Below are 70,843 nucleotides of genomic sequence, written 5' to 3' on the forward strand. Positions count from 1 at the left end.
AGAGCCACCTTTGTCCCAGCAGCTGTGGTGCCTTGTGAGAGGCTGCAGCTGTGGTGGCCATGCCCAGAGCCCTGCAGCAGCCTGCGGTGGGCACTGCCCTGGGGCCAGCCCAGACTGGGCTGTTGGGCTGGGATGGGCTGGACTGGGCTGCACTGGGCTGGGGAGAGGGCACCAAAGTGGGGAGAGGTGGGCAGGGGCTGGACTGGGCTGGGAACTGCCTGGTACAGGGCGGCAACAGCATCAGGGAGTGGTGGGAGCATACAGGGGAGGGCTCCCAGCAGGGCTTGGTGCTGTAGAGCCAGGGCGACACAAAGGGAGGCCAGAGCAGCAGGGGCAGGGGAGAGGAGGCCGCTCTGGGCCCTTGCTGTCCTGGGCAGAGCAGGAAGGGGGCCCAGGGCATTCATCCCCTCATCGTAGCCTGCCAGGACCTGCAAGGCGGCCATGGAGTATCCAGGGTCAGGCTCTGCTCTGTGGCCACAAGCTCTGTGTGCCCTCCTCCTGCCATGCTCCATGCAGCGGCTGTAGCAGAGGTTACCCCAGCCAGCCCTTTCATGGGACACTGCCAACCACGTCACTGAGGCCCTCTCCAGTGCCCTCTTTGCTGCTCTCTGATGCACACCAGGACCTCCCAGTGCAGGCTGGCCAGCACATCTGCTGAGGGCCAGTGCGGCTGCTGCAGGGGCAGGGAGCTCAGCATGGCCCTTGCAGCCCCCTGCCCTGGGCCTGCCTCTCCACTTGGCCTCGGCCCTGGCCTTGTCTCTTCTGGCAGGAGCACTCTTGGCATGTGCTCCTTGGCCTCCCCCCTCCTCTAGACAGCTGCTGCCCACTCAGGCTGCACCACCCCTTGGGCTGCTTCTCCTGGCCTTCACTCCTTGTCTCTGCTAGGCCCCTCTTTGTCACCCAAATGTGTCCCTTGGCTGACAGCTCCCTCTGCCTTGACCCACAGGATGGTAAAGATGGGGTGGGACATATTATCATGATGTGAGGAAGTATTTTTGTAATCTGCATTGGTGATGGCACAAAAAGACAGTTGGTGATGGCACAAAAAGACAGTTCCTTCACCAGACTTCCAGGGATGGTGACTCCACCACTTCCCTGGGCAGCCTGTTCCAATGCCTAACAACCTTTTCAGTAAAGAAGTTCTTCCTAACATCTAACCTAAAACTCCCCTGGCACATCTTAAGCCCATTCCCCCTCGTCCTGTCACCAGGCACGTGGGAGAACAGGCCATCCCCCACCTCACTACAGCCTCCTTTGAGGTATCTGTAAAGAGCAATAAGGTCGCCCCTGAGCCTCCTCTTCTTCAGGCTGAACAAGCCCAGCTCCTTCAGCCGCTCCTCGTAGGACTTGCTCTCCAGGCCCCTCACCAGCTTCATCGCCCTTCTCTGGACCCGCTCAAGAACCTCGATGTCCTTCTTGTAGCGAGGGGCCCAAAACTGAACACAGTACTCAAGGTGCGGCCTCACCAGAGCCGAGTACAGGGGGACGATCACCTCCCTAGCCCTGCTGGTCACACTGTTTCTGATACAAGCCACGATGCTGTTGGCCTTCTTGGCCACCTGGCTCATATTCAGCCGACCATCCACGATCACTCCCAGGTCCTTCACTGCCAGGCAGCTTTCAAACCACTCATCTCCCAGCCTGTAGCTCTGCTTGGGGTTATTGCACCTCAGGTGCAGGACCCAGCACTTGGCCTTGTTGAACTTCATCCACTTAGCCTCAGCCCATCGGTGCAGCCTATCCAGATCCTCCTGCAGAGCTTTCCTACCCTCGAGCAGATCGACACACGCACCTAGCTTGGTGTCATCTGCAAACTTACTGAGGGTGCACTCAATGCCCTCGTCCAGATCATTGATGAAGATGTTAAAGAGGACCTGCCCCAGCACCGAGCCCTGGGGGACGCCACTAGTGACTGGCCTCCAACTGGACTTGACTCCATTTACCACGACTCTTTGGGCCCGGCTATCCAGCCAGTTTCTAACCCAACGAAACGTGCGCCAGTCCAAGTCAAGAGTGTTATAAATGGCTCAGGATTCAAATTAGGATTAAATAAAAAAATAGGATTTATTAAAAGAATATAAAGGAATAGACGTAAGCAAACAGCGCTGGGTGCACCAGGAGTCTCCGCTCCACCAGGATGCACACCAGTTACATCAAGCAGCTGATTTTTATGCTCCTAGACTAATACATATTCATTACTTCTTCTAAAAAAACCTGGGTTATTATAATTAGCTTCCGGGGTCCAGTCCCTCCTACTGGAGCATGCGCATCAGTCTCCTCTGGGGATCTCTAGGGGTCTTTCATGCTGAAGACTCGTAGTCTTCCTCTCACCTTTGTACTCACTCGGCACAATTCCAATTTTATAGAACACTTTCTGCAGGTCTTGTCTCCCAGCCGTCCTTCAGCTTCTTTTTCATTCCTCTTAATCTTTTGGCCCCCTGGCCAGATACCAAAGATCCGCATAGTATCCCATAACAGTCACTAGTTGTTATCAGTTGTTCTGAAACTCCCAGACATCAAACACAAACAGCTTTCTTATTTGACGCTTCACGAGTAATTAAAACATTCTTCCCCAGCCATTCACAGACACATCTATAGCAGTGTTAAGTTAATCTCGAAGAAGACAGGAAAAAAGGCTGTAACTGTTAGAAATAGAACTCCGGAATAACAAAAGCAAACAGGTTCATAAATTTAAGGAGTGTTTTCTGAAGACGTGATAAATTGCCTAGAATGAGGGGGAGACTGGGACACACTGCATCTGTGGTTCAAGAATTGCCCGTGCAGGACCCAGAGGCAGACAGGATTCAAACAGAATTGTTCTTTATGGACACGAATTGTTAAAACATTCCTCACAAGAGCAGCCAGTTTCTTGAGGAGAATGCTGTGTCAAATGCCTTGCTGAAGTCAAGGTAGACCACATCCACAGCCTTTCCCTCGTCCACCCAGCGTGTCACTTTGTCATAGAAGGAGATCAGGTTCGTCAAGCAGGATCTGCCTTCCATAAACCCATGCTGACTGGGCCTGATCGCCTGCTTGCCCTTCAAGTGCCGCAAGATGACTCTCAAGAGGATCTGCTCCATGAGCTTCCCTGGCACTGAGGTCAAACTGACAGGCCTGTAGTTTCCCGGGTCTGCCCTCTGGCCCTTCTTGTAGATGGGCGTCACATTTGCTAGCCGCCAGTCATCTGGGACCTCCCCTGATAGCCAGGACTGCTGACAAATGATGGATAGGGGCTTGGCCAGCTCCTCTGCCAGTTCTCTCAGTACCCTTGGGTGGATCCCATCCGGCCCCATCGACTTGTGCACATCCAAGTGCCATAGCAGGTCACCAACCAGTTCTTCGTGGATGGTGAGGGCCACATCCTGCTCCCCATCCCCTTCCACCAGCTCAGGGTACTGGGTATCCAGAGAACAACCAGTATTGCCGCTAAAGACTGAGGCAAAGAAGGCATTGGGCACCTCCGCCTTTTCCTCATCTCTTGTAACTAAGTTTCCCCCCGCATCCAGTAAAGGATGGAGATTCTCCTTAGTCCTCCTTTTTGTGTTGATGTATTTATGAAAACGTTTTTTGTTATCTTTAACGGCAGTAGCCAGATTGAGCTCCAGATGAGCTTTGGCCTTTCTAATTTTGTCCCTGCACAGCCTCGATACATCCTTATAGTCCTGCTTAGTGGCCTGCCCACTTTTCCAAAGATTATAAACCCTCTTTTTTCTCCTAAGCTCAAGCCACAATTCTCTGTTGAGCCAGGCTGGTCTTCTTCCCCGCCAGCTCATCTTTGGGCACGTGGGGACAGACCGTTCCTGCGCCATTAGGATTTCCCTCTTGAAGAGTGCCCAGCCTTCCTGGACCCCTCTGTCCTTCAGAACTGCCTCCCAAGGAACTCTACCAACTAGTGTCCTGAGCAGCCCAAAGTCAGCCCTCCGAAAGTCCAATACAGTGGTTTTACTGGCCCCCTTCCTGGCTTCGCCAAGAATAGTGAACTCCACCATTTCGTGGTCACTCTGCCCAAGACAGCTCCCGACAATCACATCCTCCACCAGTCCTTCTCTGTTTGTGAAGAGAAGGTCTAGCGGGGCACCACTCCTGGTAGGCTCACTAATCAGCTGCGTCAGGAAGTTATCTTCCACTGTCTCCAGAAACCTCCTAGACTGCTTTCTCTGGGCTGTGTTGTGCTTCCAGGATATGTCAGGGAGGTTGAAGTCCCCCACGAGAACAAGCGCTTTGGATTTCGCAACTTCTGTCAGCTGCCTGTAGAACTCCTCATCCGTCTCCTCATCCTGGTTCGGCGGTCTATAGCAGACCCCGACCAGGACACTAGCCTTGTTGTCCCTGCCGATCCTAACCCAAAGGGACTCGACCTTGTCATTCCTAGCCTCGAGTTCTATAACCTCGAAAGACTCTCTAATATAGAGAGCCACACCACCACCCCTTCTGTGCTGCCTGTCCCTTCTGAAGAGCTTATAGCCAGACATCGCAGCACTCCAGTCATGAGACCGGTCCCATCACGACTCCGTGATGGCAACCAAGTCGTAGCCTGCCTGCTGCACGATGGCTTCCAGCTCCTCCTGTTTGTTACCCATGCTGTGTGCATTGGTGTAGATGCACTTCAGCTGGGCCATTACCTTATCCTCCAGCCTTGCCATTGTTCCCCCTGGCACAGCTCCAACAATCCTTGCTTCAGCCCCATCCCCCTTCTTACCTAGTTTAAAGCCCTCTCAATAAGCCCTGCCAGCTCCTGGCCCAGGATCCTTTTTCCCCTAAAAGAAGGGACAGGACAACCCATATTCAGGCCTTCTTTCTGTCTGGGTCCTCCTGGGTATGTAGGCAGAAGGGATTCCACAGTCAGCATGCCAACCAGGTGCCTTCTGCTGGCCTACCAGGACCACTGGCAGATGTCAGCTGAAAAGTACAGATCCCACGTAGGAGTGTGAGCTGTCAACTAGTTCAGACGGAAATGACCTCACAGTCCCTTTCTGTGACATCTTCCTGCTGCTGTCCTATCAACTGCAGAGACAGAACTGACCTCATAGTCCCTTTCACAGGCCAATTCTTCCTGATGGTTCGGGAGATCCTGAGGGAGAGCTGAGCTCATCAGAGCATTCCCACACATCTCCTCCTTCTGGCCTACAAGCTGATCAAATCCATGGACCCTCACATTCATTTTGAATGCCATGTGACTGCACAACAATCTCACAGTTCCTGCCCTGCCTCAAGGGAACAAGAACCTAAAGTTAAGGGTTAGGAAAAGGGTTAAAGGTGAGAAGGTTAATGCACAGGAAGACAGGCTTTGAAAGTTAGATGTTCATGTGTGGAATTAGGGACTGTGGCGAACATTGCTGGTGGAGAGATCAAGCAGATGTTTAGTGGGAGGGTTTGGTGTTCTGCTTGGGGTGTCAGGTCTGTGGTTAGGGTATGGGCAAGCTGTTTGTTTGAGGGTTTTGTTTAGGTCTGCAAGAAGACTAGGAATAAATAGAGCATTTTAATGCTATAGTGAAGTGCAGGGATGAGGGTGAGCAAGAGAGGAAAGGTAATGGAAAGGGGTTATGGACTAATTTTGGCTTCAAGGGATATTGTGGTAAAAAATTAGAGCAGTGGATTTCTGTCAGAGTGTGGAGTGGCATTTAGATTTAGGTATTAATGTAACAGGTTAAAATAGGGTAAGGCCCTCACATGACTGCTTTAAGTCAGCTTTATGGTGCGACCAACATTTCCTGAATATTCTTACCTCTTCAAAATAGTTAGCTTCTGCTGTCCAAGCTCCTCTTTCCTCACCCAGATCTCACATCTCTCCTGGCCAGGCTCCTCCTGCTTTCCCCTTAAACACGTTTTTGCCAATATTCAACCTAAACCTCCTCTGGTGCAACTTCCGCCGATTTCCCCTTGTCCTATAAAAGGACACGTAGGAGAAAAGACCAATGCCCACCTTGTTACAGCCTTCTTTCAGGTACCTATAGAGAGAGATATGGTCACCCCTGAGCCTCCTCTTCTCCAGACTGAACAATCCCATCTCCCTCAGCCTTTCCTCGTAGGACTTGTTCTCCTGACCTGTCACCAGCTTCGTTGCCCTTCTCTGGACTCGCTTGAGAACCTCGATGTCCTTCTTGTAGCGAAGGGCCCAAAACTGAACCTAGTACTCAAGGTGCAACCTCACAAGAGCCGAGTACCGCGGGAAAATCACTTCCCTAGACCTGCTGGCAACACTGCTTCTTATACAAGCCATGATGCTCTTGGCATTCTTGGCACACTGCTGGCTCATATTCAGCCAACTATCCAAAAATACTCACAGGTCCTTCGCTGCCAGGCAGCTTTCAAACCACTCATCTCCCAGCCTGTAGCTCTGCTTGAGGTTATTGCGCGTCAGGTGCAGGACCCGGCACTTGGCCTTGTTGAACTTCATCCAGTTGGCCTCAGCCCATCAGTCCAGCCTATCCAGATCCTCCTGCAGAGCCTTCCTACCCTCGAGCAGATTAAAACACACACCTAACTTGGTGTCATCTGCAAACTTACTGAGGGTGCACTCGATCCCCTCATCCAGATCATCGATGAAGATACTAAAGAGAACTGGCCCTAGTCCTAGTAGGGGACTCCACTAGTGACCGGCCTCCAACTGCTGGTCACTAGCAGAGTCCTCCTGTGGTGGTTTTACCGTACTGGGCAGCTAAACCCCACAACCGCTCTCTCACTCCCCCTCCTTTAGATGAGGAGGGGGAGAAGTAAAGCAAAGAACAACTCACGGGTTGAGATAAGGATAATTTAATTAAAGGGAAAATAATTATAATAATAAAATAAAGACTACCGAACTAACAATTTAACTAAGGGGAAATAAAAAGGGAAAGGGGAAAGGGAGGGGAAAAAAGGAAAATAAAAAGAAGGGAGGAAAACAAACAAACAAAATAAATGAAGGCTATATGGAAGTGCAGAGGAAAGAAATTACTCTCTACTTCCCACAAATGAGCGATGATTGACCACGTCCTTGAAGCAAGGCCTCAACGCACGCAGCCGGTGTTCGAGAGGAGGACCGACGTCTTCCAAACGAGAGCCCACCCCTCCCCTCTTCTTCCTGTTTCCACCTTTTATTGCTGAGTGTGACATCACATGGTATGGAATATCCCTTTGATTGGTTTAGGCCAGCTGCCCTAGTGATGTTTCTCTCCTCACCTTTTGCCCACCCCCTAAGAGGGTTAGAGAAAGGCCTAATACTGTGCCACTGCTGCTCAGCAGCAGACACAACACTGGTGTGATAACACTGCTGTTCCAGCTACAACTGCAGAGTACGGCACTGTATGGGCTGCTGCTGGGAAAGTTAACATTCCAGCCAGACCCAATACAACCTCCACCCCTTATTCCATAACATTTGTGTCACACTCAGATCCCCATACTTTAGCATACAAGCATCCTCATCATTATTCCTTGTCCTTTAACAGGACAAGGATTTAATAGGACAAGATTAATAGGCAGGTGTATCTTCTCATTCCATAGGTCTTTCTTGGAAAACGTTCATAAGAACTGTTGATGATTAGGTCTTCATCTGCCAAAGTGGCCACTCAAGGCAGGTGGAGTTGGATGTCTGGACGCGAGCACCAGCTTAGCTCAAGTTCTTGTTGCACTGCCCGGCTCCTTGCAATGATGACCTGTCGTTGATCCTACAGCATCTTCCTACAACATATAACTTAGATTACAGATTAGTTTTCTCTCAGTGTCAAATCTCCTTGAGGCACACACTTGATATCCCCATTCCTTTGCATGACCCACCAGGTATACCCTGGTCCTTGGGCGAAGACAATCCCACGAGTGGGTTTGCCTTTTCCCGAGGCAGGAGCAACCCACACTGCCTTCCCCATCCACCTTCCTACATGCACTACGGGAACTTTAGCTCCTTTCACAGTGTGTAGGGGTTTTGTTTCGGCAGGACCAGCACGGCTGTTAGACCCCCTATTGTTAACTAGCCAAGTGGCTTCTGGTAGATTTGTGTCCCATTGTTTCCATGTCCCAGCACCTAATGCTCGTAACATAGTCTTTAACAGTCCATTGTACCTCTCAACCTTCCCAGAGGCTTGTGGGTGATAAGGGATGTGGTATACCCACTCAATACCATGCCTCTTTGCCCAGGAGGTAACAAGATTGTTTCGGAAATGAGTCCCATTGTCAGACTCAATTCTCTCTGGTGTACCATGACGCCACAATACTTGTCTTTCCAGGCCCAAGATAGTATTTCGGGCCGTGGCATGGTTTACAGGGTATGTTTCCAACCACCCAGTAGTTGCTTCTACCATGGTGAGTATGTACCGTTTGCCTTGGTGGGTTTTTGGAAGTGGTCCAATATAGTCAATTTGCCAGGCCTCACCATATTGAAACCCTAACCATCTCCCCCTGTTCCAGGGAGATTTTACCTTCATGGCTTTCTTGATTGCAGCACAGGTCTCACACTCATGGGTAACCTGTGTGATGGCTTCAATGGTCAAGTCCACCCCTCGATCACGAGCCCATCTGTAAGTGGCATCCCTCCCCAGATGTCCTGATGTTTCATGGGCCCATCGAGCTACAAACAGCTCACCCTTACGTTCCCAGTCTAGGTCCACCTGAGCCACTTCAATTTTCGAAGCTCGATCCACTTCTTCGTTGTTCCGATGTTCTACAGTAGCGCGACTCTTGGGCATGTGGGCATCTACATGACGTACTTTAACATCCAGGTTTCCTACCCGGGCAGCAATATCTTGCCACAGGGTAGCAGCCCAGATAGGTTTACCTCTGCGCTGCCAGTTGCTCTCCTTCCATTGCTGCAGCCACCCCCACAGAGCATTTGCCACCATCCATGAGTCAGTATAAAGATACAATACTGGCCAATTTTCTCTTTCGGCGATATCTAGGGCTAGTTGTATGGCTTTTACTTCTGCATACTGACTCGACTCACCTTCCCCTTCCATGGCCTCCGCAACTCGTCGTATGGGATTCCACACAGCAGCTTTCCATTTCCGATGACTCCCTATCACACGGCAGGATCCGTCAGTAAACAACGCATACTGCTTTCTGTCCTCTGGCAACTCATTGTATGGTGGTGCCTCTTCAGCACGGGTTACCTCTTCTGTTGGTACTCCGAAATCTCTACCTTCCGGCCAGTCCATAATCTCTTCCAGGATTCCTGGGCGATTGGGTTTTCCCATTCGAGCCCGCTGTGTAATTAGTGCTATCCACTTACTCCATGTAGCATCAGTTGCATGGTGTGTAGTGGGAATTTTCTCTTTGAACATCCAATGTAACACAGGTAACCGTGGTGCCAAGAGGAGCTGTGCCTCTGTACCCACAACTTCTGAAGCAGCTCGAACACCCTCATATGCTGTGAGTATTTCTTTTTCAGTTGGGGTGTAATTGGCTTCTGATCCTCGATAGCCCCGACTCCAGAAGCCCAGAGGTCGGCCTCGAGTTTCTTCTGGGGTTTTCTGCCAAAGGCTCCAGGTGAGGCCATGCTCCCCAGCTGCAGTGTACAGTATATTTTGCACAGCTGGTCCAGTACGGACAGGCCCAAGGGCTACTGCACGAGCTATTTCTTGTTTGATTTGTTCAAATGCCTGTTGTTGCTCAGGGCCCCACTCGAAATAGTTTCTCTTTCGAGTCACTCGATATAGAGGATTCACAAGTTGACTATAGCCTGGCACATGCATTCTCCAGAATCCCACGAGGCCTAGGAAAGCTTGCGTTTCTTTTTTGCTAGTTGGCGGAGACATTGCTGTTATTTTATTGATCACATCCATTGGAATATGGCGACGTCCATCCTGCCATTTTACCCCCAAGGACTGGATTTCCTGTGCAGGCCCCTTGACCTTGCTCTGTTTAATGGCAAAACCAGCTTTCAGGAGAATTTGGATTATTTTCTTCCCTTTCTCGAAAACTTCTTCTGCTGTGTTGCCCCACTGTGAAAGGAGGGAAAGGTACCATTCTTAATATTATTAATAAACTGGTGTCCAGATGAGAAAAGGAAGGCAGTGTAGTTCTGAATATTCTCTGAAAGATAGTTTCCATGGGACCCAAATGATAACAGTGCAGAGCCTGAATTCCAGATTAAAACCAAGGTCAGTGCTTGGCAGCACAGCGAATTAAAAAAAGTGAACACAGATTGTAGCACTTTGTCAGATCGGATATATAGGAGAAAGGAGAATATGACACGGATTGCATGACATAGGAACAAAGCTATTATTATTAACAGGGCAATGTACATGGTTACTAGCAAGCAAGCGTGTTAGTTATATGCGTTTAATCAATTCTATTGTTATCTCAACCCTTCGAGCCCCACGTTGGGCGCCAAAAAGGACTGTGGTGGTTTTACCGTACTGGGCAGCTAAACCCCACAACCGCTCTCTCACTCCCCCTCCTTTAGATGAGGAGGGGGAGAAGTAAAGCAAAGAACAACTCACGGGTTGAGATAAGGATAATTTAATTAAAGGGAAAATAATTATAATAATAAAATAAAGACTACCGAACTAACAATTTAACTAAGGGGAAATAAAAAGGGAAAGGGGAAAGGGAGGGGAAAAAAGGAAAATAAAAAGAAGGGAGGAAAACAAACAAACAAAATAAATGAAGGCTATATGGAAGTGCAGAGGAAAGAAATTACTCTCTACTTCCCACAAATGAGCGATGATTGACCACGTCCTTGAAGCAAGGCCTCAACGCACGCAGCCGGTGTTCGAGAGGAGGACCGACGTCTTCCAAACGAGAGCCCACCCCTCCCCTCTTCTTCCTGTTTCCACCTTTTATTGCTGAGTGTGACATCACATGGTATGGAATATCCCTTTGATTGGTTTAGGCCAGCTGCCCTAGTGATGTTTCTCTCCTCACCTTTTGCCCACCCCCTAAGAGGGTTAGAGAAAGGCCTAATACTGTGCCACTGCTGCTCAGCAGCAGACACAACACTGGTGTGATAACACTGCTGTTCCAGCTACAACTGCAGAGTACGGCACTGTATGGGCTGCTGCTGGGAAAGTTAACATTCCAGCCAGACCCAATACACCTCCATTCACCACAACTCTTTGGGCCCAGCTACCCAGTCAGTTTTTAATCCAATGAAGTATACACCAGTCTAAGCCAAAAGCAGCCAGTTTCTCCAGGAAAATGCTGTGGGAAACAATGTCAAAAGCCTTACTGAAGTCAAGGTAGACCACATCCACAGCATTTCTGTCATCCACTAAGTGTGTCACTTTGTTATAGAAGAAGATCACGTGCGTCAAGCAGGATCTGCCTTTCATAAACCCATGCTGACTGGGCCTGATTGTCTGGTTGTCCTCCAAGTGCCGCATGATGACACTCAAGATAACCTGTTCCATGAGCTTCCCTGGCACTGAAGTCAAACTAACAGGCCCATCGTTTCCTGAGTCCACACTCCAATCCTCATTGTAGATGGGCATCACATTTGCTAGTCGCCAGTTGACTGGCACCTCCCCTGACAGCCAGGACTGTTGATAAACGATAGAAAGCAGCTTGGTCAACTCTTCCACCAGTTCTCTGTACCCTCGGGTGGATTCCATCTGACCCCACTGATTTGTGTACATCCAAGTGCCATAGCAGGTCTCCAACCATGTCCTCATGGATTATGAGGGCCACATTCTGCTCCCCATCCCTTCCACCAGATCGGGGGGATGGGTATCTAGACAACAACTGGTCTTGCTGCTAAAGTCTGAGGCAAAGAAGGCATTAAGCACCTCAGTCTTTTCCTCATCTCTTTTCCCTAAGTTTCTTCCCGTATCCGGTAAAGGATGGAGATTCTCCTCCTTTAGTCCTCCTTTTTGTGTTTCTGTATTTACAAAAAAAACATTTTCTGTTATCTTTAACAGCAGTAGCCAGAGTGAGCTCCAGATGAGCTTTGGCCTTTCTAATTTTGTCCCTGCACAGCCTTGTGACATCCTTATAGCCCTCCTGAGAGGCCTGCCCTCTTTTCAAATGTCCCAAACCCTCTTTTTCTTCCTAAGCTCTAGCCACAATTTCTGTTCAGCCAGGCCAGTCCTCTTCCATGCTGGCTCATCTTTGGGCATGTGGGGACAGACTGCTCCTGAGCCTTTAAGATTTCCTTCTTCAAGAGTGCTCAGCCTTCCTCTGCTCTTCAGGACTATCTCTGAAAGGACTCTGCCAACCAGTGTCCTGAAGAGCTCAAGGTCTGCCCTCTGGAAGTCCAAGACAGCAGTTTTACTGATCCCCCTCCTGACTTCACCAAGAATAGAGAACTCTACCTTTTCGTGGTCACTCTGCTCAAGCCAGCTCCTGACCACCACATCTCCCACCAGTCCTTCTCTGTTCTTGAACACCAGGTCTAGCAGGGCACCTCCCCTGGTAGGCTCACTAACCAAATGGGTCAGGAAGCTATCCTCGACACTATCCAGGAACCTCCTAGACTGCTTCTTCTGAGCTGCATTGCATTTCCAGGATATGTCTGCAAAGTTGAAGTCCCTCATGAGAACAAGTGCTGGTGATTGCACAACTTCTGCCAGCTGCTTGTAGAACACCTCATCCATCTCCTCATCCTGGTTTGGTGATCTATAAGAGACCCCCAGCATGATGCCTGCCTTGTTGGCCTTCCCGCTGACCCTAACCCATATGTACTCAACATTATCATTCCCAGACTCGAGTTCCACAACATCAAAACACTCTCATATAAAAAGCCACACTACCACTCCTTCTGTGCTGCCTGTCCCTTCTGAACAGCTTATAGCCATTCATTGTAGCAGTCCAGTGATCAGCGTAGTCCCACCATGTTTCAGTTATTGCAACCAAGTCATAGCTTACTTTTTATTTCTTTGCTCTTGAGAAATGGCTACAACTATATTATACTGAACATACATCAATAAAATCTCTGTTTATGGCTCAGAGGGATTTGGCACTACAAATATTACTCTAATGTCTCTCTGGCACCTCCATTTTCACCTGGTGTCTGCATCTGAACAGCTTCCTCCTGGCCTCTGTCTTCATTCAATGTGCTGGGAGCTGAGACAAGCAGCTAACATGCAGATTCCTGATTTGTGCATATTTAAAACAAGGCAAGAGGAATCCCAAATCCTGTGGGCTTGTGTGAGGCATGGGAGAGTCAACTAAGCCCCCTTCTAGCATCTGGACTGCAAATAAAGAAGGAGATGCCTTGACTGACCCAGCTGAAATTCTTCCCTCAGGAGAGGGAAGGCTGGGTGTTCTGACTAAAACCGGGATATGGAAAAAGTGATTCTTGCACATCATACCTCTTCTGAAATGAAAAAGGACATTGTCCCCTATCCAATGGAGGGAATCAGCATGAATGTTTACTTCAGTGTGTTTCAAAGTTGATTCCTCTGGAGGCCCAGGGACTTGTCAAGAACTCCCTGTGCTGCTGAGCTGGGCTGGGCTCCTGGGCCCAAGGGGAGCTCCTGGCAAGCGGGCAGCACTGCAGAGAGACAGCTCTGCCCAGGAGCAGCTCCTCTGCACAGCGCAGAAGGGCTGGGGGCACTGCCTGCAGGGGACAAGAGCGGCTGAGAAAAGAGAGGGAGATGTTAAAGGCAGTGTGGGGGGGTGGATGCTGAGAGCTCACTGCAGGAGAAATCTTCACAGCCCTGAACAGGGTAAGTGTCTGGCTGCTGGGCAGCACAGCTGTTGTTCCTGGTGCCATCTCCAGATTTGCTGGCAAATCCCACAGCCTGTGGCAGCTTTCAGGAGGACTGTCAGAGTTTCTTTGGAGAAGAGGAGAATGAGAAGCTCTAGAGCATGGATTATCTGCCATAAATAACAGAGGAACAGGACATGAGACTTCATTCTGGCAGGGCTGGCTACAGACTGTGCAGGCAGGGTGCAGGCAGGGGTGTCCAGGGCTGTGGTGCAGAGCAGGGTCCCTGCTGTGCCCCAGGGGCTGTGTGCCTGGGCAGGGCCTCTGCCGCCTGCCAGGCTCAGCACTCAGACTGCCCGGGAAGCTGCCCAGGGTGCTGTGGGGAGAAGCTCTGGGTGGAAGGAGCCCCCCAACAAGGGCAGGACATGGCAGGGTCTTGCTGCTTGTGGTAGGCTGCTTCCTGGGGCATGGGGCTCAGAGCTCCACGGGACACCAAAAACACATCAGAGAGGACCCCTCAAAAAGAAGTTAGAGCAAGGGATTCTTGAGGAGAGGCATTCTTTCCTTTGAAATTTCTACTTTTGCTTTGCTGGGTGGCAGTAGGAGATGCAAATTTATTTCTACATTATTATGAATGCCCTGACTCACCAGTTCTATTTACATCCTATTAGGTAAGAGCTGCTCATTAGCCACTGAACATGAAGAATTGTCCCTGAAAATTATCCTGGGACACGGGATGTCTGCAGCGCAGAGCTGAGCACACAGTGGATGGGATGGAGTCTCTGAGCAATGGCAGGGAGGAGCCGTGGGGACAGGGAAGCAGCTGCCAGCAGGGACAGCTTCAGGCAGCACAGACCTGGGCAGGTCACCTCCTGGGCCACCTCCTCCTCAGCTGGACCTCCAGGAGAGGAGAGAAACCTGTGTCTTGCACTGTGATACACAACAAGGAGGCTAAGAGTACATGCCCTGCAGTGTCACTTCCATAGCTGAAATGCAACATAAGTGAATGGTGATTTCTGTGAGAGAAGCAGAGGGGTTTCCCTAACTTGTCACTCTTTTCCTCCATGGGCAGGTCCCCGTGGCATCAAATGTCCAACAGCAGCATCCCCACTGAGTTTCTCCTCCTGCCATTCGCAGACAAACGCGAGCTGCAGCTCCTGCACTTCGGGCTCTTCCTGGGCATCTACCTGGCTGCCCTCCTGGGCAACGGCCTCACCCTCACAGCTATTGCCTGCAACCACCGCCTACACACCCCCATGTACTTCTTCCTCTTCAACCTTGCCCTCCTTGACCTGTGTTCCATCTCCACCACTGTCCCCAAAGCCATGGCCAATTCCCTGTGGGACCAAACAACCATTTCCTATGCATGTTGTGCTACCCAAGCCTTTCTGTTAGGTTTTTTCATCTCAGCAGAATTTTATCTTCTCACCATCATGGCCTATGACCGCTACGTTGCCATCTGCAAACCCCTGCACTACGGGACAATAATGGACAGCAGAGCTTGTGTCAACATAGCAGCAGCTGCCTGGGGCAGTACTTTTCTCTATGCTGTACTGCACACTGCCAATGCCTTTTCCCTTCCCCTCTGCCAAGGCAATGCCCTGGACCAGTTCTTCTGTGAAATACCCCAGATCCTCAAGCTCTCCTGTTCAGATGCTTACCTCAGAGAGGGTGGGCTTCTTGTGGTTAGTGCTGTTTTAGCATTTGGGTGTTTTGTTTTCCTTGTGCTGTCCTATGTGCAGATCTTCAGGGCTGTCCTGAGGATTGCCTCAGAGCAGGGCCAGCACAAAGCCTTTTCCACATGCCTCCCTCACCTGGCCGTGGTCTCCATGTTTCTCAGCACTGCCTTTTTTGCCTACCTGAAGTCCCCCTCCATGTCCTCTTCCCAGTCCCTGAATCTTTTGCTTGCTGTTTTGTACTTGGTGGTACCTCCAGCAGTCAACCCCCTCATCTACAGCATGAGGAACCAGGAGCTTAAGGATGCAGTATGGAACCTCATGACTGTTTTTCAGAAGCGATAAGCTGTCTATCATCCTTCTCATATCACTCAAATTAAAACTCATTCCAGTGAGATGTATTGTTTTTTCCTTATTTTGCTTTTCATATCTTGTGGTAATATTGTCCAATATGAAATGATTTGTTCGTTTTCTTCCATGTAAACATCCACCTGTCTTGAGTGACTCTGAGAACTGGTGGAAACAAGGTGTATTTAAAGTGTGTTTGAGATATATTTAAATAAATGGATCCTTCCTCAGAGACCTGTGGTGGAGCTGCAGGGGCACTTGGCTGTGCGCAGAGGTGGAGGGAAGAAGAGTCCTGGCACAGCAGCGCTGCCAGGAAATCCCAGGGATTGGTTTGGTGGAAGCTGCTCTCCTTTTCACCTCCCATGCTCTCCTTCAGAGCCCTTGTGTTGCTGTGAGGACTGATTGCTCTTGTTGCTTGCTCACTGTGCTGCTGTGGGGCAGTCCTGTGTCCACAGGCAGGGACAGGCCAGGGGCACTTCTCTAACATAGCTGGCTCTGTACCAGCACCTCCAGCATAAATGGGGATCTGCTTGGGGCAGTGCCTGAAGGCTCAGCTCTTCACCCAAAGCTGCTCTCATGGATATTTCAAAGGAATGGACTCAAAGGAGGCTCCTTGCTTTGCTTGTTTCTCTATGTGCTCAGGGCATGAGATCAGCTGATCACCCGGGATGAGCTTTTAGGCGAGAAGGGCTGATTCTGGAATTGCCTTCTGGTGCCTGGCACCCACAGAGATGGTGGCTTCACTAGAATGGATCCAGAGCATGCGATAGGGCTGAAGGCAGGCAGGCATCTTTCTGGAGGGATGCAGGAGCTGCTGGGAGAATCCAGTGAACTGGCAGAGACAATATGTGCCAGGGAGTCAGCAGGCCATGGAGCCCACAGAGTATGATCATGTCCAAGGCCAAGTGACCCAGAGACAATGTGCTAAATCTGGGTGCGAGCAGGTGAAGGAGAGCTCTGCAACTCCAGGAAACACAGCAGGCACAGGGAAAGCAGTCTGCTGAATTGGTTGTTATATCTCTGGTGAAATTTCATAGACTGGATCACGTGAATCACTGCAAAATCTCTCCTGACATTGGAAATGAGTTGGACTTGATGATCCTTGTGAGCCCCTCTCAGCTCGGGCTACATGTATTCCATGAGTCTCTAACTCTGAAGGAGGCCAGCTATCTGTGTGCATCCTCCATGGCCAAAGAACCACTTGTGTGGGTGGCAGTCAGTGGCAGTGCTCCCCACCAGCTGGCTCTGCCTTCCCAGCCTGACCAGCACAGCCCTGCAGAGTGCCCCCACGGCCCCACACACCACAGCCCCCTCACTCTGCAAAGCAGCACCACTAGCTTGGGGGCTGTGGGTACATTGGACAGGGGGACATGGGGTGTCCTGGGAGAAGAGCAGGGTGCTGTGTTTGTGCAGTGGTGCTGTCTGAGGAGCCCCAGGGTCGGCAGAGTTTGGGTGTGGGGCTGGGGAGTGGGACTGGCCTGGGGGTTGCAGGATGCCTGGGGGAGAGAAAAGGGTTGGAGGAAGGGGGGAAAGGAGGGAGAGTTAATTGCAGCATCAGAGACATGACCACTGACCTCCCCTACTTCATTTGCTGCTGTGGGGCCAGCCCAGCCTGGGCTGTTCTGCTGGGCTAAGCTAGGCTGTGAAGAGGCCAGGGAATTTTGGAGCACTGGGGAGGGTCTGGGCTATGTTGTCCTCCTGGCAGAGACAGGGAGGACCAGCAGAGCAGTGGGTTGGGCTGGGCCCTTGGGAAACACCCTGGACACCCTGGGAGATCCTGCCCCAGGACAATGGTCCCAGAGCAGCCCCTCACAACCACATTTCCCAGCACTGGGCTCTCTCCCCATCTCACGCAGATGGTTTCTTCCTCCAGCTATGGACACCAAATGGCTACATCACGAGTCCATGTTTGCCTTGTCCATATGAGAGTACACATGGTGTGGGTGTGGTGAGATGAACCTGAATGAGCCCAAGTGCCATCAGCTGTTTCTTGAGGGTGCCATCATATCCAGTGGGACAGACAGAGTCTCAAGATCACTTCCCATTGGAAGTATGGTCCTCTGGAAAACCAGCTGAATAAAGCAATGCTAGTCATCATGACATGCAGTCATAAGTGGTGTCCCTCAGGGGCCAGCCTTCGGCCCGGTGTTTTTCAATGTCATTATCAATGACATAGATGACGGAATCGAGTGCACCCTCAGCAAGTTTGCAGATGACACCAAGCTGAGTGGTGCAGTTGAAACAGTGGAAGGAAGGGATGCCATCCAAGAGGGACCTGGACAGGCTGGAGAAGTGGACCCATGAGAACCTAATGAGGTTCAACAAGGCCAAGTGCAAGGTGTTGCACTTGGGCTGGGGCAATCCCAGGTATTCATATCAACTCGGAGAAGAAGAAGTTGAGAGCAGACCTGCATAGAAAGACTTGAAGGTCCTGATGGATGAGACGATGGACATGAGCCAGAAGTGCGTGCTTGCAGCCCGGAAGGCCAACTATGTCCTGGGCTGCATTAAAAAAGGGGAGTCCAGCAGGGAGAGGGAGGTGATTTTCCCCCTCTAATCTGCTCTTGTCAGACCCCACCTGGAATCCTGTGTGCAGGCCTGGGACCCCCAGCACAAGGAGGATGTGGAGCTCTTGGAAGGCATCCAGAGGAGGGCCACAAAGATGATCAGAGTGCTGGAGTACCTCTCCTATGCAGAAAGTTGAGGAAACTGGGCTTGTTTAGCTTGGAGAAGAGAAAGCTCTGGGGAGACCTCATTGCAGCCTTCCAGTACATAAAGGGTGCATATAAACAGGAGGGGAAATGCCTGTTTACATGTGTTGATAGTGATAGGACAAGGGGGAATGACTTAAACTAAGGCAGGGGTGATTTAGGTTAGAAAGTAAGAGAAAGTTTTTCACTCAGAGGGTGGTTAGGCACTGGAACAGGTTGCCCAGGAAGGTTGTGGATGCCCCATCCCTGGAGGCATTCAAGGCCAGGCTGGATGCGGCTCTGGGCAGCCTGCTCTGGTGGTTGCCAACCCTGCCCAGAGAAGCAGTGCTGGACCTAGATGATCTTTAAGGTCCTTTTCAACACATGGCCATTTTATGATTCTATGATTCTATGACTTTCACACCAACTCCTTCACTGAAGAGTTCTCGACTTTATCCTATATATATACATATATATACAGTTCTTAATTCACTTTTCCACAAAGAGGTGGTCATTTCTTTCAGTATGTCCTGGACTTGCTAAAGCCAGCATCAGGAAACGTGAGTCTGGGCATGTGGGAGGCCTTCTGAGGCATGAGCTGGTTGGCAGGCAGAGTACCTGAGGGATTGTGCAGGGCATCCCCTGCACTGAGTGTTCCTGGGTGGGCTGGGAAGAGGCTTCCTGAGTACAACAGCTCCTTGTAGCCCTGTGGATGCTAGCTGTGAGGTCACTTATGTCCCAGAACCTGGCTGGCCAACAGCAGGAAGGAAGAGCCTCTGAGGTCATAAAAAGCCATCAGAAAGCTGCCCCCAAAAGGGTGACACATTTGGGGAGGTCAGGGGAAATCTGGGAGAATAAAGCTAGGAGATTTGGGGGAGAGAAGATTGGCTTGGCTAATAGAAAGGAAGGATTTTGAAGAGGTGAGAGGGGTTCAGGTAAGGCTCATGCTGCAGCAACACTTACTAGGAAAACTTTCATGTCAAGCCCTGGCAATATTTCTAACCAGGAACATTAAAAACTAGTGCTACCCTAATTATTATGCTTCACCACGGAAAGAATCCACTGCTCTAATCCCCAACTTCAAATCCTACCTTTACCTTAAACCCCCAAACACATCACCTGTTACCATTAGTCTTATCCAATTGATCGCACTCATCCCTAGCCCTTAATCGCTAGCATTAAATTGCCAGCCTTAACACCAACCCTTGTCCCATAACAAAGTACATAATAAAACCCTAACCAGAGACCGGTGGGGATGAACTGCTCATGTCAGCTGTGCCTAGGGATCTCTAGTGGCAGCAGGAGGCCCATGGCCGTGCAGGTGGGTGTCAGGGCACTTCTGACTGAGGATGTCATGTGCCACCTTCAACAACATGGCTGGTGTATACTTTTATCATTTTAGCTGTCATAAGTAACTGAGGAGACGCTGACATGAAGCTAGTGTAAATATTTATTTCAAGGTCAGTCCTGACCTAGTACCTAACAGAGCTTTCACACAGGGGTCTTCTGTCCATCAGAGAAGCTGAAAGGCCATCAGGAGGTGCATGGCCTTGGAAGATGAAAACGACCTTGCCTTTATCTTGCTAGGTGCCAGGTGTCAAGGAGGCTGCTGGGTTTGGATGTTTTTATAGGGTGTCGATTATGCCTTAGAAACTCTGACTCCAGCAGGAAGCAATTGGTTTTGGTGGGGACTGTGAGCTCGCTTCTGCCTCTGGAGTTGAGAGGCCAGCATCAGGAGCATGGCTGGGCAAGGGACTGGGAGGTCTTATCTATCTGAAGTAGCTGCCAGGTCAACCCTCACCTCTGGGCTTCCAGATGGACTTTTAGGCTCACATCTCCCAGCATCTCTCACAGGCCAGCAGAAGGCACCTGGTGCTTGTGTGATGCCCTCTGCCCAAGTACCTGAAAGGCCCATTCAGAAGCAGCCTTGGCAGTGGGTTGTCAAATGTCTTGTGCCTGAGTACATGACTGGAGAGAGACAGTGGTGTGGCTCGGTTGTGTCTATCTGAGGAGCTGAAAGTCCATCAGGAAGGTCACATAGCCTGGAAGATCATGGTGAGGTTCCTTGTGTCTGGTCATCTGACAGGCCCCATTAAAGCTGATGAGTGTGGATGCCTGTGTGAAGGATGCCAGCATTTTCTCAGCCTCAGAGCCACTTGCACAGGGCCTTGGCCTACCTCTGATCATGGCCTCCAATTGCCACCACAGTGCTCTAAGGTGTCCATGGGGCTTTTTCAGAAATGGCCCTCATTGCGACCAATCAATGCTTTGAAGAACTCTGCAGTTTGGCTTCTGACTTTGACTTTCTGAGAGATTTCATCAGTCTGCTCTCAGGAGCTGAAGTTGATAGACTTAGCATCAACTACACTTTGGGGCTTATTAAGACACAGAAAGGCCTAGAAGTCTCTTAAGGAGGTCTGGACAGGTAGGAGAAGTTTGACCCTGTAGAGACAACCTTTCTCCTCACCTCCCCAGATCACACCATTTCTCTCACTGATCCCCTAGGACTTGCATCACTCCTGACATCAGACTTCTCCACTCAAGTTTGCAGTTGCACCTTGTAGTTCCCTTGTCCCAAATCCATCCTACTTTCCTTAGAACATCCTATAACATAAAGGACTATACATGATACATATATTACTACGTTTAGCCTATGTATATTACCATATATATATTACCATGTTTTTCTTGTATATTGAACAATATCATGCATCTTTATTGTAACATATCAAACAATACCTTCACACACAAAAAATATAAACAGCACCTTTAATGAGTACCTTAATCAAATCAAGTGTCTTCAATCAAAATTCAGGGGTGAATAAATAAAACTTTTACTCCTTTCTCTACTCCATGTCTCAGAGGCTTCCTTACCAAGGTTCTGGTTTGCTCAGTGTCAGCTGGCAGCATCCTTCCTCAGCACAGAGGAGAATTGAAACACAGGGCTGCTTTAGCCCACCAATGATCACAATTCCAGGACTGTCTGCTTCTCAACTTTCAACAAACACAACCCACACAGATCCTTGCTCGATGAACACTTTGATTGATGAGGATATTTCTCTGGAGTTTCACAGAGACAGAATTTTTCTGAAGTCTGTAGCTCATCAGCTGAGATTTCTTCCAGATGAGAAAGCCAGGTGTGAGACCAGAAGAGGAAAGGAAATTCTCTTAACCCCCACCATGAGCAATATCCCAGGTGCAACATGGACAACCAAGTTGCCAAAGTACTGAGGTGATGCAGCCCACTAGGAGCAAAGGAATTAGATGTGAAGGAAGGGGTCCAGCTGGAGGAGAGATACCATGCAGATGAGAGCTTGTGAATAAAAATAGATGGGATAACCCAAACATTGGTTTCTGGGGCCATTTCTGATACCTTTGGTTATCTGAAAATTCTGCATGGATCAGAAAAGCATGACATAGGCCTTTAAGGTGACTGTCCCCCATTTCAGTAGCTGTAGGAGGTAGAAAATACATGGACTGGGAGAGATGCTATGCACTTCTTTCCTGGGTGCTTACAAAAAAGTGTTCCTCTTCCTTGACTAGCTCCACCTGAATGAGGAGTTCATGTATCAGGCTTGGACGTGAAGCCTGTGCACCAGTGTGAGGCTCCTGAGACAGACTGGGATGCATATCTCTTGTCCTTAGCAGCAGCAGCACAAACAACTGTGCCCAGTGGGTCTCCCTGTCCTGCATTTCCATTCAAGATAGAGGTAGCTTTTAAACTAAAAGAAGGTAGTTTTAGACTGGATATTCAGAAGAAATTGATTTCTCTGAGGGCGGTGAGGTACTATAACTGGTTGACCAGAGAATCTGTGCGTGCCCCATTCCTGGAATTCATCAAGGCCAGGTTTAATGGGGTTTGAGCAACCTAGTCTGGTGCAAGGTGTCCCTGCCTATGGCAGGGCAGTTGGAACTAGGTGATGTTTTAGGTAGCTTTGAAACCAAATCTTTCTATGTTTTCGTGATCTTATGATTAATGTGACTGACCAGACTTGTTTCCCATCACTGCCTCCCATGCTTTTTTACCCTTGTTGTAGGGGAAAAGGTCCTTGACCAGATCCCCTCAGTGCTTAGCTGCCTGTCAGGTCTAAACCACAACATATTGCTGTTGCTGACTGGGCCAATCTTCAGCTAAAACAATTACAGCCAATGGATTAATCTGAACAAGTTTTCCAGAGGAAGCCAGTGCACAGATTCCCCTTTGCCAGTCAAGAGGCAAAGAGCAAGGCAGGTTATTTGGGGTCTAAGAGCAGCCCAAACCCCAGGCTGAAATGTCCGTGCAAACATGGTTGTACTCCCCACTTCTGAGCTTCCCATTTTTATGCCTAAGTGCACCCATTCTACCCTGGGACAGGTCCTGAGGGGACAATAAAGCCCACTGAGAAACTAATTTTCTGCCTCCAACCTGTCTTCTGCTCCTCCACCCTTGCATTTTGAGGTGTTATCTTTTTGCAGTCATTTCTCTGATCCTTTCTTTCTAAAAACATAGGGAAAGGTGAAGGAGAAAATGTCTGTTTTATTAAACAAGTTTCTCTCTCTCTCCCTCTCTCCCTCTCTCTCTCTCTCTCTCTCTCTATTTATTTATTTATTTATTTATTTATTTATTTATTTATTTATTTATTTATTTATTTTCTCTTAGAAGAGTAGTTTGATTTACAGAAGAGAATAATTTACCAAAATCATCAGACACCTGAGACTTCTGTAATGAGTTTCACCTACTTCACTCCTGGTGCCTGTGAGAACTTGTTCTCCCGAGGCTCCCCCAACAGTCAATGGAGACAAGAGAAAGTGCTCGTGGCTGGGTCATCACAGCCTAGAACTGTAATGCAAGATAAAGGTGAGGAATCTCTTTCAGATGCTCTTCTCTCTCTCAGCATTGACAGGATAGGAGTAAGTTAAATTGCTCAACCTGAATGATATAACTTTTAGACAACTGAAATATACACCTGCATGGTAATACTTGGCACTTTGTTTTTTCTAGGTGCTTCCTCTTTCTACTTCAAGGACTGTCCTTAAGCTTTCAAAGATGACAAAATTTGTTCCACCTCTCAGAAAAGTAAGGCAGTTAAGTGAGGCCATTTGATTGTACGAGAGAATAGCAAATGGTTGGAAACAACTGCATTTCCACACAGAATGAGGTCAGATGTGACTCTGTGACAGATCTGTTTCCACTGACCTGGTGGGACCATAATGGATTTTGACTTTAATTTAGAGTACTAAAAAAGCAAGCTACACTTGCTACTTGTATTCCATCTTTCCTAAAGAAACAAAGGAAGATGATGTAGAAGAAAACAGGCCATTGCAAAAGAGGTACTTGAAATTTGCTTAATTTAAAATCAAGCAAGGGATCCCCAGTGGTTGCTAGTCCAAAAAGGGTGGATACTGAAGAGGAGAGATAATAAATTCCAATGTACATATTTGAACTGATGATTTAGCTTTTACACAATAGAAAGCGTTTATGCAGGACATGAAATTCCCTTTGGAAACACTGGTATGATGGATGCTTGCAATTCTTCTGAGTGGAATTTCACAGGAATAGAGTATAACAGAGTAACAATCCGTTCTTAGCCCTGTGTTTTTGTAGCGAGAATCATGTGTAGCTGATGGACAAAGGTGGAAAGAAGACAAGAAATTCTCTGAGGATTCTGCATGATATGTGAAACAGAAAAGTCAGGGTGTGAGGAATGTGCAAAAGAATCTGTGTGTGTGTGTTGTATAGGAAGTCTGCAAGCAAGGCAAGAGAGAAGGAAGGAGATAGCCTTCTGTCCAGACCATGAAATTATTGGACTTGTTTTTGCCATGTTCCTACGTCAGCAGGATGAATGGAGCTTGGGTATGGGAACAGGCAATGGAACTGTCATTTCTGAATTCATCCTCATGGGCTTCTCAGGGCTTGATCAAAGGCTACGGCTATTTCTCTGCCTGGTCCTTCTCCTCATGTACCTGACAACGGTGATGGGGAATGCAGCCATCATTTTCCTGGTGTGTGTGGATAACCGCCTGCAAACCCCCATGTACTATTTCATTGGCAATCTGGCATTCCTGGAAATCTGGTTTACATCCTCCACAAGCACCAAACTGTTGGTGATTCTGAGCTCTGGCAGGAGAACTATCTCAGTAGGCAGATGCTTTGCCCAGTCCTCCTTCTATTTTGCCCTTGGTGCTGTAGAGTTTTCTCTCCTTGTTGTCATGTCCTTTGACCGTTACGTTGCCCTCTGCCAGCCTTTGCGCTATGCTGCCATCATGAAGCATCAGCTCTGTATCCAGCTGGTTGCTGCTGTTTGGGTCATGGGCTTCATGTTCTTGATTTACCGCCTGGTGCTGCTCTCCCAGCTCACTTTCTGTGGTTTGAACAAGATCCAGCATTTTTTTTGTGACAACACCCCCTTATTCCAACTGTCCTGCTCTGATGTCACCCTGCTTTGGAAAACAGATGCAGTTTTCTTATTGTTTATTGTGCTGTCTTCCTTGTGTCTAACGCTGGCATCTTACACAAGCATCTTCTTCTGTATCCTACAAATGCCAGCAGCCTCTGCAAGGAGAAAAGCTTTTGCTACATGCTCTTCCCACCTCACCACCTTGGCCGTTGTCTATGGAAGCTGCATTGCTCTTTACGCACCCTCGTCAGGATATGTTTCTTTGGAGACCAACAGCATTGTAGCTTTGCTCAACACTGTCCTGTACCCATTCTTAAACCCATTCATCTACAGTCTTAGAAACAAGGCCGTGATGCTGGCCCTGAAGGAAGCTATGGCCCGAGCAACAGCACAGCTTTTTCCCTAATCGTGATGTATTTCTGAAGAGCAATTTGAGTTCTCAGCTGTCATATCTTATGTAATACCACCATCATACATATGTGACCTCCACATGCAGATGCCTCCAGAGGATTATGTTCTTGCTGGATTGTGTTAGGCTGTGTGATAAGAAGCACATGTGCAAACAAAATAAAGGCCCAAGGAAATGATGTCAGGATGAATAATTCAGTTCATGCCCTGCCCTGGCTGCTTCCAGGCCCATCACAGGAGAGTCCTCAGCTCAACAAAAGCCCATCTCCATGAGCCCAGAAGAGCACAAAGCACAATGGCAGGTGGGAATCCAAGTCACTGGCTCCTGTGGAACCGAGATCTTGTCCCAGCTCCTTCCAGGACGGCCTTGGGAGGGCTGTCACCTCAGTGTCCAGGCAGAAACCCATCCAGATGTGTCACTGGCAGCAGCTCTCCACATCAGCATTTGGACTAATGGGATTGCTGCCAAGGGCTGTAGGTCACCTGGTGATAGCACATAGGGGTAAGTGCAGCAGCTGGACTAGAACCAGGGCATCAGAGGGCCCATGTGTCATTGTAGTCAGCAACAAGAGAGATAGGAGTGTGTGGACTTAATGTGTGTGTGCCTGTGTCTTTGTGAGTGTGTGTTAGATTGGGGTGGTGTGTGCCAGCAGCTCAAGTGGGGCTGCACCCACAGGGGCTCTCTTATGTCCAACTGTCTTCAGCTGGGCAGACTGGGAGACAGGAACTTGTCACAGGCAGGCTGAGTATCTGATCCCAGCTGCTGGAGGGTTCTACCTTGCACACATGCACATGAATATCCATTTGTGCACACAAGAACTTTGTGTTTCCCAATAATGGACCTCCATCTTGCCCTGCCAGAGAGGCAATCAGGATAATGCTGCTGCTGTTTGTGGTTGTGTGAATGCTGAGTGTGCCTGCCTGCATTCACCCGTGTCCTGTGTCATTGTAGACTGCACTCTGCTGCTAAAGGGATTGAGAAAAACACATTAGTGATATCAGTCGTGGTATACCTCTTGTATGGCTTTGATTCTAGTTCATATTGGAGTTCTACCACATCCAACGCTGCAGCACTCAGTAGTGGCATGATTTCATTCAGGCCATGATAGTCCACTGTTAGTCTTCACTTTTGTCAAGAATTCACACTAGCCAAATGTGACTAATAAAGTGTGAGCAAGTCTTGCTGATCACTTCTTGTCTCTCCAGTCAATTATTCAGCTCATGAATGTGAATCAGGGAGTCTTAGTTAGTGCAATATCGCTCGCTATGCACCACTGGGGTAGTGATCAGCATCTGCTGCTCTTTGACCCTCAGCAACCCCACAACAGAAGGGTCCTCCAAGAGACCGGGCAAGGCAAACAGCTGTTTAATCTCACTGTCTTAAAGAGGCTGCACTTCAGCCTCCAATACAGTTAACTGTCAGGATTCCCCTGTCACTCCAGAGATAAAAATGAGTTCTGCCCATTTATAGCTGGATGACATTGCAGTACACCTTGCACTGGTGTTCACTAGAGCCTCATACTTCTGTGGATCTGATGTGTCAGGCCATCGAACCCACACTGTCCAATAACCTCAGTTGTCCCTCCACCTGACTGGAGGCAGAGCACCTCTAGTCCTGATCAGAGTATTCATGGAAATTGGAGCAGCAATTGTGGGTAAAACTACAGAGTGGTATGTTGTGTGGACCCACCATATCCCCTTTCTTGAGCAGAGGCATGTTTACTCCTAACAGCTGAGGTACTGGTTATACACATAGAGGGAGGAAGGTATATGCTCTTTGAGTTGGTGGACCTCTTGCGAAAGTTTCTCCACAACCAAGACACAGGTCCATAGTGCAGAAGAAATGCTTCCATGACCATGCTGCATCTAAGGGGATCTACTTTCCGTTTGGGCTATCTGCACAAGAAAAGTCTTAGAAAAACAGACCATAGAAAGATAAATACTGTAAAGGAGTTCATGAGAGTTCTGGGAAATGGGGCAAGTTTCTAACTCCCTGAAACTCATACTGCAACTGGGCAAAATAGAATCATAGAATCATTAGGGTGGGAGAGACCTCCAAGGTCATCTGGTCCAACCATGCCCCTACTACCAATGTCACCCACTAAATCATGTCCCTAAGTGCCAGGTCCAACCTCTCCTTAAAAATCCCCCAGGGACAGTGACACCACCGCTTCCCTAGGCAACACATTCCAATGCCTGACTACTCTTTCTGAGAAAAAGTGTCTTCTAATTTCCAAACTAAAACTAATGGAGCAACCTGAGGCCTTTCCCTCTAATCCTATCAGTAGTTATCTGCGAGAAGAGGCTGACCCCCAACTCCCCACAACTTCTTTTTGGTAGCTGGAGAGAGCAATTAGGTCTCCCCTGAGCCTCCTCTTCCGCAGACAAAACAACCCCAGTTCCCTCAGCTGCTCCTCATTAGAATTTGTTCCAGACCCTTCACCAGCTTTGTAGCCCTTCTCTGGATATGTTTCAGGGCCTCGATGTCCTTCTTGTAGTGAGGGGCCCAAAACGGAACACAGTACTCAAGGTGCAGCCTCAGCGGAGCAGAGTACAGGGGGATAATCACCTCCCTGGTCCTGCTGGCTGCACTATCCCTGACACAAGGCAGGATGCCATTGGCCTTCTTGGCCACCTGGGCAGACTGCTGGCTCATGGTCAGGTGAGCATCAACACTCCCAGAACTTTTTCCTCTGCACAGCTTTCCGGACACTCTGCCACAAGCCTGTAGCGTTGCATGAGGATGAACTTAGCCAAGTTGAACCTCATCCCATTGGCCTCTGCCCTATGATTCATCCTGTCCAGGTCACTCTGAGCAGATAGACGCTTCTCCCTAACTTGGGCTCTATCCCTGCACCAGCCTGTCCTTTCTGTCCCACACTGTTCAGGAACAGTACAGGGAAGGCTGTGGTCAGGGTGGGTAATGGTCCCCAAGCACGATACCCACTGCAACCCTTGCTTCCCTTTCTCTATAGCTCTCCCCTTCCCCCTGCGCCTGATGCCTGCCTCTACCTGACCATGTCCCATGCGGGGTTTCACAGACATCCCTGCTCTGGCGTCTGAAGGTGTCTGGTCCAGGGAAGAGGTTGGACAGGGTTGGCCATTCCCCCACACAGGCAGGGAGCTGAAGGTGAGGATGGGGGTGGCCTGGCAGCAAACCCCAGCCATAAATCAGAGTGAGCAGCCAGTACTAGCAACAGCCATCGCTAGAGGCTGGGGATGACGAATGTCCTGGGCCACCTTCCCATGCTAATCATTCCAACAATGGCCCAGAGTGACCACCTGCCTCCTGCACTTGCATGTTACTCCTGTCCACGAGCTCTGGCTCTGCACCACAAATGCCCTGCTGTGAGTCCTCACCCAGCATGGCCACACAACTCAGACAATATCTGAGTTTTCCTCTGGCAGAACAGGACCTACCACTCCTGTCCCCTCCCTGTGCTTCATGCAGTGCCCAGAGCTGGTGGTGATGCTCTGCAGAGTGAGGGGCCTGGTTTAAAGCCATTCTCTCTTGTCCTGTCATTACTGGCCCAAGCAAAAAGTTACTCTTTATCTTATTTATAAGACTCCTTTAAGCACTGAAAAGCTGCATTGAGGGCTCCCATGACCCTTCTTTTCTTCAGGCTGAACAGCCCCAGCTCTCTCAGCCTTTCTTCACCGGAGATGTGCTCCAGCCCTCTGATCAGCTATGTGGACCTCCTCTGGACCCACTCTAACAGATCAACTTCCTTTTCGTGTTGGGGACCCTACACTCCAAATGAGGCCTCACAAGAGCAGAGCAGAGGGGCACAATCACCTCCCTCATCCTGCTGGACACTCCTCTGTTGATGAAGCCTGGGGTGCAGTTGGCTTCTGGGCTGCAAGTATGCACTGCTGGCTCATGTCAAACATTTTGTCCACCAGAACCCACAAGTCCTTCTCAGCAGGGCTGCTCTCAAGGACTTCTTCTCCCAGTCTGTCCTCATGTCTGGGATTGCCCTGGCCCAGGTGCAATGCCTTGCACTTGGACTTGTTGAACCTCTTTAGATTCACATGGGCCCACTTCTCAAGCTTGCTCAGGTCCAAACAGATATCGTCCCTTACGTTTGTTGTATCAACAGCACCACTCAGCTTGGTGTCATTGGCAAAGTTGCTGAGGGTGCACTTGATCTCAATGTCTACGTCTTCTGATAATAATATTAAACTGTGCTGGTCCCAGGACAGACCCTGAAGGACACTACTCCTCACCAGCATCCACCTGGACATAAAGCCATGGATAGCAATTCCATAGAGCAATGACCTCCACCTGATAATAAAACAATTTCTTCATCCTGTTCCTGACCACAACATTGGAAGAAGAACCAGCACCAGCACTGAAAACCAGCTGGTCCAGGCACCAGCACTGAGGAAATACCCTTTTATTAAACAGACGTGACAGGGGTAGCCAGCTATACCTTAACAATAGATACAGATACAAGTGTCTCTGGGTAAAAAAGAGTGGGTTTAGGCCACTCTGCGTAAGTGGAGTGAAGGAAGAAAAACAAGATTATCACAGAGAAGAAGCACAAAGACCAGCAGTTTCCTGAGACAAATTGGAAATCCCTTGTGAAGAGACATGGGCAGCTTATTGCTGCTGAAGGACTACTGATTGACTGAGCTTCTTCAGTGCATCCTCAAGCTCCTGGTTCCTCATGCTGTAGATGACGGAGTTCACTGCTGGAGGCACCACTGAGTACAGCACTGTCACCACCAGGTTCAGGGATGGGGAGGAGATGGAAGGGGGCTTCAGGTAGGCAAATATGGCAGTTCTGGAAAAGACGGAGACCACAGCCAGATGAGGGAAGCAAGTGGAAAAAGCTTTGTGCTGTCCCTGCTTCGATGGTATCCTCAGCACTGATCTGATGATTTGCACGTAGGAGAAAAGAATAAAAATAAAACACCCTGAAGCTAAAGAGAGGTTAATCAGAACAAGCCCGGCTTCCTTGAGGTAGAGATCTGAGCAGGAGAGCTTGAGGATCTGTGGAATTTCACAGGAGAACTGGTCCAGGGCATTGCCTTGGCAAAGGGGAATGGAAAATGTACTGGCAGTGTGCACCATGGCTTTGAGAAAGCCACTGCCCTGATGAGGAGTAGCCCTGATGAGAAGGACCTGAGGGTGCTGGTTGAAGAGAAGCTCAACATGAGTCAGGAATGTCCACCTGCAACCCCAAAAGCCTACAGTATCCTGGGCTGCATCTAAAGCAGGGTGACCAGCAGGTTGAGGGAGGTGATTCTTCCTCTCTTCTCTGCTCATGTGAGACCCCACCAGCACAACAGACACATAAGATTTTGGACATAGGACTTAGTGAGTGGGACCAGAGCAGAGCCACAGCAATAATCAGTGGAGTGGAACACCTCTCCTGTGAAGGCAGGCTGAGCCAGTCGGGTTTGTTGAGCCTAGAGAAGAGCAGACTCTGGGGGGAACCTTCTTGCTTTCCAGTACTTAAAGGGAACAAATAATATGGGGAAAGACTTTTTCCAACTCCAACCAATTTGTGATTCAGTCATTCTAGAATGTTTTGCAATGCCTCTGAGAACTTTCCTGTAGTATCATTGCATCAGCTGTACTCCAGGTTCCCAAGGGCAGAGACTCATTTTGAGAATGCCACCACTCACTGTGGAACCTTGAGGAGCAGGGATTACAATCAGCAGTGAGGCCTCAAAACACAGCATTGTCATGAACTCTAACTCCACAGCCTAGCCCTTTCTTCCCTGAGTCAGAAGGGATCTCTGGAGGTGTTCACTACCATCATCTTCTCTGAGCAGTGATAGCTTTACAGGTAGATCACTCACCAGGTAACCTTGAGGAGCAAGGATTGTAAACATCAGCAAGGCCTCAGAACACTGGATTGTCATGCACACTAATTCCACAGTCCAGCCCCTTGACCCCTGAGTCAGAATGCAACAATGCGACATTCTCTCCTGAACCTAAGTAGGAACAGACCCTTGTGGGGAGCAAATAATTCTTTGAGCCTATTCTTCACACTGTTTTGGAAAGGAAAGCCCAAGCTTGAGGCATTGTACTGGGGTGATTCTATGTTATTACAGAGATGCTATGAGAGCGTCTTCACAGACTCACTCACAGTGTTAGAGGCACATTTATGTAGCTTCCATATGGGACAGAACAGGTTTATTCATTCATAGCAGAGGGGGAATCCAAATATTTATGTAGGAACACAAGAAGCACAAACAGTCAAATTGACAATGGGAAAATATAATGAGAACAACAAAGACACAAGCCTACAATGGGAAGCACTGGGATTCATTAGTGGCGATGGAAGGGGTCTTTATTAGTACTGAAAAACATCCCCCAAAATAGTTTCCAAATTGCATCCTCGAGCTCCTTGTTCCTCATACTGTAGATGAGGGGGTTCATGGCTGGGGGCATTACTGAGTATAGAACAGCCAGCAAAAGGTTCAGGGATGCGGAGAACCAGGAGGGGGGCTTCAGGTAGGCAAAAAAGGCAGTGCTGAGAAACAAGGAGACCACGGCCAGGTGAGGGAGGCACGTGGAAAAGGCTTTGTACATGCCCTGATGTGTTGCGATCTTCATCATGACCCTGAAGATCTGCACATAGGACATCAGAAGGAAAACAAAATACCCAGATGCTACAGTGACACTAAACATAAGAAGCCCAACTTCTCTGAGGTAGACATCTGAGCAGGAGAGCTTGAGGATCTGGGAAATTTCACATAAGAACTGGTCCAGGGCACTGTCTTGGCAGAGGGGGAGGGAAAAGCTATTGGCAGTCTCCAGCACAGCATGGAGAAACCCACTGCCCCAGGCAGCTGCTGCCATTTTGACACAAGTTCTGCTGTCCATTATTGTCCTGTAGTGCAGGGGTTTGCAGATGGCAACATAGCGGTCATAGGCCATGATGGTGAGAATATAAAACTCTGCTGAGATGAAAAATAAAAAGAAAAATACTGAGCATCACATCCTGAGTAGGAGATGGCCCTGGTGTCCCAGAGGGAGTTGGCCATGGCTTTGGGAACAGTGGTGGTAATAGTGCCCAGGTCTAGGAAGGCGAGGTTGAGGAGGAAGAAGTACATGGGAGTGTGGAGACGGTTGTCACAGGCTACAGCTGTGAGGATGAGGCCGTTGCCCAGGAGGGCAGCCAGGTAGATGTCCAGGAAGAGCCCGAAGTACAGGAGCTGCAGCTCATGCGTGTCTGCGAATGCCAGGAGGAGGAACTCATTAGAGAAGCTGTTGTTGGACATTTGCTGCCTCAGGGAATGGTAGGCTGTCAATGGTGGAAAAGACATGGAACAAGTTAGAGAGATTTCTCTAAGCAAAACCCAAACATATATACTCTTATATTTTGTAAGAATATAAGAATATTATATTGTATAACATATATATTGTTTTCTGAAACCTCCCCAGGAAGAGAAACTGCTACTTCCCTTTGAGGAAGATGTGCTCCTGCCTCAAGCTCTCAGTTTTCTTCCTAAGAGTGCAGAGGGACCAGACAGGTTTTCTGTGGGCTCATCCAGAGTCAGTACTGCCCTACTGCATCTGCTGAAAACCAGTGGGGATGGATCTCAGATGCCCAGTGGCCAGAGGTGTCTCTGTATTTTAGGTGCTGAGCAGGACATCCAGCAATCCGTCAGGAAACAATGCAGTATGTAGGTTAAAGAGTGTAGGGGAAAACTGTGAGGTTCCAAACAAACCTAAAGATCTCTTTGAGTGTAATGCTCAAACAGCCTCATTGACACAACCTGATGATTCCATTACCATTTCCCTGACTGCTCTTTAGGGCAGGAAAGTGAAAGCACAGCCTCTCAGAAGTACTTTCCCTGCAGGTAGTGCACGAGTTGGTCTACCTTGTTTAAAATCATCACCAGAGATATCCTGTGGGTGCTGAGGAGCTGTGAGCTGCCTGCCCCAGGCATCATATTCTGGGCACCCGCAGGACCCTGTCCTGCCCTGCCAGGGGGTCCTTCCACCCACCACTTCTCCCTGCAACACCCTGGGCAGCTCCCCAGGCAGGCTGAGTGCTGAGCCTGGCAGGCAGCAGAGGCCCTGCCCCAGCACACAGGCTCTGTGGTACAGCAGGGACCCTGCTCTGCACCACAGCCCTGGACACCCCTGCCTACACCCTGCCTGCACCTGCGGCCAGCCCTGTGAGAAAGAACCATCATGTCCTGTCCTTCAGTTATTTATGGCAGATAATCACTGTTCCAGAGCTAGTTGTTCTCCTCTTACCCAAACTCTGAGAGTCCTTCGGAAAGGTCCCATAAGCTACTGGATTGCCATCAAATCTGGAGGTGGCAACAGGAACAACAGCTGTGTTGCCCTGCAGCCACAGACTTACCCTGTTCAGGACTGTGAAGATTTCTCCTGCAGTGAGCTCTCAGCATCCCCACTCCACTCTGCCTTTAACATCTCCCTCCCTTCTCTCACTGCCCTTGTCCCCTGCAGGCAGTTCCCCCAGCCCTGCTGCGCTGTGCAGAGGAGCTGCTCCTGGGCAGAGCTGTCTCTCTGCAGTGCTGCCCGCTTGCCAGGAGCTCCCCTTGGACCCAGGAGCCCAGCCCAGGTCAGCAGCACAGGGAGCTCTTGACAAGTCCCTGGGCCACCAGGGGAATCAACTTTGAATCATACCCCCACCAGGGGAATTGACTTTGAATCATACTGATGTAATCACTGCTTTTCCTTCTGTCACCTGAGGATGGACACTTCCAGTGCCCTCTTTTTCCTAATTCAAAAGAAGAGTTTGGCTTGAGAATTATCTTTTCTTGTCCTATTTTGAGACCGGATACCCACAGAGTGACAGGCAGACAGCATCCCATCCCTTCCAAGCACTTGTTTTTCGGGGGGGGGGGGGGGGAGGGAGGGGTGGAAATTTTCACAGAAATTGAAATCCCTCTCTCTACACAAGCTACACAACCAGTTTGGGGTCTTCAGTGTCATAGAAGTATAGAATGGCATAATTTGGAGGGGACCTTAAAGACCATCTTCTTCCAGCCCTGCTGCCATGGTCAGGGGCACCTTCCACATGACCAGGTTGCTACAGGTCCCATCCTCCCTGGCCTTGAACACAACTATTGAGCAGGGTACTACTTCTCAGAAGAACCTTTTCCAGTGCCTCACCAATCTCAAAGTGAAGGTTTCCTGCTTTAGATTTCATGTAAATTTTCTCTATTTTATTTTTTAAACGGTTTCACCTTGGAAGGGTATGGGATCTCCTGAAGATGGTAGCAGCGGAGACACTGACACTGCCCTCTGTTTCTGCATTTGCTGCCTTGGAGCCAGCCCAGCCTGGGCTGCTCTTCTGGGCTGGGCTGGGTTAGCCTGGGGAGAGGAGAGAGAGGTGTGGAGAGCTAGGGAGGGTTTGGGCTGGGCTGGCCTCCTGGGAGAGACAGGGAGGAGCTGCAGAGCAGGGGCTGGGCTGGGCCCTTGTTCTCTAAAGGCTGCATGAGGAAATGTGAGTCTAGATGTGTGGCAGGCCTTCTGAAGCATGAGCTGGTTGGCCTGCACAGTACCTGAGAGATTGTGCAGGGTATCCCCTGCACCCGGTGCTCCTGGGTGGGCTGGGAAGAGGCCTCCCAAGCACAACAGCTCCTTGTAACACTGTGGATGCTGGTTGTGAGGTCAATTCTGTCCCAGAACCTGGCCGGCCCACAGCAGGGAGGCAGAGCCTCTGAGGTCATAAAGGCCTTCAGAAAGCTGCCCCCAACAGGGTGACACATTTGGGGAAGTCAGGGGAAAGTTGGGAGAAGAATAAGGCAGGTAGAACTGGGGCAGAGAAGAGATGCCTGGCTAAGAGAAAGACCTTGGAGGAGGCAGGGGAGGTGACATGGATCTTGGTAAGGTCATAAAACGCATGGAGTATATAGGTGGGGATGCTCTGCTGAGGTCAGCTGTGCCTCAGGATCTCAGGAGGCAGCAGGAGGCCCATGGCTGTGCAGGTGGCTGGCACTTCTGCCTGAGGGCCTGATGTGCCACCTTCAGGCACATGGCTGGTCTATGAGGGTGTCGTTTTAGCTGTCATGAGAAACTGAGGAGCCACTGACATGCAGATAACATAAATACTTATTTCAAGGTCAGTCCTGCCCTAGTACCTAACAGAGCTTTCACATTGTCTCCTGTCCATCAGAGAAGCTGAAAGGCCATCTGGATATGTATGGCCTTGGAGGATGACAATGACCTTGTTTTTATCTTGCTAGGTGCTGGGCCTCAAAGAGAGTGGATGTTCTTAGAGTGTGTCAATTGTGCCTTAGAAACTCTGAATCCAGAAGGAAGCAATTGGTTTTGGTGGGGACTGTCAGGTCACTTCTGCCTCTGGATCTGAGAGGCCAGCAGCAGGAGCATGGCTGGGCAAGGGACTGGGAGGTCCCATCTTTCTGAAGTAACTGCCAGGTCAACTCTTGCCTCCTGGCTGGCAGGTGGGCTTTTAGGCTCACATCTACCGGCGTCTCTCACAGGCCATCAGAAGGCACCTGGCTGGCAAGGTTCTTGTGTGATGCCCTCTGCCCAAGTACCTGAAAGGCCCATGCAGTATCAGCCTTGGCTGTGGATTGTCAAGTCTCTTGTGCCTCAGTATGAGAGAGAGCAACAAAAATGTCAAACTGACAGGCCTATAGTTCCCCAGGTCGACCCTCCAGCCCTTCTTGTAGATGGGTGTCACATTTGCTAGTCGCCAGTCGACTGGGACCTCCCCCGATAGCCAGGACTGTTGATAAATGACGGAAAGTGGCTTGGCCAGCACCTCTGCCAGTTCTCTAAGTATCCCCAGGTGAATCCCATCTGGCCCCATCGACTCGTGTACATCCAAGTACAATAGCAGGTCACCAACCACTTTCTCATGGATAGTGAGGACCACATTCTGCTCCCCATTCCCTTTATATAATCCCCAAGATTATAAACCTTTTTTTCTCCTAAAATCAAGCCACAATTCTCTGTTGAGCCAGGCTGGTCTTCTTCCATGCTGGCTCTTCTTTGGGCACACGGGGACAGACCACTCCTGTGCCATTAAGATTTCATTCTTGAAGAGCACCCAGCCTTCCTGGACTCCTCTGCCCTTCAGAACTGCCTCCCAAGGGACTCTGACAACCAGTGTCCTGAACAGCTCAAGGTCAGCCCTCTGGAAGTCCAATACAGCAGTTTTACTGGTCCCCTTCCCAGCTCTTTTGAGAATGAAGAACTCTACCATCTCATGGTCACTCTGCCCAAGACAGTTTCCAAACACCACATCTCCCACCAGTTCTTCTCTGTTTGTGAACAGAAAGTCTAGCGGGGCACCACCCCTGGTAGGCTCCCTAACCAGCTGCGTCAGGAAGCTATCTTCCACGCTCTCCAGAAACCTCCTAGACTGCTTTCTCTGGGCTGTATTGCACTTCCAGGATATATCTGGGAAGTTGAAGTCCCCCACAAGAACAAGCACTGTCGATTTCGCAACTTCTGCCAGCTGCCTGTAGACTCTTCATCAGTCTCCTCATCCTGGTTTGGCGGTCTATAACAGACCCCGACCAGGATGCTTCCCCTGTTGGCCTTCCCACTGATCCTAACCCATAGGGACTCAACCTTATCATTCCCAGCCTCAAGTTTCACAACATCAAAACTCTCTCTAATATAGAGAGCCATACCACCACCCCTTCCATGCTGCCTCTCCCTTCTGAAGAGCCTATAGCCAGACATTGCAGCACTCCAGTCATGAGAGTGGTTCCATCACATTTCCATGATGGCAACCAAGTCATAGCCTGCCTGCCGCACTATGGCTTCCAGCTCCTTCTGTTTGTTACCCATGCTGCATGCATTAGTGTAGATGCACATCATTTGGGCCATTGCCTTCTCTCCCAGCCTTGCCATTGTTTCCCCTGGCACAGCTCCAACAAGCCTTGTTTCAGCCCCATCCCCCTTCTTACCTAGTTTAAAGCCCTCTCAATGAGCCTCACCAGCTCCTGGCCCAGGATCCATTTTCCCCTAAAAGATAGGGACCTGTCTGCAGCCATTAGGCTGGGTGCCAAGTAAAGCGCACCATGTTCAAAAAAACACCAAAATTTCAGTGTTGGCACTAGCCTCTGAGCCACGTGTTTATCAGGTGGGCTTTCCCTGTCCTCTCTGTATCCCTCCCTGCCACTGTAGGGATAGACGAAAACACCACCTGTACACCCGCTCCATCCACTAATCGTCTCAGCCCCCTAAAGTCCCGTTTGATGGTCTTCACGCTTCTTTCTTCAATGTCATCACTGCCAGCCTGGACTATCAAAAGAGGATAATAGTCAGAGGGGCGAACCAGGTTGGGAAGTTTTCTGGTAATGTCCCTGACCCTGGCCCCTGGGAGGCAGAAGACTTCCCTACGGGTAGGGTCAGGCCGAAAAATAGGGTCCTCTGTTCCCCTGAGAAGGGAGTCGCCCACAACAATCACCCTTCTTTCTTTCTTGGTGGAGGCAGTCCTGAGGCGTGGAGTCGACCTCCTCGCCTTAGGCATCCTCATGGGTAGACTTTCTACCTCTTCCTCACCTACTGGTCTCTCAGGCTCCAGGGCCTCAAACCTGTTGCGTAAGGGCACCTGGGAAGGTGGGGCCCATAGTGGGGAGCATCACCTGCGATGTCAAGCAGGGACCTGTCTCCATTCCTCTTCAAGTCCTCCCTCTGCCCAACAGCAACAGGGCAGGGGGTTCACCTCCATTTGGAGTGTCTAACCCCACTACCTGTTCTTCAGGCCCTGCAGGGCATTGCTCCACAAGTCTATCTCCTGCCCACACTCCCTGATATCCCTCAACCTCTCCACCTCCTCCTTGAGTTCTGCCACCAGGCAGATCAGGTCAGATGGTAGCAAAAGGCTTAGACACTCCCTGCATCCAGAGACCTGAACTGCTGCATTTTTGAGTGGGTAGTAAGTCTGGATGTGTACAGACTTCCTAGAGAGATCACGGTGCCTGGTGGAATCATAGAATCATAGAATCATAGAATATCCTGAGTTGGAAGGGACCCTTAAGGATCATCAAGTCCAACTCTTGACACCACACAGGTCTACCCAAGTTCAGACCATGTGACTAAGTGCACAGTCCAATCTCTTCTTAAATTCAGTCAGGCTCGGTGCAGTGACCACTTCCCTGGGGAGCCTGTTCCAGTGTGCAACCACCCTCTCTGTGAAGAACCCCTTCCTGATGTCCAGCCTAAACTTCCCCTGCCTCAGCTTAACCCCGTTCCCGCGGGTTCTGTCGCTGGTGTTAATGGTCTCCTGCCTCTCGACACCCCCTTACGAGGAAGTTGTAGACTGCGATGAGGTCTCCCCTTAGCCTCCTCTTCTCCAGGCTGAACAGGCCCAGTGCCCTCAGCCGTTCCTCGTACGTCTTCCCCTCCAGGCCTTTCACCATCTTCGTAGCCCTCCTCTGGACACTCTCCAACAGTTTCATGTCCTTTTTATACTGTGGTGCCCAGAACTGCACACAGTACTCGAGGTGAGGCCGCACCAGCGCAGAGTAGAGCGGGACAATCACCTCCCTTGACCTACTAGCAATGCCGTGCTTGATGCACCCCAGGACACGGTTGGCCCTCCTGGCTGCCAGGGCACACTGCCGGCTCATATTCAACTTGTTGTCTACCACCACCCCCAGATCCCTCTCTTCTAGGCTGCTCTCCAGCGTCTCATCGCCCAGTCTGTACGTGCAGCCAGGGTTTCCCCGCCCCAGGTGCAGGACCCGGCACTTGCTCTTATTGATCTTCATGCGGTTGGCGATCGCCCAGCTCTCCAACCTATCCAGATCCCTCTGCAAGGCCTTTCCACCCTCAACAGAGTCCACAACTCCTCCAAGTTTGGTGTCATCAGCAAACTTGCTCAAAATGCCTTCTATTCCTACATCCAGATCGTTTATAAAAATATTGAAAAGTACCGGCCCTAAAATGGAGCCTTGAGGGACCCCACTGGTGACCGCCCGCCAGCCTGACGCAGCGCCATTTACCATAACCCTTTGGGCCCTGCCCGTTAGCCAATTGCTCACGCATCGTATGATGTTTTTATTTAGCTGTATGCTGGACATTTTGTCCAGTAGGATCCTATGGGAAACCGTGTCAAAAGCCTTGCTGAAGTCCAAAAAAATCACATCAGCTGGTTTCCCTTGGTCCACCATACGGGTGATCTTATCATAAAAGGAAATCAGGTTAGTTAGGCAGGACCTACCCTTCACAAACCCATGCTGGCTGGGACCAATGACTGCTTTGTCCCCCAGGTGCGCCTCAATACGTTCGAGAACCATCTTCTCCATGATTTTACCAGGCACTGATGTGAGACTGACAGGCCTGTAATTGCTAGGGTCTTCTTTCTGACCCTTCTTGAAAATCGGCACAACATTTGCCAGCTTCCAGTCTACCGGGACCTCTCCAGACTCCCAGGATCGTTGAAAAATAATTGAGAGAGGTTCCGCGATGACGTCCGCCAGCTCCTTCAGCACCCGGGGATGAATCCCATCCGGACCCATGGACTTGTAGGGATCCAGGTGGAGTAGCAGATCCCGCACACGTTCAGGGTCGGTTGGGAGTTTGTCATCCCCACCGTCCCGGTCCTCCAGCTCGGGGCACCCTGGGTCCCGAAGCCCATCATCGGCATTGAAGACAGAGGCAAAGAAGGCGTTAAGCGTCTCTGCTTTGCCTATGTCATCGTCTGTGAGAAGACCTTCCCTGTCAAGGAGCGGCCCTATGTATTCTTTAGTTCTCCTTTTTCCATTCACATATCTAAAAAAACCCTTTTTATTTTCTCTCACAGACACAGCCAGCTTCAACTCTAGGTGTGCTTTAGCCACACGAATTTTCTTCCTACAGACACGAGCAGCATCCCTGTATTCTTTCCATGTCACCTGGCCCTCCTTCCAGTAGCGAAACACTCTCTGTTTCCGCCTAATCTCCGTAAGAATGTTCCTGGTCAGCCACGACGGCCTCCTGCCCCACCTGCCTGACTTGCGATATTTAGGAATTGCCTGATCTTGTGCTTCTAGGAGGCATCGCTTAAAGAGTGACCAGCACTGGTGGACATCAAGGCCTTCAAGAGCAGCTTCCCAGGGGACCTTGCTGACTAGTTCCCCGAGCAGCCTGAAGTCCGCCTTCCCCATATCTAGGGATGAGGTTTTGGTGGCACTTTTCCTTCTGTCACCGTAAATTTTGAACTCAACCACTTCATGGTCGCTATGACCGAGGCGGCCACCAATCACCACATCTCCCACCAGACCCTCTCTGTTTTCTAGCAACAGGTCTAGGAGGGCACCTTTCCTAGTTGGCTCCGTTAGCACCTGCACCAAGAAGTTATCATCTAGGTGCTTCATGAACCTCCTGGACTTGCTCGTGTCAGCCGTGTGGCACTCCCAGTTAACGTCTGGCAAGTTGAAGTCCCCCATAAGGACAAGGGGAGTTAATCTCGAGGCCTCTCTTAGTTCTGTAAAGAATAAGTTATCGGCGCTATCGTCCTGGCCAGGCGGTCTGTAATAGACTCCCACAACGACATCCCCTTTATTCGTTCGTCCCTTGATCCTTACCCAGAGGCTCTCAACTTTGCCATCGCCGACCTGAAGTTCCACACAGTCCAGCCCCTGCTTCACATACATCGCCACCCCACCACCTCGCCTACCCTGCCTGTCCCTCCTGAAGAGCCTGTAACCGTCTATCGCAACACCCCAGTCACAGGACTCATCCCACCAGGTTTCGCTTATACCGATGATGTCGTAGTTGCGGGACTGGGCAAGGACTTCTAGCTCATCCATTTTATTCCTCATACTGCGTGCGTTCGTGTAGAAGCATTTCAGGTGCGTCTCCTTACACTCAGCACCTTGTGGATCGAACCGAAAGACCTCACTGGCACACAGCCCCTCTGATTCTAGCGTACCATCCCTTAGGTCTTCACCGGCGTGCCTGGTTTTAGCCCCTTCCCCCTTCGACTCTAGTTTAAAGCCCTATCTATCAGCCCTGCCAACTCCTGACCCAAGATCCTTACCCCTCTCCGAGAGAGGCCCATCCCATCCGGTGCCATCAGGCCCGGTGTAGCATAGACCTTCCCATGATCAAAGAACCCAAAGTTGTGCCGGTCACACCAGTCACGAAGCCACGAGTTTATGCGAACAGCGCACCTTTCAGCTTCCATCCCCCCTATCGGAAGGACAGAGGCAAACACAACCTGCGCGCCTGAACCTCTGAGTTGTCGCCCCAAATCCCTAAAGTCTCTTTTGATCGCCTTCGGACTTCTCTTTGCTACTTCATCGCTACCAGCCTGAAAGACCAATAGCGGGTAGTAGTCAGTGGGCCGTACCAGGCGCTTGACCTTCTTGGCAATGTCCCTGACCCTGGCCCCAGGGAGGCAGCAGACCTCCCTACGGGTAGGGTCAGGCCGACAAATAGGGTCCTCTGTTCCCCTAAGGACAGAGTCACCCACAACAATCACCCTTCTTTCGTTCTTGGTGGAGGCAGTCCTGATGCGTGGAGTTGACCTCCTCACCCTAGAAATCCTCCTGGGAACACTTTCTACCTCTTCCTCAGTTGCTGTTGATCTCTCATTCTCCAGGGCCTCAAACCTGTTTTGTAAGGGCACCTGGGAAGGTGGGGTCGGAAGGGGAGGGCATCGCCTGCGATGTCGAGCAGGGACCTGTTTCCATTCCTCCTCAACTCCCAGATCCCCTCCCTCTGCCCGACGGCGACAGGGCAGGGTGTCCACCCCCATTTGGGGTGTCTCACCCCGGTACCTCTCCTTGAGGCCCTGCAGGGAGTTGCTCCAGAAGTCTATCTCCCGCTCACACTCCCTGATGGCCCTCAGCCTCTCCACCTCCTCCTTGAGCTCCGCCACCATGCGGATCAGGTCATCCACTTGCTCACACCTAACACACACAGCGTCCCTGCCTCCTGCCGATGGCAGGAACAGGCTCTGACACTCCCCGCATCCCGTGACCTGAACCGCTGCATTCTTTAGCGGGTACTCGGTCTGGGTGTGTACCGACCTCCTGCAGAGCGCTCCGTGCCTGGTGGAGACCATTATCACCTAGCTAACGACTGTCGTTAACAGGTGTTCGTGTGGGCGGGAGTTCCTCTCCGCCCTTCCTGCTCGCCCTGCCTGCACGAACTGCCGCGCTAACTGCCGCGCCTCTCCCTTCTGACGCGCCACGCCCTGCTTGCCCGCCCTGTTCGCCGCGCTCCTGGTCGCTCGCGCTCCCTAGGGGCTGCTTTTGAACGGCCGGGGAGGGGGCGCTGCTGGCTCCGCCTTCGCCTCGTCAGCCTCCCTCACGAGGGCTGCCGGCTCCTGGCGGCTCCCTGAAGTCGGCTCGATGCCGGAAAGTTAGCCCTGCCTGGCCCGATCCCCCGCTCCGCTGCAGAACGCGTCTGCCCCGGAGCCGATCGCCTCGGCAAATGGCCAGCAAATGGTGGAGACGATTGCAGGCTAGCTAGTGGTAGACTGCCATTGGAGGAGGTGTTCCTATGGGTGGGGGGGAACACTGCCCTCCCTGCTCACCCTGCCTGCCACATGAACTGCCGCACTGACTGCCGCACCACTCCCTTCTGACGTGCCACGCCCTGGTCACTTGCACTCCCTAGGGGCAGCTTCTGAACATCTAGGGAGGGGGCGCTGCTGGCTCCGCCTATGCCTTGTTCTCGCCTCTTTCACCTCCCTCGTGAGGGCTGCCGGGTCCTGACAATTCCCTCAAGTGGGCTCGATGCCGGAATAATTAGCCCTGCCTGTCTGATCCCACGTTCTGCTGCAGAACATTTCTGCCTCGGAGCCAATCACCTTGGCAAGTGGCTTCGAAATGGTAGTGGTGCCCAATTTAGGTGCTTTTTGAAATCTTCCTCCTTAACTACGCCATGAAAGCTCTCCAATTATCTGTCCAAGTCTTGAAGACTTGAATAAAACTATGGAAGACATATGGTTCCTTAGGTGTTTCTGGATTGTAATGAGTTCCATGGTGGATTTTGGTGCTCACTCTGTGAACCTCAAGTACTGAGAGGAGAATGATGCAATTGCTGGAGAAAGTAAAGTCAGAAGGAAAAGCTGAAGTGACTTGGAGTATTAATGGGCTCCACTGAGGGCTGTTACCAAGAGATTCTCCTCAGGGACTTGTTAGGGCAGATAATTGGAGGCCATGATTACAGATTGGCAAAGCACTGTGCTGAGAAAAGTCTTGGTTTGTTTTGGTCAGACAAAAGCAGAAAGGCCAAGGCCTTACCTCAGACTTGAGGAGAAATCCTGCACCGCCATGTCTCACTCAGGGCTCTTCCTGGAGTCTGTGGGGGACCAGATGATGGTTGGACCAGATGATCACAGAATCACGGAATCATTTAGGTTGGAAGAGACCTCCAAGATCAACGAGTCCTACCTTCGACCTAACACTGACAAGTCCTCCACTAAACCATATCACTAAGCTCTACCTCTGAACGACCTTAAAAGACCTCCAGGAATGGTGACTCAACCACTTCCCTGGGCAGCCCATCCCAATGCCTAACAAGCCTTTTGGTAAAGTTCTTCCTAATATCCAACCTAAACTGGCACTTCAAATGTCACTCAGATGTCACTCTGCCATCTCCAATATCACCTGCTGTCTGCATCCGAACAGCTCCCTCCTGCCTCTGTCTGCATTCAATGTAATCCAATTGCAATGAGACAAGCAGCTTACATGCTGCCTGGTTTGTGCCCACCTGAACCAAGGCAAGAGGAATCCCAACTCCTGTGAGCATCTGTGAGGCATGGGAGAGGAAGATAAGCCCCCTTCTAGCCTCTGAACTGCAAACAAAGTATGAGATGCCTGGTTTGACTCAGCTGAAACCCTTCCCTGAGCAGGGGGAGGGAGATCCTTGGGTGGGTGTTCTGCCCAAAACCAGGACATGGAAAGGTGATCCAGTTGGCCTCAGTTACCTGACAGAAGAGTCCCAACCCCTCCTCATCACAGCCTCACTTCTGAAAGTTGTAGATTGCAATGAGGTTTCCCCTGAGCCTCCTCTTCTGCAGACTAAACAACCCCAGCTCCCTCAGCTTCTCATCATAGGACTTATGCTCCAGACCCCTCACCAGTTTTGTTGACCTTCTCTGGACATGCTCCAGCACATCGATGTCTGTCTTGTAGTGAGGGGCCCAAAACTGAACACAGTACTCCAGGTGTGGCTTCACCAGAGCTGAGTACAGGGGGATGATCACCCCGCTGCTCCCGCTGTCTACACCATTTCTAACACAGGCCAGGATACCATTGGCCTTCTTTCCACCTGGGCACGCTGCCGGTTCATGTTCAGCCAAACATCAATCATCACTCCCACGTCCCTTTCCTCTTCACAGCCACTCTGTCCCAAGCCTATAGCATTGCATGGGGTTGTTGTGACCAAAGTGCAGGATCTGGTGCTTAGCCTTGTTAAACCCCATCCCATTAGCCTCAGCCCAGCCTATCCCAATCCCTCTGAAGGACCACCTTAGCCTCAGGCAGATCAACATTACCTCCCAACTTGGTGTCGTCTGCAAACTTACCAAGGGTACATTCAATCCCCACATCTAGGTCATCAATAAAGGTATACAAGCTAGGCTCCAGTACCAACCACTGGGGGACGCCACTTGTAACGGGACGCCAACTGGACTGAACTCCATTAACCACAACCCGCTGGGCATGGCCCTCCAGCCAGTTCTTCACCCAGAGAAGACTATACACAGCCAGGAGAGATGACCCAAAGGGATTAAACAGATGTTCCAATAGGTGTTCCAGCCCACCATCCCACAACCAAAAGCACCTCCCAGCCTGCAGCAGAGAAGGGGCAGGATTTCTTGGCCTCCATGGGGGCCCAAGGCAGCAGAAGGTGGGCACTGCAAGGGAGTGCCTCTTGGGGCTTTCCAGAGATCCACTTTGTCTGGAAACTGCCTGTGGCTGGCAGGACGGAAATGTCTCTGTCAGTAGGAATAGTGTCCAGGGACCAGGGGCTCTGTCAACCCCAAAGCCAGCCCCCGATCCTGCTGGATCTAAGATGTGTCCCCTCCCAACCGCTGGATCTTTGAGCTCTTCTCCCCTCTATCAGCCTCAGGGAGATGCCCTGACACCTGGTCAGGGAAGCACTGGACCTGGGGCAAAGCCCCCAGAGAGTTTTAATATGAAAAAATACCAACACACAGCATAAAAACAGGGGAATACCAAGAGGGGAAATACCCATGTGTGTCTGCTGCCTGCTGGAAAAGGGACACCATTCCCTGGCACTCACGGCTCTCCCAGGGGCACTGAGCTCTCCTCCATCCCAGCTGCACCCAGCTGCTCAGCAGGGCTGGGCTCTGCTGGCCTGGGGCTCTGGAACTCTTGTGCATGGGACTCTGGTGTCACATCCTGGGTGTCCTCATGGGGACATGCCAGAGACACCTCTTCAACATCGTCATAGCCCGTGGTCCCCAGGAAAGGTGACGAGGTGTCTCCCTCAGCTCCAGGGACCCCAGCACTTCTCCGGGAGTGCAGGCTTCCCCCTGTAAGAGTCAAGGCAGGCTGCTGTGGTTGGGCCTGTGGGGTGCCCCTCGGGGCTGTTTATCACCTTCCTTGTCCTCACCAGCCTGAGACACTCGGCCCATTCTCCCAGACCCCACAAAATATCCCAGGACAGGTTCTCCATGGATGGTCAGGCTTTCAATATGGCATGGATTCTCCTAGGCCTGGGGTTGGCACCTAGGAAGTGGCAGTGCTGCATTGCCCTCTCACCTGTGGCTGCATGCCTCAGCCCATCTCCTTCCTCTGGTGTCCTGCGCACTTCCCAGTCCCCCTGCCCAGGGACAGGATCATCCCCAGGGTCAGAAACCTCCCCAGCATCATCATAGCCATCTGCTGGGTAACCTCCGGGCAGGACAGGGACATCTGAAAGGAGAGGGAAGGTGGTGGCAATGAGAAGAGATGTCCTGCAGAGCAGAGGATGGGAGGGTGTGTGGGGACACAGGGCTGACATGCTGCTGGTGTCAGGGTCACAGCAGAGCCTTCACACTTCCAGCTCTGATGATAACACTCGGTGGCCACTGCTGTCTGTCTGGTCTGTCTGCAGGGAGGAGAAATCATAGAAATGGAGCCCTTCCTCCCCCCCACACCTCTTAACCCTGGGTGTTGCCCCAGATCATCCTCCTGCTCATGTGCCTGGGGTAGGGCTGCAGCTGGGTCAGGGACCCTTCTGAAAAGGAGGCTGCAGAGAGCTGCAGTGGGTGCTGTGGGATGAGCCCTGCTGCCCTGACTGGTGGTCAGCACTGCTGTGGATGGGCACCCACAGAGCTGGGGGTGCATGGGGAGGAGACCAGTTCCCTTGGGACAAGGCACTTCCCAGAGAGGATCCCAGAGCTGGCCTGGGGCAGCCCTTTGCTCAGCCCTTGGCTCTCAATAAGGTGCAGGGACAAGCAGAGAGGGGCTGTCCCCTCTGGGATGGGCAGAGCTGGTGTGGGGGAAGCTCCTCTGTGGGGACCAACACCTGGATGCTCTCCCACAGACCCCATGGTCCAACCATTTCAGGGACCATGGGCAGGAGCTGCAGGGCACAGCCCTGGTCTGAGACACGGAGAATGGACACAGCAGATGTGCCCCCGCAGGTTATCTGCACCCACCTGAGAGACTGAACCTCGCCTGCTTCTCCCACGCCAGGCTGTAAGCGATCTCCTCGTACACGGCCTCAGGGAAGGGCTCCCCACCTCTCCCAGAACCTGAGGACAGAGGCAGGGCTGATCTGGGGATGGGCAGAGAGGACCCCACTGGGATCCCTCACCCCATTCCCTAGGCCAGCACAGGGCTGTCCCCACAGCACAGCCCCACTGTGTTGTGTTGGCACTGCAGCCACATCCCCAGGGAGGGCAGAATCCCCATAGAGATGGTCTGGGACAGAGTCAGCCTCACACCATCCCTTTGGAGACAGCCCTTGTGCCCCTTTGGTCCCTGGGTCACGTCCCAGTGCAGACCCTGCACCAGTTCCCTCATTTCTCCTACCCACTTTTGCTGCTCGATCTCTGCCCCACAGAGCAATAGCACAGCCTGTGCCCTGCTGGGGGGTGGCTGACACCACAGTGATGGACTCCGCTGCCCCATGCTCCTCCTACCAGAGCTGCCCAGAGCACTGCCAGCAGTGCATCCTCCCCGTCTCACCCAGCCCAGCTCTCACATTTCTCTTCTCACCCCAGAACTGATGCCTCAGGCTCTGGGCTCTCTCCACCCCTTGATGTTGGTGCCCCATGGTCTGTCAGTCAGTGGGGCAGCACATGGGGCAGGAGGCAGCACACGGCTCTGTTTCTGTGCCCCAGGACACCAACACCCCCAGCACCCCCAGCCCTGCCTGGAGGCATCTCCCCCCCAGGACCACTGGGGAAGGACCCACCTCTGTGCCGAGCCCTGGCGCTTCGCACCTGCCCAGCCAGGAGGGCCAGGAGCAGGCAGAGGAGGGCCCCCAGGATGATGCAGATGACGACAGACACCGAGAGTCCCTCGCTGCTGGTGGTCGGACGGCTCCGTGGGGAATCTGCAAGGGCAGGAACATGGCAGGGGCAGCAAGGGAGAGGTTGGAGGCAGGACATACCACTCCTGACCACACAAGGCAGCAGGGGCTGGGGGGGACAAGGCTGGGTGATGGGGCAGCTCCCACCCTGCTGGGTCCATCACAGACTTCCCCCAGCTCTCTCAATTTCCTGGGAGTCTCACAGCCCAACAGGGAGCCCCTTCCCCTGGATGTGGGTCACAGCCTGTCCGTGGGCAGACTCAGCCCAGGGGAAGGACAGCTTACCTCCTTGTGGGGGGGGTGTTGCTGTCCTGGGTGCAGCTGCAGGGGAGCAGAAGGAGAGCTGGGCTGAGAGGCTGGGGCTGTGGCACCAGGCAGCCTCCCTGGCAGATGGCCCCAACATGTGCCACCTGAATTGTCCCTCCTGTGGGGCTGAGCAGGGTGGCAACGACAGGGCCCAGCACCACTGCTCTGGGCTGCTCACAGGACAGTGCAGGCAGCCCAGGGGATGTGCTGGCACATCCAGCCCCACAGAGGCTGTTCCCGACCCACCACCAGCCCCCCACTCTGCAGGGAAACCCTTGCTTGGTCCCGCACTGGGGCCATGCCAGGATCCAGCAGGGCAGATGCGCAAGCCATCTCCTTGCCAAGCCCTCAGCAATGTCTCCCAGCCCCACTGCTCACCTGAGCAATGCACAGCCGCATCTGCCTTATGCTGGCAGGCAGCGCTGTCCCCTGGCTGGGCCCAGCAGTCCTGCAGAGACAGCTCCGTCCCCCTGCACTCCATCAGCCACATGGGGCCCGTCCCCTCTCCAGCAGCAGCCTGGCCCAGGGCATAGAGTGCGGGGCCACAGCCCAGCTGCCTGCACGCCACCTCGGCGTCCCGCATGTCCCAGGCATTGTCACACAGTGTCCCCCAGGTGCCGCGGTGCCAGATCTCCACTCTGCCCGAGCAGCCATCCTTGCCTCCCACAGCGCGGATCTTCTCCCTGTCTGGGGAGGCAGCAATGTCCCATGGCACCAGGACAGCCGGGGGAGCCCTGCCAGGTGAGGGGGGCACGTGCAGGGGCAGCTCCCTACCTGTGCAGCTGGTGGAGTTGGGGCATGCAGCCACCTGCGGCCTTTCTGTCCATGTCCCAAAGGAAAGAGAAGTTGGGCTGAAAAGGGTTGTTCTGGGGGTCGTGCAGAAGAGAGCAGAGCTGACCTCTGCTCACACGTCCCCATGCTGCCTGGGTCAGGGCAGCAGCAGAATCCTGTTCATTCAGGGGACACACACGGCACTGCAGGGGGGACCCAAGTGCTCGACCCCACAGGGTCCCTGGTTCACAGAGCAGCAGGAGGCTGTCCCAGGAGGGGGGACTCCTGAAAGCCCTGCATGGTCTCCTCTGAGACCTTGCCTGGAGTTGCCTCTGCATCCCCCAGGGGCTGCTGGCAGCCCGGCTGTTGACTGCTGCTGGTGGACATGGGTGGCTCCAAGAGCTGAAGTCACCTTTGTGTACCAGTAGCAACAGGGTCTAATGCAGGAAGTCAAAGCCCCTCTGGGTTCCTTCCCTGCATTTCACCATACCCAGTGGGGAACAGGACCTGGTGCCTCGATGGCTCAGATTTACCATTGCAGGTGATGTGTGTCTCTTCTCGGCGGTCAGTACAGGACTGCGGATTCCAGGGAGCAGAGGGACACTGCCAGAAGGAGCTGTTGCTCTTCCCACACTCCACGCGATCCAGCCATGCAGTGCCAGACAGCTTCTCATAATTTGAGATTGTTTCCTGTTCCCCCTCATTCCCGCAGCCCAGCTCCTTGCACACCAGTGACACCGTCTCGGTGGTCATGGAGTTGGAGCAAACGCTGCCCCACGTCCCGTCGTAGAAAACCTGCAGGCGCCCGGAGCAGCCGTCGCTGTTCTCCAGCCTCAGGGCCATGAACTCTGGAAGGAGGAAAGGCCCCAGGGACGTCGTTGGGTGTCAGCCACTGAGGGCCTTGGCCCTACCTGGCTCTACCCTTGCCCCAGCCTCACTGTCCCCAGCTCTCCTCCCCACTCCCAGCACAAACCTGAGCAGATGACTCCAGCGTCCTCCTTGTGCCCACAGTTGTGCTGCCCCCAGGCCTTGGCAGGGCAGTCCCAGAGAGCAGCTTCGGCCCCGGAGCAGTTGACGCCATCCAGCCAGATCTGCCCAGAGCCCTCCCCAAACCGAGCAGAGCCGGCTGCCTCCAGGGCCCCTCCACAGCCCAGCTGGTGGCAAACGACGGCGGCGTCGGCCAGGTCCCAGGCGTCGTCACAGACAGTGCCCCAGCGCCCCTGGTAGTAGATCTCCACTCTCCCGGCACAGCGCCCGGCCCCATCCACCAGCCGGACCCGCCGGCTCCCTGCAATGGGAAGAACCCTCACACTCAGGGGCCGGTTACCCTCCCAGCCCCACAGATGGAGGACATGCAGCACCACTCACCCCGGCACACGGCCCCCACATCCTCCATGATCCCTGCTGCCGGTGTGCTCTCGGGCAGGGAGGTGTTGCAGTGGCTCAGGTCAGCCTCGTGCCCTGCACACCGCACCCCACGCAACCCCACAGGTCCTCGTCCTCGCTCGGCCCTCACGGGGGTGTAGGCTGCCTCTGCCTCTCCGCACTGCAGCTGCTGGCACACCACACTGGCCTCCTGCATGTCCCACTGCTCATCCAGGACTCTGCCCCACGTCCCGTGCTGGAAGACCTCCACGCGCCCGTCGCACCGGCTCCCTCCGCCCACCAACCGTACAGACATGTGGTGAGCCGGGCCTGGTGAGAGCAGAAATTCAGCCTGTTGATGCCATGGAGTGCAAAGCTGTGGGTGGCTGTGTCACACTCCAGGGGCAAATGGACTTTGCAGCACTGCCCAGCACTCACCTGAGCAAATGACAGCAGCAGCGTTCTCCTGGGAGCACGGCGAGGCCCCCAGGGCAGTCACCGGGCACTGCCCCAGGTGGGCTTCAGTCCCGTCACAGTGGAACGAGTCTCTCCAGACGGGGCCGGTTCCTCTCCCAAAATGCCCTCCTCCAGGAATGGACTCAGCAAAGCCACAGCCGAGGTGCCGACACAGAACGTGGGCGTCCGAGAGGTCCCAGCGGGAGGCACAGAGGGTCCCCCACGTCCCCAGCACCTCCACCTCCACCCTGCCCTCACACGCTGTGCTGCCGTTCACCAGCCTGAACCCTGTGTACTCTGGGGACAAAGGAGGGTGAGAGAGGCCACATTTGTGCTCTTGCTCCCACAGGAGCTGCAGGAGAAGCCAAAGGGACAGCGTGCCTTTCTCCTCCTGCAGCACTCTAATTTTAGGGCTGCAGACCACCACCTCACCCCACCTGTTCCTGACCCAGCACAGCCCAGTGCCCACCCTGCTCTCCTTCCCCCATCACAGCCCCCGTGGGCACCATCCCACCCCAAGTCCTTACGTGTGCAGGTGACATGAGTGCCATTGCTGTGGGTGCAGGCCTTGTCCTTGGGGGCCCCCGTGGGGCAGAAGGAGAGGAAAGATTCATTCCCCACACACTGCAGCTCTCTGTCCCAGACAGGACCGGCCCCTTCTCCCAGCTGAGCTGCCCCATGGACAGACAGGGCTGTGCCACACTGCAGATCCCTGCACACCACCTCGGCAGCTTTGGCACCAAAGTGGGAGTGACAGACAGCTTTCCACTGGTCCCTGTCGTAGACCTCCAGACTTCCTGAGCAGGGGCTGTCCCCTCCGACCAGCCGGACAAATCCTGGAGCAACCAAGGAGACCTGTGAGTTCCCAGAGCCCTCTGGCACTTCCATGCCCACCTCATCCCTAAGGCAGCCACATGCAGAGTCCCCCAGCCAGCCCAGCAGCTCTGAGAAGGTGCTGGTGGCACAAAGAGGTCAGGGCACCCCTACTGCTCCTCAGAAACCAGCCCAGCACCCATGTCCTCTTTTCCAAGCCCCCAGCAGCAGGCACCGCTCAGACAAACTGCTGCTGCCCAGAGCCCCTGGGCTGCCTGGCCCCAGACCCAGCACTGCAGCACCCGCAGCACGTGGGCCTGGGGAAACAGGCCCAGGAACTCGGGGCTACTTAAGCCTGCTCTGCCCCACAAGGCTCAGGCCAGTTAGAAGAAATCCTTGGATCTGCCAAAAAGCCCCCCTGTTTCCAGTGAATGCTGGGGCTCTTGGGGAGCTGCTGTTACATGGGGCACATCGGGGGATCCTTCGCAAAGGGGGGTCCTCCAGTAGGGACAGTGTGGTGCTGGGCATGCACGTCCCCAGACACCTACCATGCATGGGTCAGGAAAGCAGGCAGAGAGCAGCCCTGGGCTGACACGAGCTCCTGGTGTGAGGGCAGGTAGAGAGGAGAGCCAGGAGGTGCTGGCACAGCCCCTGGGGCACAGGGCAGGCAGGAGAGGCTGAGCAGTGGGTCAGCACAGCCTGGAGGGGCCGTCTCCCTAGGGGCTGCCTCTCATGGGGTGACCCCAGGACAGGAACAAGGAGCTGCCTGCCACCCTGCTCCTCTGCTCAAGCCCAGTGCTCCTACCCTCTGAGCAGCCCCTCTGCTTTGGCCAAGGTTCTCTTGGCTGCTGGGGGCCCAAGGTTCTCTTGGCTGTTGGGGGTACAACCCAAATGTCCTGGGCCATTGCACGCCCTTCCCTGAGGCTGCTGGTGGCTGGGGGAGCTGCTCTAGATTCCCCTGGCATAGGGACCAGCCTGCCAGACAGGGCCTGGGTGAATGGAGGAGAAAGATGGGAACCAGGCAGCACAGTGGGAAGGGTGAGGGCTTTCCTCTCCCAGACCCAGGCACCTCCCCAAGGTTGCCTGCTCCAGCTTCAGGGCCAGGCTGGGTGTGCTCCCACTGGGCTTTCCCCAGGAACAAGGGACACCAGCAGTGACAGACCCAGCTCAGAGTGCAACTTGACACACAGAGCCATGTTCTGGTGTCCACTTGTTGCTTCCTGAGGTCACAGCCAGGTCCCTTAGAAGTGTCCTCATCCCAGAGGTAGAGAAGAAGTTTAGTCCTTACCTGAGCATGTCACTCCAGCATCCCAGCTGTGATAGCAGTATGTTTGACCCCATCCTCCGTGTGTGCAGTCAGACAGGGCAGACTCGGTGCCACGACAGCCAACATAAATCATCCAAATGGGCCCAGATCCTGGCCCAAAGTGTGCATTCCGAAGAGCTTTGAGAGCAACCCCACAGCCCAGCTGCCTACAAACAACTGCAGCATCAGACATGTCCCAGTTGGCTTGGCACACGGTCCCCCACTGGCCCTGATGTTTCACCTCCACTCTCCCAGCACAGCGACTGCCGCCATCCGCCAACCTCACCTCCTCAGCCCCTTCAAACACCAACACAGGAAGGGTCAGGAGAGTTTTGAGCCCCACATTGTGTGTCCGTGAGGACCCCCTCCCCAGGCAGACTCCCAGTTCCCAGGGTGGATCCCAGTCCCCATAGGCTATCTCAGGGGCAGCGGGGGGTTCCTCCTCTCCCCATGGGCTACACTGGGCTGGGGGTACCCAGCTCTAGCCCTCCTGGGCCATTTGCTGCCCCACAGCCCTCACCACCTCCTCCCACCCCAGCGGACCCCTGCCCCCACCCATGCCCACCCCCACACAGCCCCCAGCCCTGCACAGGGCTCCCACTCCTCCCCATCCCAGTGTCCCCCAAACAGACCCATGCCCCTTGTGCAGCTTCCATTGCCCATTGTCTGCAACAGGCACCTCCCAAACCCACTGTCTGGGTTGACCACAAGGATACCAACAGCCCACACTCCTTCCCCATCCCTGCTGTCAGACTGGCCCCTGTGCTTGACCAGGGTCCCCAAGAAGAACACCTCTCGGTGCAGATGCCCCAGTCCCCTTCTGTTAGTGGGACACAACCTGCCCTCCTGGAGTCAGTGCTGGGGAACAAGGGGTCCCAGAAAGGTACCCAAGGACAAGGTGTCTAGAAATGAAGTCAGGCTTGGGCTGCCAAAAACATAAGAGATATGAAAATGGATTACCCCCTCCCACCCAGACAGGCACAGATTAAAGAACAGAGCTGAGAGACTGAGCACCTTCTGCCTCTCATACCAGTGGTGCCTGAAAACAACCCCACTCCCAGAGAGATCCCAATGACCCCACTGCCGCCCACTGTCCCAAGGTTGTGGAACAGAGAAGCTGGCACTTACCTCTGCAAGGCTGCACCCAGAGGAACAGCCACAGCACCCAAGGGGACAGGAGTCCCTCTGTCCCCATCCTGAGGCTCCTGTCCTGACAGCACGGCCCTGCTGCTGGAGCTCCTGGGGACCCACGGGGCAATGGCAATGATGGGAGGGGAATATATCTGTGCAGATGCTGTCCCAGCTGCAGGAGGAGCCAATCGAAGCAGCAGGCACCTTTTTAGAAGTTATCGGCACTTATCTCCCCTCCGACGCAGCCCAGCTCTCCAATGAACTTCTCCAGCGCTCTTCATGACCATATATGAAGGACGGCTCCGCTGCGGGTCTCACGTCACTGCGGTGGGACATCATTGTGGGGTAGGGCTGGGTGTGGGGGCAGATGGCTCTGACACCCCTTGCAGCCTGCTGTGGGAGCACGGAGCATCTCCTAAGCTGTAGCATCCAAGAGCCCAAGGTGCGATCGTCCGGCCGTCCCTGCGCCATGGGATCCACGGGACTGGTCCTGCAGCAGGGCTGTGTCAGGCTGGGAAGGGACCAGCCCCTGCCCCTGCTACAGCCCCTGCTGTGCTGGCAGCAGCAGCTGGGAAAGGCCCTTGGGCAGGGCCAGAGCCCCATGATGGGGGTGCTGGCTGTCCCGTCCCTCCCCAGGGAGCCTCCTGTGGGGTCCCGGCAGCAGCCAGAGCTGGTCCAGGGCCTGCCCTGGCAGCAGAGCTGCAGCCCAGAGCCTCAGGCGTCTCCCTGGCTCTCAGCGTGTCACCCAGGGGCCGTTATTCCCCGCGGCGGGTCGGGAGCTGGAGCCTGCCTGCCACTGCAGGTGCACAAACCGCAGCCCACGTGACATGGCGCCCGGGCAGGAAGACGGTGGTTTCCTCCTGGCCCCGTGCCCAGGCATGGCCCTGCGGCGCCTCCCAGCCTCCTCACAGCTCCAAGCCTGGCAGGGTTCAGGAAGTGTTGGACAATGCTCTCATATGTACAGTTTCATATATATGTATATATATATGTGTATATATATACATATAATTTTAAGTAAATAAATATATTTAATATATATATATCAATATATTAATATAATATATATTAATAAATATATATAATAACTATATATATTTAATATATATATATATAAAATATATATAATAAATACATATAAAAATATATATTTTACTAATATATCATATCATATCATATCATATTGTATTATCATACATTATATTTATTGTTATGTTGTGCTATGTTATTATATATTATGTACTATATACTATATACTATATACTTTATATTATATACTATATATTATATAGTATATATTTTAATAATATAATATAATATAATATAATATAATATAATATAATATAATATAATATAATATAATATAATATAATATAATATAATGTTATATTATATTATATTATATTATATTATATTGTTATAATATTATATGGAGTATTATATATATAGTATGATATATAATACAATATATAATATAAAATATAAAATTTTATATATTGTATATTATATAATTATATAATGTAATATGTTATATATTATTATAATATATATGATATAATATTTAATATTTAATATTTAATATAATATATAATATATAATATATTATATATTATATATATTATATAATATATAATATATAATATATATAATTATTTTTCGTTTTTGGTTTTATTTTTATTTTTATTTTATTTACATAATATATATTATATTGTATTAAATATTACGTTATGAGTTTTTAAAAATATCATACATATAGTGTTTAATATATGTATATTTATGAATATAAACATATATTTTCTATATTTTTGTTTTAAATCTTTTATAATTTTTAGATACATTTAATTTAATTTTATTCTCATGGCTGAAGTTGGTCTCACTGATCTTCAATTATTTCCAGAGCAGGACATTTCAAAATTCAGTTCAACCCAGCTCCAGGTGATGCCATAGCATCTTCACTTGCCGTGGGCCTGTTCCTGGCCTGCATTCAGACAGCAATGACCTCACAAACACCTACACAATTCTTGGTCTGCCAGCCATTGATCACCAATGACCTCCCCACAGACCTACATAAGCCACGTGCCTCAGGCACCAGGGTCCTCCCAGTATCTAGCACAGGCCATGTTTGCTGTCGGCCTGTCAGCTACTCAGGCACCACTGGCATTGCAGGAACAATCACCTGCCATGGGCCTGCTCGTGGTCTATCAGATCTTCAGCTGACAGTGACCTCGTAAGCACAGATGATCTATTGGAAGATGTCAGAGTCCCTGCCCATGACAGGGGGTGTGTGCTCATGCTCAGCTGGCTGTTGACCAACATCCTCAGGGGCTTTTCTTCTGGACAGCTTTCCAGCCACTCTTCCCCAAGCCTATGCTACTGCATGGGCTTGTTATGACCCAAGTCCAGAAGCACTGTTGAATGTCATGTGATTGGACTCAGTCCATAAACCTAGCCTTTCCAGATGCCTCTGAAAAGCTTTCCTACCCGTCAACTGTCCCAACTAACTTGTTATCATCTGCAAATGTACTAAGGGTGTACTTGATCCTCTCAGTCAGATCATCCATCAAAATAGTAAACAAAGCTGGACCCAGTACAGAGGCCTGGGGAATGCCACCCACGACCATCCACCAACTGGATTGATCTCTCTTCACTCAGACTCTTTGAGCATGGCCATCCAGACAGTTCTTCAGCCAGCAAACTGTACACCTGTCCAAGCCATGAGCAGACAGATGGGTTGTCTTTCTGCAGGGCTGCTGCTACTGAGTCCACACTGAGAAGATGTACCTCCTTCTATTAGGCTTTTTGTGATGCCCTGTGCTCAGTCCTTTCAAACCAACTAAGCATGAATTTGGTGCTTGTGATGAGCTGGTGCTCAGCTCATGTTCCAGTTACTTGCTAGCATGTATCATTGGTGTTGAGTTTGTACAGCACTGGCATTCTTGCATTCCCTTTTGTCTCTGTTTGCTTGAGTCTGCATTGTCGATGGTAGTTCAGGAATACTGGAGGGGTGGCTGCAGGGAAGCATGAAGTTGCATCTGTCATGGTGGGACCTCGGACAAGGTGGGATAGAATTCTATCCTTTGAGGGAATCCCAAAGGTAATTCCTTCTTAAAGGGTGATGCCATCCTGAGTCATGTCCTTGCCTGTGCAGCATCTGTCAAATGGCTGATATAAGTTTCTCCTCAGAAGAAAGTCCCTAATGGGGACTTCATGGTGGTGTTTTCATCCATCCCTACGGTGGCAGGGAGGGGTACAGAGTGGACACGGAAAGCCCACTTGTTAAACACGTGGCTCCGGGGCTGGTGCCAACGCAGAAATCTTGGGTTTTTCGACCATGGGACACTTTACAAAGCACCCGGACTGATGGCCGTAGATGGGTCCCTATCCTTTAGGGAAAAAAGGATCCTGGGCCAGGAGCTGGCGGGGCTCATTGATAGGGCTTTAAACTAGGTAAGAAAGGGGATGGGGCTGAAGCAAGGATTGTTGGGGCTGTGCCAGGGGGAACAATGGCAAGGCCGGGGAATAAGGTAATGGCCCAGCTGAAGTGCATCTACACCAATGCACACAGCATGGGTAACAAACAGGAGGAGCTGGAAGCCATTGTGCAGCGGGCAGGCTACGACTTGGTTGCCATCACGGAAACGTGGTGGGACCAGTCTCATGACTGGAGTGCTGCTATGCCTGGCTATAAGCTCTTCAGAAGGGACAGGCAGCACAGAAGGGGTGGTGGTGTGGCTCTCTATATTAGAGAGTCTTTCGATGTTGTAGAACTTGAGGCTAGGAATTACAAGGTCGAGTCCCTTTGGGTTAGGATCGGCAGGGACAACAAGGCTAGCGTCCTGGTCGGGGTCTGCTATAGACCGCCGAACCAGGATGAGGAGACAGATGAGGAGTTCTACAGGCAGCTGACAGAAGTTGCAAAATCTTCAGCGCTTGTACTCGTGGGGGACTTCAACTTCCCTGACATATCCTGGAAGCACAACACAGCCCAGAGAAAGCAGTCTAGGAGGTTTCTGGAGACAGTGGAAGATAGCTTCCTGACGCAGCTGGTTAGTGAACCTACCAGGGGTGGTGCCCTGCTAGACCTTCTCTTCACAAACAGAGAAGGACTGGTGGAGGATGTGATTGTCAGGAGCTGTCTTGGGCAGAGTGACCACGAAATGGTGGAGTTCTCTATTCTTGGCGAGGCCAGGAAGGGGACGAGTAAAACCACTGTATTGGACTTCCAGAGGGCTGACTTTGGGCTGCTCAGGACACTAGTTGGTGGAGTCCCTTGGGAGGCGGTTCTGAAGGGCAGAGGGGTCCAGAAAGGCTGGGCGCTCTTCAAGAGGGAAATCCTAATGGCGCAGGAGCGGTCTGTTCCCATGCGCCCAAAGATGAGCCAGTGGGGAAGAAGACCAGCCTGGCTCAACAGAGAATTGTGGCTTGAGCATAGGAGGAAAAAGAGGGTTTATAATCTTTGGAAAAGTGGACAGGCCACTAGGGAGGACTATAAGGATGTTGCGAGGCAGTGCAGGGACAAAATTAGGAAGGCCAAAGCTCATCTGGAGCTCAATCTGGCTACTGCCGTTAAAGATAACAAAAAATGTTTCTATAAATACATCAACACAAAAAGGAGGACTAAGGAGAATCTCCATCCTTTACTGGATGCGGGGGGAAACTTAGTTACAAGAGATGAGGAAAAGGCGGAGGTGCTCAATGCCTTCTTTGCCTCAGTCTTTAGCGGCAATACTGGTTGTTCTCTGGATACCCGGTACCCTGAGCTGGTGGAAGGGGATGGGGAGCAGGATGTGGCCCTCACCATCCACGAAGAACTGTTTGGTGACCTGCTATGGCACTTGGATGTGCACAAGTCAATGGGGCCGGATGGGATCCACCCAAGGGTACTGAAAGAACTGGCAGAGGAGCTGGCCAAGCTCCATCATTTATCATTTATCAAGCTCCATCATTTATCATTTATCAAGCTCCATCATTTATCAGCAGTCCTGGCTATCGGGGGAGGTCCCAGTTGACTGGCGGCTAGCAAACGTGACGCCCATCTACAAGAAGAGCCAGAGGACTGACCCGGGAAACTACAGGCCTCTCAGTTTGACCTCAGTGCCAGGGAAGCTCATGGAGCAGATTCTCTTGATGAGTCATCACGCAGCACTTGCAGGGCAAGCAGGTGATCAGGCCCAGTCAGCATGGCTTTATGAAAGGCAGGTCCTGCTTGACAAACCTGATCTCCTTCTATGACAAAGTGACGTGCTTATTGGATGAGGGAAAGGCTGTGGATGTGGTCTACCTTGACTTCAGCAAGGCTTTTGACACCATCTCTTACAGCATTCTCCTCAAGAAACTGGCTGCTCTTGTCTTGGACTGGCGCACGCTTCATTGGGTTAGAAACTGGCTGGATAGCTGGGCCCAAAGAGCTGTGGTAAATGGAGTCAAGTCCAGTTGGAGGCCAGTCACTAGTGGCGGCCCCCAGGTCTCGGTGCTGGGGCCGGTCCTCTTTAATATCTTCATCAATGATCTTGTTGAGGGCATTGAGTGCACCCTCAGTAAGTTTGCAGATGACACCAAGCTAGGTGTGCGTGTCGATCTCCTTGAGGGTAGAAAAGCTCTGCAGGAGGATCTGGATAAGCTGCACGGATGGGCTGAGGTCAACTGCATGAAGTTCAACAAGGCCAAGTGCCGGGTCCTGCACCTGGTGCGCAATAACCCCAAGCAGAGCTAGAGGCTGGGAGATGAGTGGTTGGAGAGCTGCCAGGCAGAGAAGGACCTGGGAGTGATGGTGGACAGTCGGCTGAATATGAGCCAGCAGTGTGCTCAGGTGGCCAAGAAGGCCAACGGCATCCTGGCTTGCATAAGAAACAGTGTGACCAGCAGGGCTAGGGAGGTGATCGTCCCCCTGTACTCGGCTCTGGTGAGGCCGCACCTCGAGTACTGTGTTCAGTTTTGGGCCCCTCGCTACAAGAAGGACATCGAGGTGCTTGAGCGGGTCCAAAGAAGGGCGACGAAGCTGGTGAGGGGCCTGGAGAACAAGTCCTACGAGGAGCGGCTGATGGAACTGGGCTTGTTCAGCCTGGAGAAGAGGAGGCTCAGGGGTGACCTTATTGCTCTCTACAGATACCTTAAAGGAGGCTGTAGTGAGGTGGGGGTTGGCCTGTTCTCCCACATGCCTGGTGACAGGACGAGGGGGAACGGGCTTAAGTTGTGCCAGGGGAGTTTTAGGTTGGATATTAGGAAGAACTTTACTGAAAGGGTTGTTAGACACTGGAACAGGCTGCCCAGGGTGGTGGTGGAGTCACCATCCCTGGAAGTCTTTAAAAGACATTTAGATGTAGAGCTTAGGGATATGGTTTAGTGGGGACTGTTAGTGTTAGGTCAGAGGTTGGACTCGATGATCTTGAGGTCTCCTCCAACTTAGAAATTCTGTGATTCTGTGACCCCACTCCATCACTGTGAAGATGGTGGAGCCCATCCTGGAACCCATTTCCAGGCTCTGGAAGGACAAGAAAATCATCTTGAGCCGTTGGGACATCTTGAGGTAGGGGAAGCCACATTTAATCAATTTGGGCATGAAATGTCCATGACGAAATGACTGGCCTGGCAGATGAGGGCAGAGCAGTGGATATAGATCTACTCTGACTCCTTACTTACTCTGTAAGGTTTTGTTGTGGATTAACCTGGAAATAGCTAAGCACCACACAGCAGCTAGCTGGGTCCTCCCAGCCAGGGGGTCTGAAAGTGAGAAACCTTGTGTGCTGAGATAAAGACAGCTTAATAAATAAACCAAGAGCTCTGCTTATATGCAAAGTAAAATAAAATAAAATAAAATAAAATAAAATAAAATAAAATAAAATAAAATAAAATAAAATAAAATAAAATAAAATAAAATAAAATAAAATAAAATAAAATAATTAAATTGAAAGGACTTATTATTCACTATTTGCCAGTGATGAACAAAATTTCAGCCATTTGTAGGAAAACCATGTTTCATCAAGTGTTACTATTAGTTGTGAAGGAAGATACAATATTACCCAATATTCCTCACACATGAATAAAAGAAAAATACAGAATTGTGTAGTGCTTTTTCAATAGCTCAATACGTGCCAGTCTTTTTATTTCTTTTTTATTTCAGCTCAGCATACAAGACATACCAGCTTAGTAGAGCAGGCCCAGAACAGGGCCACAAAATCATTCAGAGGGCTGGAGCTGGTCTGTTATGAAGAGAGGCTGGGAGAACTGGGGTTTGTCAAGATGGAAAAGAGAAGGCTCTGGGGAGACCTTACAGCAACCTTCCAGTACCTAAAGGGGGCCTACAGGAAAGCTGGGGAGGGACATTTTATCAGGGAATGTAGTGACAGAACAAGGGGTAATGGTTATAAAATGAAAAGAGAGTAGTTTTATATTAGATATTAGACATTCACTTAGTGCTGAGCCATGTAAGCACAGCATCACAGGTTTCCATTTCTCATACTGCCCCCCACAACATGTGGATTGAGAGCGTGCAAGACATTGTGATGAGACACAGCCAGAAAAGCTGACCCAAAGTGATCAAATTGATATTCCTCACCCTCCAGCACCCTGTGCAGTCCACCACCCCACTACCAAAAGCATACCATGCACACCAAATACATCTCCTGTGAAGAGTGGCTGAGAGAGTTGGGATTGCTTAGAATTGAGAAGACAAGACTCCACAAGGAGAAGAGAAGAGAAAAGAGAAGGGAAGGGAAGGGAAGGGAAGGGAAGGGAAGGGAAGGGAAGGGAAGGGAAGGGAAGGGAAGGGAAGGGAAGGGAAGGGAAGGGAAGGGAAGGGAAGGGAAGGGAAGGGAAGGGAAGGGAAGGGAAGGGAAGGGAAGGGAAGGGAAGGGAAGGGAAGGGAAGGGGAGAAGGGAAGGGAAGGGAAGAGGGAAGGGAAGGGAAGGGAAGGGAAGGGAAGGGAAGGGAAGGGAAGGGAAGGGAAGGGAAGGGAAGGGAAGGGAAGGGAAGGGAAGGGAAGGGAAGGGAAGGGAAGGGAAGGGAAGGGAAGGGAAGGGAAGATGAAGTCACTGAGAGCAATGAGGTCTCCCCTCAGCCTTCTTTTCTCCAGACTAGACAACCCAAGTTTCCTCAGCCTCTCCTCATAGAACAACCTCTTTTACCAGTATTCCCTCTTTTCCCTTGGTTTCCCAACTGACAAGGTTCTTGGTCAGATAACCTTGCTGGAAGAAATATATTCTCTCTCCCATGCTCTCACCAGTCAGTGTGACTGACCAGGTCTGGCTTCCTCACTGCCTACTTTAACACTTCTAGGTCAGGTTTTGTCTTCAGATGTGTTGTGTCCCAGGAGGCCCTCTCCCTCCCCATTCTTAACAGAACAGGGAGAGAAAAATAGGAACAAGATGTGGAGAGACTCTACCAGGGAGTGTAGTGATTGGACAAGGGGCAGTGCTTTTAAGCTAGAAGAGAGTAGATTTTGGTCAGACCTAAAGGAGAAATTCTTCAAAGGCAGGTGGAGAGACACTGGAACAGGTTGCCCAGAGAAGTGGTGGGTGCCTCATCTGCGGTAGTGTCCAAGGTCAGGTTGGATGGGACATTGAGCAAACTGGTCTAGTGGGACGAGACTCTGCCCATCTCACAGGGACTGGAACTAGACCTTAAGGTCATTTCCAACCCCAGATATTCTATGATTCTCTGAGCTTGATGGGTTGTGTAGAATGTGTAGACAGAAGGATACCATTTGCTGTGAAGAAGATTGCTTCTCCTGAATATTTACAGGTTCTCAAAAGAGATGGAATAAAATTTGTTGTCCTAACTAATAACAGGACAACAAAAGGTGATTCCCACAATGAACACATACTTAGGGGAAAAGATAGCACTGGAATTAGGTGTCTCTTCCTAGTGGAGAGAAGGAAGAACAGTGATTGCATCAGTTCAATTCAAAGTTGATTTCCCTGGAGGCCCAGGGACTTGTCAAGAGCTCCCTGTGCTGCTGAGCTGGGCCGGGCTCCTGGGCCCAAGGGGAGCTCCTGGCAAGCGGGCAGCACTGCAGAGAGACAGCTCTGCCCAGGAGCAGCTCCTCTGCACAGCACAGCAGCGCTGGGGGCACTGCCTGCAGGGGACAAGGACAACTTAGAGAAGGGAGGGAGATGTTAAAGGCAGTGTGGAGGGGGGATGCTGATAGCTCACTTCAGGAGAAATCTTCACAGCCCTGAACAGGGTAAGTCTGTGGTTACAGGGCAATGCAGCTGTTGTTCCTGGTGCCATCTCCAGATTTGATGGTAAATCCCACAGCCTATGGGAACTTTCAGGAGGACTCAGAGTTTCTTTGAATTAAAGGAGAACAACCTCCAGAGTAGAGATTACCTGCCTAAGCTGACAGAAGGACAGGACATGAGGGTTCATTCATATGGGGCTGGCTGCAGGCTGCACAGGCAGGGTGCAGGCAGGGGTGGCCAGGGCTGTGGTGCAGAGCAGGGTCCCTGCTGTGCCCCAGGGACTGTGCGCCGGGGCAGGCTGCTCACAGCTCCACAGCACCCCCAAGACATGTCAGAAGGGAATCTTCAAGAGGCAGGTGACCGAAAGGGATTCTTGAGGTGAATTGTTCTGTGCTTTGAGTTTTGGTGCTTTTGGTGTTTTGTGCTTTTGGTGTTTTGTGTTTTGAGTGAGCCCTGCAGTGGGTGGGGCTGGCAATGAGCCGACCCTCCCTGCAGGACACCCCATCCTCAGGACATCTCTCTCTTTCTCTGGGTTGTCCTGCTGGGCTGCAGGCTGCCATCCACAAAGGGCACAGTTCTCCCAAGGCAGCTTTGCTCTCTAGGAGCCCGATGAAGAAGGTAGCTCAGTGCTAAGGTGGTGGAAATGCTGCTGGATGGTGTCCGTGGGCATCTGCAATGAGTCCTCTGTGTCCCTGGCTGGGAGGGGAGAGCTGAGGTCCTCCTCAGGTACACCAACACGGGGCGGGGAGTTGTCGATTCACATTTTCAGACTCGATTCCTCTGCTCTCAGCAGTGCCCAGGTTCTTCTCAGGGTGTGATCATCCTCCCATCCTCACCGAGCTGCCAGCACAGGGCGCCTGAGGCTGGGACTGATGGACAGGCTGGCCGTCCACCCTCAGCACTAAGAGACAGTCCCTTCGCCTCCCAGGACCCACAAGATTTCACTTTGATCACAGCGGATTTATTTCTTAATTGATTTATTTTTCCATAAAAGAACTCGTCGTGTGTGGTGGGGCCCCTGGAATAGGTTCAACAAAACAAAATTCTCACAGCTCTGCTCTGCAGTCAGGTTAACCACGAGCAACAGTGTTGAAACAAACTTTATTACAACAAGTGGGTTAATTGGGGATCCCCCTGCGTTGCTATTTACCAGCTGCTGTAGGGCAGGACTTGCTCTTCTGGAGTCCAGAGCAGAGTCCTTGCTGTGTTGTCAGCCTCAGCTTTGTACAACCCAGAGCTCAAGGAAAAGGGAGCTGCACAAAGGTTTTCCTGAAAAGGCACGGGTGCGGTGATGGGTTTGTAGGGAGTAGAGTTGCTCAGAGAAATCTACCCCGTATTTCTCCACCCTGGACAGGCTTTGTTCCCAGAGGCAGCAAATGCCCAACAGCAGCTTCCCCACAGAGTTCCTCCTCCTGCCATTCGCAGACACACGCGAGCTGCAGCTCCTGCACTTCGGGCTCTTCCTGGGCATCTACCTGGCTGCCCTCCTGGGCAACGGACTCATCCTCACAGCCGTAGCCTGCGACCACCACCTCTACACCCCCATGTACTTCTTCCTCCTCAACCTCACCCTCCTCGACCTGGGCTCCATCTCAACCATTGTCCCCAAAGCCATGGTTATTGCTTTGTGGGACACCAGGACCATCTCCTACTCAGGATGCGTTGCCCAAGTCTTTTTTCTCTTCTTCTTGCTTGGAGCAGAATATTCCCTTCTCACCATCATGGCCTATGACCGCTACGTTGCCATCTGCAAACCCCTGCACTACGGGACCTTTATGAGCAGCAGAGCTTGTATGAAAACAGCAGCAGCTGCCTGGGGCGGAAGTTTTTTCTATTCTGTTTTGCACACGGCCAATACATTTTCCATACCACTGTGCCAAAGCAACGCCCTGGACCAGTTCTTCTGTGAAGTCCCCCAGATCCTCAGGCTCTCCTGCTCAGATGCCTACCTCAGGGAACTTTGGGTCATTGCAGTTAGCCTTTGTTTAGCTTTTGGGTGTTTTGTCTTCATTGTCCTGTCCTACGTGCAGATCTTCAGGGCCGTGCTGAGGATGCCCTCTGAGCAGGGCCGGCACAAAGCCTTTTCCACGTGCCTCCCTCACCTGGCCGTGGTCTCCCTGTTCATCAGCACTGGCACAGTTGCCTACCTGAGGCCCCCCTCCATCTCCTCCTCATCCCTGGATCTGGTGGTGGCAGTCCTGTACTCGGTGGTGCCTCCAACGCTGAATCCCCTCATCTACAGCATGAGGAACCAGGAGCTGAAGGATTCCCTGAAAAAAATGATTCTGTTGGCAGTACTTCAGCAGGACTAAGCCACCCATATTTATTCACTTTTTTGCTGTTGTTGCAGTTTGTTTGTTTGTTTTCTTGTGCTTTGGACATTTTTCTCTGACTACCCTGTTTGGACATGAATGTCTGGATTTGTCTCACTTCTCCAGAGGCACAAGCCCAGTCCCTCTGTCCCAAAAGCCATCTTTAAATGTATTTATGTCAGAGCTGTATTCCTTTTTTACTTCTCTTTAATAAAAGGGGATGTCTTCAGTGCTGTGTCTGAAGTTTGAGACTTTTTTCCTTTTGATGGAGTCAAGAATACTCTCAAGAAATTGCACCCTAACAGGGCCTGCTGTTAACCTTGTGTTCTCCATTTGAGGATGAGATTATTGGGTGATTTTATAGGGAATTTTGGGATGGATTCAGCTCTTATCTGTGGGTGCCCAGAGCCACTGGAGATGGGAATGGTCAGGATATATCTGCTTGGGACTGTCCAGCATGTGACAGGGCTCGTGTCAGATGCTGATGTCTGAACCCAGGAGAGCACAGGGTTATTCACAGACAGCCCGTTTCTAGGGGTGGGCAGCAAATGCAGCTTCAGAACGTCACCCAAAGGGCTAAGTGGAAAACTACCTGGGCTAATTAGGGCTCTGTAGTCCCACGAGAGGCAGCAGAGACACAGAGGTTGCAGGGAAGGGAGCCTGAGGAACGACTCATGTCCCCTTCAATAAAGAACCATCGCTGGGATCTAAGGACATGATCTGAGCCACTTGAAATTCCCTGTGGTTGCCCTGAACTCCTACAGCAGCCACAGATCACACGGATGTCCCTGGAGAAGGGGCTGCAGGCGGTCAGGAACTGGGATATTCTGGACAGGAGATCAGGGGCATGGGAGGAATTCCTCGCTTGCATGGGGGATGTCATGAGGCAGAGAAAACTCTTCTTAAGAAGGAAGCAAGCTTGCTTCACACAACCGTGCTGTTCCTTGGGGTGGTGGCAAGTTTTCCAACGGGCTCAGAAAAGGTAAAACAAAGTGACAGCAAGCAGGCTCAGCAGGTCCTCGGCACCCCAGCACAGAGCCACAGTCCCATAACCTCCAGCAGGAAAAAATTTGTTCCCCTCCTCTAGAGGGAAACAAAACCAATCTGAGCTTTCCTTGCTTCTTAGACAATTTCCAGCAGCTCCAGCAAGAAGTCAGTGCTGATGAGAGGTCTGCAACTCAAAGGTGCTTTAGCCTGGCCCAGGAAAGAAGCTCCTGTGAGGAGGTGACATGCTTTGACCCACTGAAAAAGCCTTCATGAGCTGGTACCCAGGAGGAAATGGTCCAGGAAGGGCAGGAGCGGGAGGGAATGGGATCACACAGGCACAACCCCATCCTGCTGGATGCTGTGCTGGGCGTAGACTCAGCAAGAGAAGCAGGCTACTTGGCTCTGCCCCCTAAAAACCCTTACAACCATAACCCGAAAATCCCTGAAACCCTAACCCTAAAATCCCTTACAATCATAACCCTAAAAACACTTACAACCCTAATTCTAAAAACCCTCAAGCCCTAACCCTAAAAACCTTAAAAACCTAACCCTAAAAATCCCTTCCAATACAAACCCTAAAAACCCTAAGACCCTAACCCTAAAAACGCTTACAACCTTAACCCTAAAAACCCTTACAACCCTAACCCTAAAAACCCTTACAACCTTAACCCTAAAAACCCTAAAGCCCTAAAACTAAAAACCCTCAAGCCCTAACCCTAAAAACCCCTACAACCCTAACCCTAAAAACCCTTACAACCCTAACCCTAAAAAATCTAAAGCCCTAACCCTAAAATCCCTAAAGCCCTAACCCTAAAGACCCTTACAATCCTAACGCTAAAATCCCTTACAATCCTAACCCTAAAATCCCTTACAATCCTAACCCTAAAAGTCCTTACAACCCAAATTCTAAAAACCCTCAAGCCCTAACCCTAAAAACCCTAAAACTCTAACCCTAAAAATCCATTAAAATCCTAACCCTAAAAACCCTAAGACCCTAACACTAAAAACCCTTACAACCCTAACCCTAAAAAATCTAAAGCCCTAACCCTAAAGACCCTTACAATCCTAACGCTAAAATCCCTTACAATCCTAACCCTAAAATCACTTAAAATCCTAACCCTAAAAACCCTTACAACCCAAATTCTAAAAACCCTCAAGCCCTAACCCTAAAAACCCTAAAATCCTAACCCTAAAAACCCTAAAGCCCTAACCCTAAAATCCCTTACAATCCTAAACCTAAAAACCCTCAAGCCCTAACCCTAAAATCCCTAAGACCCTAACACTAAAACCCCTTACAACCCTAATTCTAAAAACCCTCAAGCCCTAACCCTAAAAACCCTAAAATCCTAACCCTAAAAACCCTAAGACCCTAACACTAAAAACCCTTACAACCCTAATTCTAAAAACCCTCAAGCCCTAACCCTAAAAACCCTAAGACCCTAACACTAAAACCCCTTACAACCCTAATTCTAAAAACACTTACAACCCTAACCCTAAAAACCCTCAAGCCCTAACCCTAAAATCCCTAAAGCCCTAACCCTAAAATCCCTAAAACCCTAACCCAAAAGACCCTTACAACCCTAATTCTAAAAACCCTAAAGCCCTAAACCTAAAATCCCTAAAGCCCTAACCCCAAAAACCCTCAAGCCCTAACCCTAAAATCCCTAAAGCCCTATCCCTAAAAACCTTACAAACCTAATTCTAAAAACCATAAAGCCCTGTCCTGGTTTCAGTTAGAACAGAATTAATTTTCTTCCTAGTAGCTGGTGGAATGCTGTGTCTTGGCTTAGGATGAGAAGAGTGCTGATAACACACCGATGTTTTAATTGTTGCAGAGCAGTGCTTATACTAAGCCAAGGACATCTCAGCCTTTTGCTCTGTCCTGCCAACGGGCAGGCTGGGGGTGCAGTAAGAGCTGGGAGGGGACAGACCCAGGACAGGTGACCCAAACTAGCCAAAGGGGTATTCCATACCATCTGACGTCATGCTAAACAATATATAGGGGTGGCTAGCCGGGGGGAGGGGGCCGGACTGCTCGGGGTTAGGCTGGGCATCGGTCAGCGAGTGGTGAGCAATTGCATTGTGCATCACTTGTTTGTACATATTATTACTTTCCTATTATCACCATTGTATTATTATTATTATTATTATTATTATTATTATTATTATTATTATTATTATTATTATTATTATTATTATTATTATTTTGATATTATTGTTTTCCTGTCTTATTAAACTGTCTTTATCTCAACTAACGGGCTTCACTTTCCATTTCTCTCCCCCGTCCCAGAGAGGGAGAGGGGAGGGTGAGCGAACGGCTGCGTGGTGTTTAGCTGCTGGCCGGGCTAAACCACGACAGCACCTCAGTCTTTTCCTCATTGTCCTGGTTTCAGTTAGCACAGAATTAATTTTCTTCCTAGTAGCTGGTGGAATGCTGTGTTTTGGCTTAGGATGAGAAGAGTGCTGATAACACCCCGATGCTTTAATTGTTGCAGAGCAGTGCTTATACTAAGCCAAGGACATCTCAGCCTTTTGCTCTGTCCTGCCAACGGGCAGGCTGGGGGTGCAGTAAGAGCTGGGAGGGGACAGACCCAGGACAGGTGACCCAAACTAGCCAAAGGGGTATTCCATACCATCTGACGTCATGCTAAACAATATATAGGGGTGGCTAGCTGGGGGGGAAGGGGCCGGACTGCTCGGGGTTAGGCTGGGCATCGGTCAGCGAGTGGTGAGCAATTGCATTGTGCATCACTTGTTTGTACATACTATTATTACTTTCCTATTATCATCATTGTATTATTATTGTTATTATTTTTATTATTATTTTGTTATTATTATTTTCCTGTCTTATTAAACTGTCTTTATCTCAACTCACGGGCTTCACTTTCCATTTCTCTCCCCCGTCCCAGAGAGGGAGGGGGGAGGGTGAGCGAACGGCTGCGTGGTGTTTAGCTGCCGGCCGGGTTAAACCACGACAGCCTTTTTGGCGCCCAACGTGGGGCCCGAAAGGTTGAGATAACGGCAGATCTGACCAGAGTGTGTTAAACTAAAATTGGTGTAAGGATTAGACCTGCTTAATAGTCACTTGTCATAATGCTGATTGCTTTAATCTCAACTTTGCTGCGCCTGTTTTCCAAATTGAGTATTATAGTACATTATTTTCCGTATTTACTCTCTGTCGTGTTGTTTATCCTCTCCGGGCCCTGGTTTCAGATCATTATGGTGCTGTGTGTTGTAGCAATGGCTTATGAGACGATGAAATATGTGGTCATGACTCTAACTTGTTATTTGTATTCAGTAACATCGTCGACTCTGTACTTTGGAAACTGTATCTTGGAAACTATTAGCAATTATTCCTATTGTTTTTTTCCATTAGGGAGTCAAGCTGTGGAGGGGAAAGGGGAGGATATTTTTCCTTACTTGCTTACTCTCCCTTTCTCCTTCACCACCCCTGTATCCTCCTGGGTCACTCTGCCTTCCTCCTTCACCACCCTCTTATCCCCTGAGCTTGTCACAATAGCTCTCCAAGATATTGAATATTTCTGGAATACTCAGAGTACCATAGTGTTGTTGTTCTGCCTCATGAATGCACTTCAGGTTCTGCTTAAAGTTAAACAACTACTTGGGAAGCTCTTCTGGAGATCTGCCCGGGGGCAGGATAGTTGTGGGTGGCAGGGAGTATGGGCGGATATGGGCAGGCACCTAGAGCAGTTGGCACCCCCAGTGTGTTGGAAATTCACCCCTGAACAATGGCAAAATCCTCAAAAACTGGCAGAATGCTTGAAAAAAAGGTGTCATGATTCTGGCAGTTCTAAAGTAACACAAATCATTGTAACGTGCTGGGGCCTGGCTCATGCCTATCGAGCTGCCATTGATACTGCTATCAACTTAGTGACAGACCCTGCGGCCACTCCAAGCCCTGTGACAGATCCAACGGCCACTGTGACCCCTACGGTGGACTCGGCAGCCGCTCCAGATCCGGTTCCTGCAGCCGCTCCAGATCCGGTTCCTGCAGCCGCTCCAGCTCCAGCTCCTGCAGCCGCCCCAGCTCCAGCTCCTGCAGCCGCTCCAGTTCCAGCTCCTGCAGCCGCTCCAGTCCCAGCTCCTGCAGCCGCTCCAGATCCGGTTCCTGCAGCCGCCCCAGCTCCAGCTCCTGCAGCCGCTCCAGTTCCAGCTCCTGCAGCCGCTCCAGTCCCAGTTCCTGCAGTCGCTCCAGTTCCAGTTCCTGCAGCCGCTCCAGTTCCAGCTCCTGCAGCCGCTCCAGCTCCAGCTCCTGCAGCCGCTCCAGCTCCAGTTCCTGCAGCCGCTCCAGCTCCAGCTCCTGCAGCCGCTCCAGTCCCAGTTCCTGCAGTCGCTCCAGTTTCAGCTCCGGCCGCTACTCCAGTCCCAGTTCCTGCAACTGCTCCAGCTCCAGCTCCAGCTCCTGTAGCCGCTCCAGCTCCAGCTCCTACTGCTGCTCCAGTCCCAGCTCCTGCAACTGCTCCAGCTCCAGCTCCAGCTCCTGCAGCCGCTCCAGCTCCAGCTCCTACTGCTGCTCCAGTCCCAGCTCCTGCAACTGCTCCAGCTCCAGCTCCAGCTCCTGTAGCCGCTACAGCTCCGGTTCCTGCAACTGCTCCAGCTCTTGCAGCCGCTCCAGCTCCTGTGGCCGTGTCAGAGAAACGAGCTGTAGCAGTGCAAGTTGACCCTGCAGAGGGTATTCCAACCCCTGTAATGGGGTCAGAGAAACGAGCTGTAGCAGTGCAAGCTGCCCCTGCAGAGGGT

The 70,843-nt window shown here is 51.2% G+C and overlaps 2 protein-coding genes across 2 annotated transcripts; one reads left to right on the plus strand and one right to left on the minus strand.

The window, feature by feature from the left end:
* The first annotated feature begins 23,773 nt into the window (after window positions 1–23,773).
* LOC119712968 (olfactory receptor 6E1-like) lies at window positions 23,774–25,105 on the plus strand. The gene has a single exon (XM_072030389.1). The coding sequence runs from the start codon at window positions 23,919–23,921 to the stop codon at window positions 25,050–25,052; it is 1,134 nt and encodes a 377-aa protein (XP_071886490.1). The 5' UTR covers window positions 23,774–23,918; the 3' UTR covers window positions 25,053–25,105.
* Window positions 25,106–44,195: 19,090 nt separating this feature from the next.
* Window positions 44,196–51,245, minus strand: LOC113840741 (scavenger receptor cysteine-rich type 1 protein M130-like). Its single transcript, XM_072030338.1, has 12 exons — window positions 50,885–51,245; window positions 50,340–50,654; window positions 49,905–50,231; window positions 49,510–49,824; window positions 49,044–49,384; window positions 48,540–48,573; window positions 48,144–48,452; window positions 47,745–47,780; window positions 47,343–47,483; window positions 46,582–46,677; window positions 45,701–45,853; window positions 44,196–44,329 (listed from the first exon to the last, which is right to left on the minus strand). Exons 1-12 carry the CDS (start codon window positions 51,243–51,245, stop codon window positions 44,196–44,198), a joined length of 2,562 nt encoding a protein of 853 aa, XP_071886439.1.
* Window positions 51,246–70,843: the final 19,598 nt, after the last annotated feature.

This window comes from Anas platyrhynchos, chromosome 32, assembly GCF_047663525.1.
Source record: "Anas platyrhynchos isolate ZD024472 breed Pekin duck chromosome 32, IASCAAS_PekinDuck_T2T, whole genome shotgun sequence".
Lineage (NCBI taxonomy): Eukaryota > Metazoa > Chordata > Aves > Anseriformes > Anatidae > Anas > Anas platyrhynchos.

Excerpts from the sequence above, each read along its gene's own strand:
- LOC119712968 (XM_072030389.1), top strand. The coding sequence starts at position 23,919 with ATGATATGTGAAACAGAAAAGTCAGGGTGTGAGGAATGTGCAAAAGAA.
- LOC113840741 (XM_072030338.1), bottom strand. The coding sequence starts at position 51,245 with ATGGAAGTGCCAGAGGGCTCTGGGAACTCACAGGTCTCCTTGGTTGCT. Across the intron at positions 49,825-49,904 it reads TGTGGGGGCCGTGTGCCGGG|GGAGCCGGCGGGTCCGGCTG; the intron begins GTGAGTGGTGCT and ends TTCCCATTGCAG. Across the intron at positions 49,385-49,509 it reads CGCTGGAGTCATCTGCTCAG|AGTTCATGGCCCTGAGGCTG; the intron begins GTTTGTGCTGGG and ends TCCTCCTTCCAG.